At 52.0% G+C, this 72,089-nt stretch overlaps 2 protein-coding genes across 2 annotated transcripts in view; one reads left to right on the top strand and one right to left on the bottom strand.

Annotated features, from left to right (window-relative positions):
• The window catches only part of LOC132818574 (guanine nucleotide exchange factor VAV3-like), a 49,615-nt gene extending 47,059 nt beyond the window's left edge, over nt 1-2,556 (top strand). Inside the window, exon 14 of the mRNA XM_060829632.1 lies at nt 475-2,556. Coding sequence (XP_060685615.1) covers nt 475-531 — 57 coding nt within the window. The 3' untranslated portion in view covers nt 532-2,556. The remainder of the gene's footprint in view (nt 1-474) is intronic.
• Nucleotides 2,557-22,488: 19,932 nt separating this feature from the next.
• Nucleotides 22,489-61,456, bottom strand: LOC132818573 (netrin-G1-like). Its single transcript, XM_060829630.1, has 6 exons — nt 61,214-61,456; nt 36,113-36,756; nt 33,499-33,671; nt 25,896-26,090; nt 24,018-24,152; nt 22,489-22,718 (listed from the first exon to the last, which is right to left on the bottom strand). Exons 1-6 carry the CDS (start codon nt 61,454-61,456, stop codon nt 22,489-22,491), a joined length of 1,620 nt encoding a protein of 539 aa, XP_060685613.1.
• Between the last annotated feature and the right edge of the window lie 10,633 nt (nt 61,457-72,089).

The raw sequence follows: 72,089 nt of genomic DNA, 5'->3' as shown, positions 1-72,089 counted from the left end.
GGAAGGTTCCGGGAGGGGTTAACTGAGGTGTTCAAAACCATGGAGAGAGTTTGATGGAGTAAATCAGGAGAGAGTGTTTCCAGGGGCAGGAGGGTGAGGGAGCAGAGGGAGGGGGATGGAAGGGAATCGGGGAGAAGCCCCCGGGGGGAGAGGGGAGGGGGATTGTTTTACACAGTGAGGTGTTGGGGTCTGGAAGGTGCTGCCTGAAAGGGCAGTGGGAGCAGATTCAATCAGAACTTTCACACGGGAACCAGGGAAATCCTTGTGTGTGGTCATTTTCTGGACGATGGGGAAAGTGCAGAGGAAGGGGATTATTTGGATAGAATTAGCAAGTACGGGCTTAATGGGCAGAATAGTCTCCTGCAGTACTGTCAGAATCTTAAAATGGACCCCTCAACTGGAATGTCTGGCATTGAGAGGAGATGGGACATTTCCTGGTTTGACCATCAATGGGTCTCAATTGGTTGGTTTCAGGTCGGTTGGTTTCCATCCACGTACGTAGAAGAGGAGGAGGATTGTTTCCCAGACTGACCCCGTGCTACAGTGGACACTCGGGGATTGGTGAACCAACACAGTTACCCATGTGCTAACCATTCTGGAGACGGTGGAGATGACTCTGTCCCTGCCTCACGTGTGGGCAATGTGTTTTCAGGAGCTTATGGATTCAGTGGGATACCAGGAATCTCTGCAGGCAACGAGGGGAGAATCTGCTCTGGAACAGGGTGGGGATCCAATTGCTGACAATCCCCTTGGAGTCCAAATCCAGGAGCAGTGTCACCTGCAGATGGAGTGGATCCAGATCACGCTTTGAGCAGATTGAGATAGAGCCTGTAGATATCACTGGAGCTCTGCTGTCCCTGTCCCTGTCCCTGTCCCTGTCCCTGTCCCTGTCCCTGTCCCTGTCCCTGTCCCTGTCCCTGTCCCTGTCCCTGTCCCTGTGAAATTAGTATTTGATTGTTACTGCTGGCTGGATATCAGAAACATTTTAATTCAGCAAACTCTCATCTGTTTACACAGCCCAATGATCAGGCCCTCACTGATCTCCATCAGACCCAATACAAACTGTTCAGCCTCTGTCCCAAACCCAATCTGATTCAGTGACTGGCCCCAAAGACCAAACCTGTCTGACTGGCCAGCAGGTTTCCCTCAGACTCACAACACCCCTACCCCGGGGTCACCCAACACCCCTACCCCAGGGTCACCCCCTAACACCCCTACCCCGGGGTCACCACCCAACACCCCTACCCCGGGGTCACCCAACACCCCTACCCCAGGGTCACCACCCAACACCCCTACCCCGGGGTCACCACCCAACACCCCTACCCCGGGGTCACCCAACACCCCTACCCCAGGGTCACCACCCAACACCCCTACCCCGGGGTCACCCAACACCCCTACCCCAGGGTCACCACCCAACACCCCTACCCCGGGGTCACCCAATACCCCTACCCTGGGGTCACCCCCCAACACCCCTACCCCGGGGTCACCACCCAACACCCCTACCCCGGGGTCACCCAACACCCCTACCCCAGGGTCACCCCCTAACACCCCTACCCCAGGGTCACCCCCCCAACACCCCTACCCTGGGGTCACCCCCTAACACCCCTACCCCGGGGTCACCACCCAACACCCCTACCCCGGGGTCACCCCCTAACACCCCTACCCCGGGGTCACCCCCTAACACCCCTACCCCGGGGTCACCCCCCAACACCCCTACCCCGGGGTCACCCCCCAACACCCCTACCCCGGGGTCACCCCCCAACACCCCTACCCCGGGGTCACCCCCCAACACCCCTACCCCAGGGTCACCCCCCAACACCCCTACCCCGGGGTCACCCCCCAACACCCCTACCCCGGGGTCACCCCCTAACACCCCTACCCTGGGATTACCCCGCAACACCCCTACCCCAGGATCTTTACTGAGGGAGTGCTGCACTGTCGGAGGGTCAGTGCTGAGGGAGCACCGCACTGTCGGAGGGTCAGTGCTGAGGGAGCGCCGCACTGTCGGAGGGTCAGTACTGAGGGAGTGCTACATTGTCAGAGGGTCAGTCTATCAGATTTAACATAAGGTCCTCGCTACTGTCACAAGTGAATTCAGAAATTCCCAATGTAAGAATGATTGGTTAGTTAATGTGGGTCATCTTCTTCATGTTAATATTCATCTCGCGATTATCTTGACTAACACAACCGATTGTCTGCTCATTATCTTATTGTGGGATCTTGCCATGTACATATCAGGAGCGTTTCCTGCAATCCAGCAGGCCCCAAACCGTCAGTGTGTTTTATTGTCTCGGGGGTCTTTGCTGCAGGTTCTTGGTGTCTCACTCAATTTTCAACACACAGCCCATTCCTCCAAGAAGATGGATCAAACGTCTGGAACCAAAACAAATGACCTTGAGCCGTGTGAGTGTCAGGGTCACCGGATCAGGGCGGTGTAATGTCAGGGCTAAATAGGCTTCTGCTTCACTCCTGGATACTGAGCTCCAAAGGATGTACAAACTCTGTTGAGAAAGTTTCAGTAAAAACCCTTCATTAAACTGGAGATGTTTGATTCAAGCCTTCCTTCCATGAATTGGGCTTTTTTGTTCACTGTGCTGAGTTATCCAGGCCCCGGGAACCTGAAACAGTTCCTCTCATGCTCCACAATCTGACCCTGAGTCACAGTCACTCAGTCAGCAAGGAGTGTTTATTAAATCGTGGGAAGTAGCCTGTCCGTTGTTGCAGACTGCAGGGTGTAAAGACCTTATCTGTTTATTTCCCATTTTATGATTGTGAACTCATTCAGGAAAAGGACTATTTCCAAAACACATTGCTGTCCTTTATAAAAGCCGTGTCCTTGACCCTCATTTTATGTGCTGTTTACACAGCTGCTGGTTCAAGCAGTGGGGGAAGTTTAGTTACAGACGAGCTGGAGACCAGGGCTGTGTACGATGGAAGTTTCACCCGGCAACAAGCAGCTGATTGGTCTATCAGTTATCCATTACAAAAGCCTTCGGTCTGCGTTCAGTGATGTGATTAGCTCCCGAGGAGCTGAGCATCTGGTGGGGGTGCATGTTCAGGTCAGGGGCCATTGGGGACCTCTGGGTGTGAAGGAGTGGTGCTTCTGTGCTGCAGTTTATTTCCTCTTTCCCATTGCTGTTAGCTGTGACTTTTACTTAATAAATCAGAGACCTTTATAAATGTGAGCCAGTCACTCTGTGTCTGATTGAGTCACATAACACAGGAGACACCTTTCAATCCATTGAGTCTGTGCCAACAAATATGTCTCTAACTGGGCACTACTCCTCCTTCCCCATTACCAGGCCTATAGCCTGGAGTGTTAAGATGTTTCAACTGCACATCCAAGTGTTTTTTTTAAAGGTTATGAGGTTTCCTGCCTCAGCTACGCTCCCAGACAGTGCAGTCCGCACCACCACCTTCCTCAGATCCCCTCTAAACCATTTCCCTTCCAAAATAAAATGATGTCCCCTTGTTGACCCTTCAAGTGAGGGGAACAGCTGCTTTCTATCCACCGTGTCCATGCCCCTCATAACCTCAGGCACCTCCATCAGCTCCCCCCCCCCCCCCCCCCCCCCAGCCTTCTATGGTACAAAGCAAACCCCCCTGAGCTTATCCAGCCTCTCCTCATCGCTGAAATACTCTGTCCCAGGGAGGATCCTGGTGAATCTCCACTGCCCCCCCCTCCCTAAGGTACAATCCCATCCTTCCTATCGTGTGGGGACCAGAACTGCACACCGTACTCCAGCTGTGGCCTGTACAGTTCCAGCGTGACCTTCCTGCTCTTATCATCTACGGCTCGACTGATAAATGCAAGTGTCCCGTATGCCTCCTTGACTCCCCTATTAACCCTGTCCTGCCATATTCAGGGATCTATGGACAAGCTTCCCTATATCCCTGTGTTACTCTGAGCTTCCTCGTGTTCTGCCATTCACTGAGTACACCCTTGGCTTGTAATTTCCTGCAAATTACATCCCATCACATTTATCCCGGTTAAATTCCATCTGCCTCTGATCTGCCCATCTGACCAATCCATTTAAATCCTCCTGTAAACTGAACACCTTCCTCCTCACTCCAACCACCCAGACAATTTGTGTCATCCTCAAACTTAATTACCATCTTCCCCACGTTCCCATCTCCATCGTTTATGAATATCACAAACAATAAGGGACCCAGCAGTGATCCCTGTGGGACCCCACTGCAGCCCGGGCTCCAGTCACACAAACAGCCTCCTACCTTCACCCTTTGTCTCCTCTCACTAAGCCAACTTTGGATCCATCTTACCAAGTGACCCTGGATTCCGTGAGCTTTTACTTTCTTTATCAGCCTCCCCTGTGGGACCTGGTCAAAGGCCTTGCTGAAATCCAGATAAACTACATCAACTGCACTATCCACACCTACATATTTGGTCACTTCTTTGAGAAATCACACCAGATTTGTGAGCCACGACCTCTGATCAAATATTCTCCCTCCAAGTGCAGATTAATTCTCTCCTTCAGAATTTTCTGCATCAGTTTCCCTCTCACTGAGATGAGACTCCCTGCCCTGTGATTCCCTGGTCCATCTCTGCCATGCTTGTTGTAGAGTGTAACCACATTCTCTACCCTCATGCCCTCCAGCACTTCCCTATAGCCAGAGACAATATACAATTGGGTCAGGGACCACTGTAATTTCCTGCCTCATCTCCCTCAGCAGCCTGGGGCATGACTCACCCAGATTCTGTGACACTGTGACCTGGGGATCTGTCTACTTTTAAACCTGTCAAAACCTCCAATACCTCCCCATTCACTACATCAATCTGCTCAAGAAACTCACAATCCCTCTCCCCAAATTCTGTCCCCACATCCTGCTCCTTGAGAATGAATACCGATGTGAAGATTTTACCAATCCCTCTGATTCCACTCTCAGATCGGCCCCTTGGTCCCAAATCTGCCCCACCCTTTCCCTGGTTATCCTCTTCCCCTTAACAAACCAATAGAATATCTTGATGATTCCCAGTAATTTTACGTACCAGTGATTTCTCATGCCCCCTCCTTGCTCTCCTCATCCCTTTCTGAAATTCTCTGCTACACTTTCCATTCTCCACTAGGGCCCTCTGTTGGTTTGCTCCCTTTGTACCTGTTATACATAGAGTCAAGGAGTCATCGAGTTACATAGCACAGAAACAGACCCTTCAGTCTCCCTCATCCATGCTGACCACGTGTCCAGAATTAATCAAGTCCCATTTGCCCTTATTTCCCCTCTCAATTGATACCTATACCCTCTAGTTCTGGACTTTCCCACCCCAAGGAAAAGACCTTGTCTATTTACCCTATCCATGCCCCTCATGGTTTTATAAACCTCTATAAGGTCACCCCTCAGCCTCTCCCTATAGTTCAAATCCTCTAACCCTGGCAACATCCTTGTAAATCTTTTCTGAACCATTCCAACTTTCACAACATTCTTCATATAGGAAGGAGACCAGAATTGCACAAAATATTCCAAAAGTGGCCTAACCAATGTCCTGCACAACTCCTGTACTCAATGCACTGACCAATAAAGGAAAGCATACCAAACACCTTCTTCACTGAGACTCTACTTTCAAGGAGCTATGAACCTGCACTCCAAGGTCTCTTTGTTCAGCAACACTCCCTAGGACCTTACCATTAAGTGTATAAATCCTGCTCTGATTTGACTTTCCAAAATGCAACACCTCATATTTATCTAAATTAAACTCCATCTGCCACTTCTCAGCCCATTGGCCCATCTGATAAGATCCTGTTGTAATCTGAGGTAAAAAATGAGGTCTGCAGATGCTGGAGATCACAGCTGCAAATGTGTTGCTGGTCAAAGCACAGCAGGTTAGGCAGCATCTCAGGAATAGAGAATTCGACGTTTCGAGCATAAGTAACCCTCTTCGCTGTCCACTACACCTCCAATTTTGGTGTCACCTGCAAACTTACTAACTGGTCACAGGCCTCCAGTCTGATAAACAACCCTCCACCACCACCCTCTGTCTTCTACCTTTGAGCCAGTTCTGTATCCAAATGGCTAGTTCTCCCTGTATTCCATGAGATCTAACCTTGTTAATCAGTGTCCCATGGGCAATCTTGTCGAACGCCTTACTGAAGTCCATATAAATCACATCTACTGCTCTGCCCTCATCAATCCTCTTTGTTACTTCAAAAACTTAATCGAGTTTGTGAGACATGATTTCCCACACACAAAGCCATGTTGACTATCCCGAGTCAGTCCTTGTCTTTTCAAATACATGTACATCCTGTCCCTCAGGATTCTCTCCAACAACTTGCCCACCACCGAGGTCAGGCTCACACAGTGGCACCACGTTAGCCAACCTCCAGTCTTCCGGCACCTCACCTGTGACTATCGATGATACAAATATCTCAGCAAGAGACCCAGCAATCACTTCTCTAGCTTCCCACAGAGTTCTTGGGTACACCTGATCAGGTCCTAGGGATTTATCCACCATTGTGTGTTTTAAGACATCCAGCACCTCCTTCAATAATTTGCTAGTTATTTCCCCACGTTCTATATCTTCCATGACCACCTCCACAGTAAACACTGATGCAAAATACTTATTTAGTGTCTGCCCCCACATCTCCTGCAGTTCCACACAAAGGCTGCCTTGCTGATCTTTGAGGGGCCCTATTCTCTCCCTAGTTACCCTTTTGTCCTTAATGTATTTATAGAATCCCTTTGGATTCTCCTTAACCCTATTGGTCAAAGCTATCTCATGTCCCCTTTCTGCCCTCCTGATTTCCTTCTTAAATATACTCCTCCTGCCTTGATACCCTTCTCAGGATTCACTTGATCCCGGCTAACTGTACCTGACATTGCTTCCTTCTTTTTCAACATCTCTTTACTCTTTTGTATCTAGTCTTGAATATACCTGGCCATCCAGGATCCTCTGGGCCTGGTGCTCCTACATTTCACCCTAAAGGGAACATGTTGGTCCCAAACCCTCCCAATCAAACCCCCACCCCCTCCTTCCCACAAGGAGCCAAGTCATGCAAGCATCTGGAGAAGGAGGATCGCGATGCAATGTCCTGATCAGCCAAAGGATTATCTCAGCAAGTCCTGTATGGAGAGACTATTCCCTTCCCAGACGTTCCCTTCACCTGGAATGCAGTGATTGGAACGATGTCAGCTGGGGGACCGGATAGAGTCTGTGTTCCCTGATCGGGGCTGTTACTCTGCTTCAATCGAGGAGCCCTGGCTGACAGATATAAACAGGATCCTCGCCCCCCCGATATAAACAGGAACCCCGCCCCCCCAATATAAACAGGACCCTTGCCCCCCCGATATAAACAGGGGCCCCGCCCCCCCGAAAAAACAGGACCCTTGCCCCCCCGATATAAACAGGGCCCTCGCCCCCCCACCGATATAAACAGGACCCTTGCCCCCCCGATATAAACAGGAACCCCGCCCCCCCAATATAAACAGGACCCTTGCCCCCCCGATATAAACAGGGGCCCCGCCCCCCCGAAAAAACAGGACCCTCGCCCCCCCCGATATAAACAGGGGCCTCGCCCCCCCGATATAAACAGGACCCTCGCCCCCCCGATATAAAGAGGGGCCTCGCCCCCCAATATAAACAGGGGCCTCGCCCCCCCGATATAAACAGGACCCTCGCCCCCCCGATATAAACAGGACCCTCGCCCCCCGATATAAACAGGAGCCCTGCCCCCGATATAAACAGGACCCTCGCCCCCCCGATATAAACAGGAGCCCCGCCCCCCGATATAAACAGGACCCTCGCCCCCCTGATATAAACAGGGCCCTCGCCCCCCGATATAAACAGGACCCCCACCCCCCCGATATAAAGAGGGCCCTCGCCCCCCGATATAAACAGGACCCCCACCCCCCCGATATAAACAGGGCCCTCGCCCCCCGATATAAACAGGACCCTCGCCCACCCGATATAAACAGGACCCTCGCCCCCCTGATATAAACAGGACCCCCGCTCCCCCGATATAAACAGGACCCTCGCCCCCCGATATAAACAGGACCCTCGCCCCCCTGATATAAACAGGACCCCCGCTCCCCCGATATAAACAGGACCCTCGCCCCCCTGATATAAACAGGACCCCCGCTCCCCCGATATAAACAGGACCCTCGCCCCCCTGATATAAACAGGACCCCCACCCCCCCGATATAAACAGGGCCCTCGCCCCCCTGATATAAACAGGGCCCTCGCCCCCCGATATAAACAGGACCCCCACCCCCCCGATATAAACAGGGCCCTCGCCCCCCGATATAAACAGGACCCCCACCCCCCCGATATAAACAGGACCCCCACCCCCCCGATATAAACAGGGCCCTCGCCCCCCGATATAAACAGGACCCTCGCCCACCCGATATAAACAGGACCCTCGCCCCCCTGATATAAACAGGACCCTCGCCCCCCCCGATATAAACAGGACCCCCGCTCCCCCGATATAAACAGGACCCCCGCTCCCCCGATATAAACAGGACCCTCGCCCACCCGATATAAACAGGACCCTCGCCCCCCCGCCGATATAAACAGGAGCCCCGCCCCCCCATATAAACAGGAGCCTCGCCCCCCCCCATATAAACAGGACCCCCACCCCCCCGATATAAACAGGGCCCTCGCCCCCCGATATAAACAGGACCCTCGCCCACCCGATATAAACAGGACCCTCGCCCCCCCCCGATATAAACAGGGCCCTCGCCCCCCCGATATAAACAGGACCCTCGTCCCCCCGAAATAAACTGGACCCCCGCCCCCCCCGATATAAACAGGGGCCTCGCCCCCCTGATATAAACAGGACCCTCGCCCCCCCGATATAAACAGGACCCCCGCCCCCCCCGATATAAACAGGGGCCTCGCCCCCCCGATATAAACAGGACCCCCACCCCCCCGATATAAACAGGGCCCTCGCCCCCCGATATAAACAGGACCCTCGCCCCCCGATATAAACAGGACCCTCGCCCACCCGATATAAACAGGACCCTCGCCCCCCTGATATAAACAGGACCCCCGCTCCCCCGATATAAACAGGACCCCCACCCCCCCGATATAAACAGGGCCCTCGCCCCCCGATATAAACAGGACCCTCGCCCCCCGATATAAACAGGACCCTCGCCCCCCTGATATAAACAGGACCCCCGCTCCCCCGATATAAACAGGACCCCCACCCCCCCGATATAAACAGGGCTCTCGCCCCCCCGCCGATATAAACAGGAGCCCCGCCCCCCCATATAAACAGGACCCCCACCCCCCCGATATAAACAGGGCCCTCGCCCCCCCGATATAAACAGGACCCTCGTCCCCCCGAAATAAACAGGACCCCCGCCCCCCCCGATATAAACAGGGGCCCTGCCCCCCCGATAATGCTTCAGAGATGTGGAGTTCAGTGCGCCAGACTACCATCTTCACCATGGATATCCAATCCCTCTACACCTCCATCCGCCATGACCAGGGCCTCCAAGCCCTCCGTTCTTTCCTCTCCAGACGTCCCCAACAGTACCCTTCCACCGACACTCTCATTCATTTGGCCGAACTGGTTCTCACCCTTAACAATTTCTCCTTCAAATCCTCCCACTTCCTCCAGACCAAAGGGGTAGCCATGGGCACACGTATAGGCCCCAGCTATGCCTGTCTCTTTGTTGGTTACGTAGAACAGTCCATCTTCTGTAATTACACCGGCACCACTCCCCACCTCTTCCTCCGCTACATTGATGACTGCATTGGCGCCACCTCGTGCTCCCGCGAGGAGGTTGAGCAATTCATCAACTTCACCAACACATTCCACTCTGACCTTAAATTTACCTGGACCATCTCTGACACCTCCCTCCCCTTCCTGGACCTCGCCATCTCCATTAATGATGACCAACTTGACACTGACATTTTTTACAAACCCACCGACTCCCACAGCTACCTGGATTACACCTCTTCCCACCCTACCTCCTGCAAAAATGCCATCACGTATTCCCAATTCCTCCGCCTCTGCCGTATCTGCTCCCAGGAGGACCAGTTCCACCATAGAACACACCAGATGGCCTCCTTCTTTAGAGACGGCAGTTTCCCTTCCCATGTGGTTAAAGATGCCCTCCAACGCATCTCGTCCACATCCCGCACCTCCACCCTCAGACCCCACCCCTCCAACCGTAACAAGGACAGAACGCCCCTGGTGCTCACCTTCCACCCTACCAACCTTCGCATAAACCAAATCATCCGCCGACATTTCCGCCACCTCCAAACAGACCCCACCGCCAGGGATATATTTCCCTCCCCACCCCTTTCCACCTACCGCAAAGACCTTCCCTCCGTGACTACCTGGTCAGGTCCATGCCCCCAACAACCCACCCTCCCATCCTGGCACCTTCCCCTGCCACCGCAGGAACTGTAAAACCTGTGCTCACACCTCCTCCCTCACCTCTATCCAAGGCCCTAAAGGAGCCTTCCACATCCATCAAAGTTTTACCTGCACATCCACTAATGTCACTTATTGTATCCATTGCTCTCGATGCGGTCTCCTCTACATTGGGGAGACTGAGCGCCTCCTAGCAGAGTGCTTTAGGGAACATCTCCGGGACACCCGCACCAATCAACCACACCGCCCCGTGGCCCAACATTTCAACTCCCCCTCCCACTCTGCCGTGGACATGGAGGTCCTGGGCCTCCTTCACCATCGCTCCCTCACCACCAGACGCCTGGAGGAAGAACGCCTCATCTTCCGCCTCGGAACACTTCATCCCCAGGGCATCAATGTGGACTTCAACAGTTTCCTCATTTCCCCTTCCCCCACCCCATCCTAGTTTCAAACTTCCAGCTCAGCACCACCCTCATGACTCGTCCTACCTGCCTATCTTCTTTTCCACCTCCTCCCGACCTATCACCATCCCCTCCCCCACTCACCCATTGTACTCTATGCTACTTTCTCCCCACCCTCCTCTCATTTATCTCTCCACCCTTCAGGCTCTCTGCCTCTATTCCTGATGAAGGGCTTTTGCCCGAAATGCCGATTTTCCTGCTCCTCAGATACTGCCTGAACTGCTGTGCTTTCCCATGTGGGTGGCACGGTGGCTCAGTGATTAGCACTGCTGCCTCACAGCGTCAGAGACCCGGGTTCAATTCCCGCCTCAGGCGACTGTTTGTGTGGAGTTTGCACATTCTCCTCGTGTCTGCGTGGGTTTCCTCCCACAGTCCAAAGATGTGTGGGTCAGGTGAATTGGCCATGGGAAATTGCCCGTAGTGTTAGGTAAAGGGGTAAATGTAGGGGTATGGGTGGGTTGTGCTTTGGCGGATCGGTGTGGACTTGTTGGGCCAAAGGGCCTGTTTCCACACTGTAACTAATCTAATCTAATCTAATCACCACTCCAATCCAGAGAAATGCACGAGAATTCCTAGAAGCATGGCATTCCAACCAGAACTCTACCAACAAACATATCGAGTTAGACCCCATCTACCACCCCCTGAGAAAAAGAACCGGAAATGACATCACCACAGGAAATGACATCGCTAACCCAAAGAAACCCAAACATATATATAGAAAGCAGGAATTCTCAGCAGTGCTTCACCTGGAGGCCCACTGAAGATGTTACCGAGTGTGGTGATAAAACATCTGGAAATGAACCTCCCAGCTCAGGGCGCAAACCTACATCCAGAAACTCAACCTAAGCTACAAATCTTCTCAAAATTTGCTACAAAGATATCTGTCAGAGCCCCAGCTATTTCCTCTCTCAGCTCCCTCAGCAACCTGGGATAGATCCCATCCGGTCCTGGGGAATTGTCCACCTTAATATCCTTTAGTCTACCCAACACATCCTCCTCCTTATGTCAATGTGATCCAGACTAATCAAACTTTTATCTCTAATCTCAACATTCATCATGTCCCTCTCCTCAGTGAACACTGATACAAAGTAATCATTCAGAATCTCACCCATTCTCTCACATTCGACACACAGGCTTCCTTTATTGGACCAATCCTTTCTCTAGTTACCCACTTGCTTCTTATATAAGAATAAAATGCTTTGGGATTCTCCTTAATTCCGCTTGTTAAAGCTACTTCCTGACCCCTTTTAGCCTGCTTGATTCCTCGTTTAAGATTGTCCCGATATTCCTCCAGGGCCTGTTCTGTTCTTAGCTGCCTAGACCTTATGTACGCTTTCCTTTTCCTCTTGACTAGTTGTACAATTTCTCCTGTCATCCACGGTAAATGAATCTTGCCTTTCCTATCCTTTGCTTTCAATGGGACATCTTCGAGGAGAAAGTGAAGACTGCAGATGCTGGAGATCAGAGCTGAAAATGTGTTGCTGGAAAAGCGCAGCAGGTCAGACAGCATCCAAGGAGCAGGAGAATCGACGTTTCGGGCATAAGCCCTTCATCAGAATATTCCTGAAGAAGGGCTTATGCCCGAAATGTCGAATCTCCTGCTCCTTGGATGCTGCCTGACCTGCTGCGCTTTTCCAGCAACACACTTTCAGCTTTCAATGGGACATGCCTATCCTGCACTATCTTTAATCTATCTTTGAAAGCCTCCCACATCTCAAATGTGGACTTCCCTTCAAATAGCTGTGTCCAATCCACATTTCCCTGCTCCTGCCTAATCTTGATATTCTTGGCCTTGGTCCAGTTTATTATTCTTCCCTTAGGACCACTCTCATCTTTATCTACGAGTATTCTAAAACTTACAGAATTGTTGTCACTGTTCCCAAAGAAATCCCCCACCGCAACTTCTACCACCTGCCCTGGCTCGTTCCCTCGTCGGATAATTGACATCCTGCTCTAGAAAACTCTCCTGGACGCTTCTTACAAACTCTACCCCATCCAGACTCTGATACTAAGTGTATCCCAGGCCAATGTTGGGAAAATTAAAATCTCCCGTCACCACCACCCTGTTGCCTCTACATCTTTCCATAATCTGTTTACCTATTTGTTCTTCTAACCCATGCTCACCGTTGGGAGGCCAGTAATACAGCCCCAACAATGTAACTGCACCCTTCTTATTTCTCAGCTCCACCCATAATGCCTCACTACCCAAGCCCTCCATAGTGTCCCCCTTTAGCACGGCCGTGATATCGTCCCTGACCAGTAATGCAACTCCACCCCCTCTTGTACTTCCCTATGTCAGCTCGTAGGAAAGCGGCCCAGGGTTGTCCGCTCAGTACGCGGGGTGACTGGGAGCTGGGTGGTCGATGACCAGCCTGGAGGGAAGCGGGCGTTGGGAGGGTCGGTCAGTACGCAGGGTGGCCAGAGACCGGAAGGCCAATAGCTAGCCTTCCTGTAAGACAGTCAAGGATGGTCTGATCAGTATATGGTGTGGACGGGTGTCAGGTGTCTATTCTACAGCTATATTGGGTCTGTGTCTCTGTACACTGTTTGTGTTTGGATTGCACTGTCTTGTCTGTGTTTGTTACTGTTATCTTTGTGATGAATGGAAGTGGGATTTGAGGTTGTCCTCATCTCCCTGAAAACTGGTTGACCGTTGGGGTTTGGGGTTTGTATATCTCAGGGATTTTGTGAATTGCTGCTTTCTGTTTATTGTCAACTGTATTTTGTACTGTTTAGTAAAATAAACAGGAGTGTCATGGGTACAGTTCACTCTGAGAGCTGACTCTGAGGGAGCTGGATCAGGGTCATTGACTGTCTACGTTGTGTCAGGGAGGGGACCGACTCTGAACTGGCTGTCCACACCCAGTGTGTCCTGATGCTGTTGGTTTCTGTTTTTCGGCGAATCCGGATTCCTGAATTATATAGCCGGTTTGTTAACTGGTATTCCTTTTTTATTGAGGATTGATTTTTAAAGTGCTCGATTTATACAGTGTGTTTCAGGTGTAATTCAGCCCTCATTAGGGACCTGTAGTTTCACTGGCTGGGAACAGCCTGTGTGTTACTCTTTTCTCTCTCCTTTTGAGAAGAGGACTGTGCTGATTTTGTGGCGGGGCTTAGCCCTTGCATTCTGGGTTTCTTTCTTTTGAATGTGTTTTCACTTTTTGGGTGTTTGTGCTGAGCCCCTGTGAGAAAATACACCTTTCTAGATGAACTGTTCCTGTGGGTAGGCCTGGCCCTCAGTGGGTGACTAGGCCTCTACGGAGACCGAACACCTGTGTGTGATGCGGGCTGTGCATTTGCTATCTTCAGAAATGGCCTGTGCATACTGGAGTAGACTCTGTTCCTGGGAATGGACTTTGCACTTTGTAGAGAACTGTTGATGGTAATGGGCTCTGTACCAGAAAGGACTCTGTCTGTTGATAATTGATTCTTGTTGCTCGTTGGGTTGTCATCTGCAGTGTCCTTGGGTCTGGCAGACCTTATTGTGAGCTGGGAGGCTCATAGGTTGTCCCGAAAGCTGTCACCCCGAGGCCTGAAGGTGGGTGGACAGTCCCGAAAACTGGAGAGTGGGTCAGCCTGAGTGCTGTCACCCTGAGAAAGGGGTAATCAGGACGGGCTGCCCTAGAGGTGGTTGGAAGGTGTGTCAGATCGGCTGAGAGCCAGAAGGTGTGTTGGGGCAGGCTGAGATCGGGAAGACTTGTGGGTTACCCTGCACGCTGTCGTCCCAGGGAAGGGAATGGGCTGCCCTAGGGGGGGCCGGAAGGGGCACAGGGGGGTGGACTGAGAGCCGGAAGGGGCATGGGGCGGTCTGGAAGATGGGATGGACAGGTGGTTTCCTGGGGGTGTCTGTGTTACATGCACTGTTTTATTGTTGGGTTTATCAGACTGTCTGTATGTGATTGCGTCTACTGTTTCCTTCTTGGTCATGTCGGGTGGGATTTGAGGTGACCTCGTTTCTCTGTGAACAGCTTGTACGGTGGGGTTTGGGGTCTGGCTTTGCTGCTCCTTTCCCCTGTAAATAGCTGTTTCCTGTAAACTGCTGTTAATGTTAATTGTTTGTAATTTCTACTGGTTAATAAAACTAAAAAAATACGTAAACAAGAGTGTCAGGGGGTCTGTTCACCCTGTGAGCTGGCTCTGAGGGAGCTGGGTCAGTGTCAGGGGGTCTGTTCACCCTGTGAGCTGGCTCTGAGGGAGCTGGGTCAGTGTCAGGGGGTCTGTTCACCCTGTGAGCTGGCTCTGAGGGAGCTGGGTCAGTGTCAGGGGGTCTGTTCACCCTGTGAGCTGGCTCTGAGGGAGCTGGGTCAGTGTCAGGGGGTCTGTTCACCCTGTGAGCTGGCTCTGAGGGAGCTGGGTCAGTGTCAGGGACTCTCCCTGTGTAAATAAAGGGGGGAACATGGTGATGGGATCCCAGCTGCTGTGCAGTTATTTCACATAACACCCGATCATTATGTCCGTCTGTGTGGGTTGAGATGAGAAGAGTTTTATAAATGGTTTAGAGTTTTAACTAGAAAACATTGGAACATAGCAAGGAGAAGAGTAGGCCATTCAGTCTCTCAAGCCTATCCCACCAGTCAATGTTTGAGCTGTGGCCCAACTCCATAAACCTGCCTTTGGCCCATATCCATTAATACCTTTCACTTAGATTGACTGATCTTCGATTTAAAATTAACAATTGACCCTGAATCCACTGCTGCTTGTGGAGGAGAGATCCAAACCACTCCCACGGTTTGTGTGTGGAAGTGCTCCACCATATCTCTCCTGAACGCTCTGACCTCATTGTTAGACGATGTCCCTAGTTCTGGAATCCCCAACCAATAGGATTAATTTATCTTTATCTCCCCTGTCTTCTCCTGCTAATATCTTGAAGCCTTCAATCAGATCACCCCTTAACCTTCTTAATTTTTAGAGTAAACTGGACATACTTTGTATAGTCTCTTCTCATAATTTAACCCTGAAGTCGAGGTATCGTTCTTGTAAACCCATGTTGTAGTCCCTTCAGGGCCCATCTATCCTTCCGAACGTGTAGTACCCAGATCTCCTCACGGTACACCAACTCGGCTCTGACCAAGGCTCTGTATAACTGTAGCATAACCTCTGCACCTGTACCCCAACCGTCTACACCTGTACCCCAACCCTCTGCACCTGTACCCCAACCGCCTGCACCTGTACCCCAACCCTCTGCACCTGTACCCCAACCGTCTACACCTGTACCCCAACCCTCTGCACCTGTACCCCAACCGCCTGCACCTGTACCCCAACCGTCTACACCTGTACCCCAACCGCCTGCACCTGTACCCCAACCGTCTACACCTGTACCCCAACCCTCTGCACCTGTACCCCAACCGCCTGCACCTGTACCCCAACCATCTACACCTGTACCCCAACCGCCTGCACCTGTACCCCAACCCTCTGCACCTGTACCCCAACCGTCTACACCTGTACCCCAACCGCCTGCACCTGTACCCCAACCCTCTGCACCTGTACCCCAACCGTCTACACCTGTACCCCAACCGCCTGCACCTGTACCCCAACCGTCTACACCTGTACCCCAACCCTCTGCACCTGTACCCCAACCGTCTACACCTGTACCCCAACCGCCTGCACCTGTGCCCCAACCGTCTACACCTGTACCCCAACCCTCTGCATCTGTACCCCAACCCTCTGCACCTGTACCCCAACCGTCTACACCTGTACCCCAACCCTCTGCACCTGTACCCCAACCGTCTACACCTGTACCCCAACCCTCTGCATCTGTACCCCAACCCTCTGCACCTGTACCCCAACCGTCTACACCTGTACCCCAACCCTCTGCACCTGTACCCCAACCGTCTACACCTGTACCCCAACCCTCTGCATCTGTACCCCAACCCTCTGCACCTGTACCCCAACCGTCTACACCTGTACCCCAACCCTCTGCACCTGTACCCCAACCGCCTGCACCTGTACCCCAACCCTCTGCACCTGTACCCCAACCGTCTACACCTGTACCCCAACCGCCTGCACCTGTACCCCAACCGCCTGCACCTGTACCCCAACCGTCTACACCTGTACCCCAACCGCCTGCACCTGTACCCCAACCGTCTACACCTGTACCCCAACCCTCTGCACCTGTACCCCAACCGCCTGCACCTGTACCCCAACCATCTACACCTGTACCCCAACCGCCTGCACCTGTACCCCAACCCTCTGCACCTGTACCCCAACCGTCTACACCTGTACCCCAACCGCCTGCACCTGTACCCCAACCCTCTGCACCTGTACCCCAACCGTCTACACCTGTACCCCAACCGCCTGCACCTGTACCCCAACCGTCTACACCTGTACCCCAACCCTCTGCACCTGTACCCCAACCGTCTACACCTGTACCCCAACCGCCTGCACCTGTGCCCCAACCGTCTACACCTGTACCCCAACCCTCTGCATCTGTACCCCAACCCTCTGCACCTGTACCCCAACCGTCTACACCTGTACCCCAACCCTCTGCACCTGTACCCCAACCGTCTACACCTGTACCCCAACCCTCTGCATCTGTACCCCAACCCTCTGCACCTGTACCCCAACCGTCTACACCTGTACCCCAACCCTCTGCACCTGTACCCCAACCGTCTGCACCTGTACCCCAACCGTCTACACCTGTACCCCAACCCTCTACACCTGTACCCCAACCGTCTACACCTGTACCCCAACCCTCTGCACCTGTACCCCAACCGTCTGCACCTGTACCCCAACCGTCTACACCTGTACCCCAACCCTCTGCACCTGTACCCCAACCGCCTGCACCTGTACCCCAACCGCCTGCACCTGTGCCCCAACCCTCTGCACCTGTACCCCAACCCTCTGCACCTGTACCCCAACCGTCTACACCTGTACCCCAACCGTCTACACCTGTACCCCAACCGCCTGATAATAAGGGCCAGCATTCCATTAGTTTTCTTGATTATTTTCTGCATCTATTCATGACATTTCAAAGATCTATGTACGTGAACCCCCAAGTCTCTTTGGACATAAGACCATAAGACATAGGAGTGGAAGTAAGGCCATTCGGCCCATCGAGTCCACTCCGCCATTCAATCACGGCTGATGGGCATTTCAACTCCACTTACCAGCGTTCTCCCCGTAGCCCTTAATTCCTTGTGACATCAAGGATTTATCAATCTCGGCCTTGAAGACATTTAGCGTCCCGGCCTCCACTGCACTCTGTGGCACTCTGAGGCCCACCACTCTCTGGCTGAAGAAATGTCTCTGCATTTCTGTTCTGAATTGACCTCCTCTAATTCTAAGGCTGTGTTCATGGGTCCTAATCTCCTCGCCTAACGGAAACAACTTCCTAGCGTCCACCCTTTCCAAGCCATGTATTATCTTGTAAGTTTCTATTAGATCTCCCCTTAATCTTCTAAACTCCAATGAATACAATCCCAGGATCCTCAGCTGTTCCTCGTATGTTAGACCTCCATTCCAAGGATCATCCATGTGAATCTCCGCTGGACACGCTCCAGTGCCAGTAGGTCCTTCCTGAGGTGTGGGGACCAAAACTGGACACAGTACTCCAAATGGGGCCTAACCAGAGCTTTATAAAGTCTCAGTAGCACAACGGTGCTTTTATATTCCAACCCTCTTGAGATAAATGACAACATTGCATTCACTTTCTTAATCACGGATTCAACCTGCATGTTTATCTTTAGAGAATCCTCGACTAGCACTCCCAAATCCCTTTGTACTTTGGCTTTACGAATTTTCTCACCGTTTAGAAAGTAGTCTATGCTTTTATTCTTTTTTCCAAAGTGCAAGACCTCGCATTTGCTCAAATTGAATTCCATCAGCCATTTCCTGGACCACTCTCCCAAACTGTCTAGATCCTTCTGTAGCCTCCCCACTTCCTCAGTACTACCTGTCTGTCCACCTAACTTCGTATCTTCGGCAAACTTCGCTAGAATGCCCCCAGTCCCTTCATCCAGATCATTAATATATAACGTGAACAGCTGCAGCCCCAACACTGAACCCTGCGGGACACCACTTGTCACCGGCTGCCATTCCAAAAAAGAACCTTTTATCCCAACTCTCTGCCTTCTGTCAGACAGCCAATCCTCAATCCATACCAGTAGCTCACCTCGAACACCACGGGCCCTCACCTTGCTCAGCAGCCTCCCGTGTGGCACCTTATCAAAGGCCTTTTGGAAGTCTAGATAGACCACATCCACTGGGTTTCCCTGGTCTAACCTACTTGTCACCTCTTCAAAGAATTCCAACAGGTTTGTCAGACATGACCTCCCCTTACTAAATCCATGTTGACTTGTTCTAATCCAACCCTGCTCTTCCAAGAATTTAGAAACCTCATCCTTAATAATGGATTCTAGAATTTTACCAACAATCGAGGTTAGGCTAATTGGCTTATAATTTTCCATATTTTGTCTTGATCCTTTCTTAAACAAGGGGGTTACAACAGCGATCTTCCAATCATCCGGGACTTTCCCTGACTTTCCCTGAAAGATCTCAACCAACGCCTCCGCTATTTCCTCAGCCACCTCCCTCAGAACTCTAGGATGTATCCCATCGGGGCCAAGTGATTTATCAATTTTAAGACCTTTTTAGCTTTTCTAGCACTTTCTCTTTTGTAATGGCAGCCATACTCAACTCAGCCCCCTGACTCCCTTTAATTGTTGGGATATTACTCATGTCTTCCACTGTGAAGACTGATGCAAAGTACTTATTAAGTTCTTCTGCTATTTCCTTATCTCCCATCACTAGGCTTCCAGCATCAGTTTGAACTGGCCCAATGTCTACTTTTGCCTGTCGTTTGTTTCTTATATATTGAAAGAAACTTTTACTATCATTTCTAATATTACTGGCTAGCCTACCTTCATATTTGATCCTCTCCTTCCTTATTTCTCTCTTTGTTATCCTTTGTTTGTTTTTGTAACCTTCCCAATCTTCTGATTTCCCACTGCTCTTGGCCACTTGATAGGCTCTCTCTTTGTCTTAAATACATTTCCAGACTTCCTTTGTCAGCCATGGCTGTCTAATCCCTCCCTGGATAATCTTTCTTTCATTCACTGTATTTAATTGCATGCCATCTAGGAAATACAGTAAACTGTGTGTTTTCACCTGCATTTTATGAACAGGCGCTAACGATAAACAGGCAAAAATTATAAACCTCAAATACTGTGAAGATTACTGTTTTGTTCTGATCTCCGTGATGCCTGACTGGTCGACTGAGAGTGAGAATGAGAAGGCTGAATGCCAGTAAGTTTTATTTCAGGCAAAGTTGTATTATTATTTAAGTGATTATGTTGTAAATAAAATACAACAGTGATATGTATATGCCCTGCATTATGTTTCCATTACTCAGTGTGTGCTTTTACATTGATTTTATGGACCTCTTGATTATCCGGAATATTTGATGAACCATCACACTCCTGGCCAGTTGGTAAAATGTTTGCCGTACTCTAATGTATCCTTTTTCACAGCAAGTTCGGCTGAAGGCTCTGTTTCTGTGCTGGATGACATTACAACTCTAACTCGATCTGCCATTCACTTCGTCTCCCAATATCCCGATGATGCTGCCTAACTTAGTGTCATCAGCACGTTTGGATATATAGTATTTTATGCCATTATCTATCTTGTTGATATATAGTAGAGATATAAGTTGATGGTTCATAATTGTTTATCAGTAGTGAGTCTATTTATTTGTAATATATTTTTTGTTAAGTACAGACACCTACACCTTACTTTCTGTCAAACCCTGGGTCTAAGCGACAGGGACATTGGAGAAGTTTGCAGGTTCTTACACACCTTTCAATGTTTATGATGATTCTGGTGTTCTGGATTATCACCCCCCAGTGAAGGTGGGATGAGGAACAGGGAAAACTCTGTCTAGGAAACTCAAAGCGAATAGTTTGATTGCTGAGTGTCTTCGCTGGGGGTTTCCCCAGTGACAGATATATGCACCAAGACAAACCACAGAAACGAACCACACTTCACCTTGTGGAGAACGATGGGAGAGAATAAGACATCACCTCAATACAAACTAATCAACAGACAAACTAACCCCAACATTGCTGTTCAGGATCATTCCCTTCAGACCACCCCAGCCCTGGGCAGGATCCAGGAGGGGGGTGGGGGTGGTGGGGGAGGGGGCAGGGGGTGGCGCAGGGGTCAGAGGGAGCTATTTCATGAAACCCCAGAAAACAGGATTACACAGCAACACTCACTGTATCCTGGAGTGTGGAGGGGGTGGAAGTGCACTCACCTCCTCACACTCAGTGATCCCTGACAGGGAGAGAGGGAGGAACAGAATAACTGAGTGAGAGTAAAAGCTGGGTAGGAGGGTGAGCTGTGAGGTGGATGCAGTGATGCTGCAGTGTGATTTGGACGAGCTGAGTGAGTGGGCAGATGCATGGCAGATACAGTTTCAGGAGGATCAGTACAAGGCTATCCACTTTGGGAACAAAAACAGGAAGGCAGATGAGGATCTGAATGGTGATAGATTGAGAAAGGGGGAGGTGTAACAAGACCTGGATGTCCTTGTACATCAGTCGCTGAAATACGCATCGTGGGTGCAGCAAGTGGTGAAGCAGGTCAGTGGGATGTTGGTCTTCATTGTAAGATGGTTCAGTACAGGAGCAGGGATGTCTTGCTGCAATTATACAGGGTATTGGTGAGACCACCCCTGGAGGATTGAATGTAGTTTTGGTCTCCATATCTGAGAAAGGATGTTCTGACAATGGAGGGAGCGCAGCGAAGGTTCAACAGATTCCTGGGACTGACTTACTGGGTGAGACTATATCAGTTAGGAGCACATTCACTGGAAATTTGAAGAATGACAAGGATTCTCATATAAATGCAGGAAGGTTCTCCTGATGGTGGGGGAGTCCAGAGCAAGGGGGTCACTGTCTAAGGATATGGGGTGGGCCATTTCAGACTGAAATGGGGAGAAATGTCTTCACCCAGAGAGTGGGGAGCCGATGGGATTCTCTGCCGCAGAAAGCATTTGAGACCAAAACATTGAATGTTTTTAAGAAACATTAGATACAGTTCTTGGGGCCAAAGGGTAAGGGGAGAAATTGGGATCAGGGGACTGAGTTGGATGATTGACCTGGATCATGTTGAATAGGGGAGCAGGTCCAAGGGCCGAATGGCCTACTCCTGCTCTCTATGTTTCTGAACGATATGAGGGAGGGAGAAAAACGCTGTCAGACAGAGCCGCATCACAGCCTCCAGCTGTCCTTAGGTGGAGCCTGTTGCTGTATTGAAGTAGAGCTGGCGTGGTGTCCCGGAGAGTCCTGGCTGAGATTTATCTCTTAAACAACATCACAGATAGTCGCATCATCAACACATTGTCATTAACTGAAAAGTCCTTCGTTGGCTGGAAAATGCTGTGTGCCGTCCTGAGCTAGCCAAAGGTGCTAGTTCAATGCAACTGCTTTGTCTGTTTGTCTCTGAGCTGACCACAGGCTGGGTGTGGTTGGAGAATGGAGATGAGCTGCTGTCCCAGTTTCCCCGGGGTAATCCCTCACTCCATATCCCAGTGATTCCTGGCTGCCTCCACAATCTGGGATACACTCAGCCTTCGTTCCAGTTGGTTTTCCCGGGATTGGCCAGCTGAGGGGAGGGATGTGTGTTTTCACAGTAAAGCCTGGATTCGGCTGTTGCTCCCTGCACCTTCCTGGGTGGGTCCAGGGGCTGGCAGCTGCTCACAGGGCCCCATGGTCATTGGCAGTGATGAGGAGGGCAGGAAGGGAGAGCAGCAGGTGGGTGAAGCTTGGATCTTGTGGTGACTGTGAGACACAGGCACCTGTTCCCTTCTTGCATTGGTGTTTCTCACACAACAGCCCTGTGTACGGAGGGAGACACAGACACCTGCCATTGTCCTCACACACTCCCCCGTTCTCACACCGGGTCAGGACGTTATCACAAACTCTCGCTGCAAGGAAACAGAGAGCTCTGCTCAATGACAATCTCCCCAAGTCACAGATGGTTTCAATACCCCCCACTGCCCAGCTCCCATCGACAAACATCCACACCCCGAGAATCCAACAAAGGACAGTCGGACACACATTATAAAGAGAAGGCCAACAGGGAAGCAAAGGAACAAGGGGCACAGAAAGGTAAACGATGGACTGAAATGATCCCAGAATAGAAACTGAAACTGGGAAGGAACCCACAACAAGAGCCAATCAGGAGGGGGGGGGAACGGGGGGGGGGGGGGGGGGGGAGGGGGGAGAGTGGGGGGGAGAGTGACCAACATGCTGCACCCACCTGGGGGGGACGGGGGCGGGGGGGGGAGGGGGGGAGAGTGAGTGGGGAGAGAGAGTGAGGGAGGGCGAGAGAGTGAGGGTGAGGAGAGATGGAGCTACTGAGGGTTCCATCGATAACCTCTCAGATCTCAGCAGAGATCTCTGAGAAGGCGTTAGTGCTCTCAGTATTGACAGACCGAGGGTCTCGGTGGGTGAGAGATCAAAGGGAGAGACTGAAATAGATATTTAAGAACAAAAGGGGAGATGACAAACCAAAGTAAAAATCATCTAAGCCTGGCTCTGATCGATTCAATCAGTGAATTTTAATGGAGTTTGGGGAGAAATGGCAGGTAGATTCCTGACAGATTTCTAACGGGTTCCTGGGAAAGGGGACAGTGCACAGAAAATGGCAGAGACTGAGGGGGATTCCTGTATTTCAAAAGGGACAGAGAACAATCCTGGGAATTATAGATTCATGCAGGGAACGTCGGGGAGAGGGAAGCTGAGGGAAAACTTCCTCAGAGAAATCCCAGAAAAACCTGGAGCAACAGCAAGAGCAGCCAAAAAAAAAAGCAACTTCCAAAAAGGAAACAAATGCGAGAGGAAGCAGATTAAACTCTCTGAAGAGGAATAGCGAGGGTCGATCAGGGGAATGTGGTCGATGTGGTGTATTTGGACTTTTAAATAACCTTTGAATAGGTGCTGCAGAGTGAGCTCATGGGAAAGGTGAGATTGTGAGGAGCAGAATGGACAAGATTCAGGAAGGTGACCAGTAACACTGACCATGGGGCAATGGGACAAGGTGGAAGATGAAATGTTGACAGAGACTGAGCACAGCCCTGAGCATCGTGCTTGAGGAAGGATGTGAGAGCCTTGGAGAGGGTTCTCTCACTCAGCCAGTTACTCTGCTTTCAGACCCTGTGCTGCCTCAGAGACACAAAAGGCAGGATGGAGTGAGGCCAGCACCTGGGGGGATCAGTACTGACCTCGACAGCCCCTGTGCCAGTAATATCCAGGTAAACACTTGTCACATTTGGGCCCCGTCACTCCAGCCTTGCAGTCACAATACCCCGTGTCATTACAGCGTCGATGTAGAGAGCCATCAGGGTTACACTGACAGTCTGTAAGAACAAGACAACACACAGACACACTGCACATTGTACCCAGAGATTACTGAGTTAACACATCAACACTAACTCAGCAACACCACTGACTGAGAGGCAGGACAAGGGACCGTCAGACGCTGGGACAAACACACCTCTCCAATCCTTTACAAACTGTTTCAGTGCTGTCCCCACTGAGTGCACACAGCCCGGCTCCCACTGTTCCCATAAGCTGCACAGATTCCCAACGCCAGGAAAAGCAAATATTGGCTTCAATGTCCCAGGATCGAGTTCACCAGCAGACAGGAGAGACCTAACTGTGTCAAACCATCGCTCCCACATTTCTGTCTCCATGTGAGAAACAGGCGGGAGATGCACTGGAGAGCAGAGGGGGGGTGGGGTGGGGTGGGGGGGGGGGGGGTGGGGGTAGGGGGAGTGAGATTGACAGAGACACCCCAGAACAGAGAGGCTCTGATGGTGAGGAAAGGTTGGACAGGCAGGAGGCTGGTCACTCCTGGAGAGACACAGCGGAGACTCTAACCTGAAAGACGAGGGGGTGGGGTCACTGGAAGATCGACAGAAGATGTTCCACCACCTCCACCCTCTCCCCCCCCCCTTCCCCACCAACTGTGTTGGGGAGGTCAGACTCAGGGTCATCAACATCAGACAATCCCTAATAAATCCCAACGGGAATTACAGAGAAACATCTTCCCACAGGGAGGCAGGGGGAATGTAGGACTCACTCCCAGGAGGGGATTGTGGGGGGAAGCAGGACACCAGGGAAAGGCCTGACCAGGCCCCTCTGGGGAGTACTCTGGACCAGGGGGGGTCAGGGCTTAACAATGTGTTGCTGGAAAAGCGCAGCAGGTCAGGCAGGGTCACAGGAACGGGAGAATCGACGTTTCGGGCATAAGCCCTTCATCAGGCCTGGGGTGTGGGGGAGGGGGAGGGGGAGGGGGGGGGTCAGGCCGGATTTGGGGGAGGGGGAGGGGAGTCAGACCTGGTTTGGGGGAGGGGGTAAGGGTCTGGGTGAGGGTCTGGGTGGGGGTCCGGGCGGGGGTCTGGGTGGGGGGTCCGGGCGGGGGTCCGGGTGGGGGTGTGGGTGGGGGTGCGGGCGGGGGTCCGGGCGGGGGTGCGGGTGGGGGTGCGGGCGGGGGTCTGGGTGGGGGTGCGGGCGGGGGTCCGGGTGGGGGTGTGGGCGGGGGTCTGGGTGGGGGTCAGGGCGGGGGTGCGGGCGGGGGTCTGGGTGGGGGTCAGGGCGGGGGTGCGGGTGGGGGTGCGGGCGGGGGTGCGGGCGGGGGTCTGGGTGGGGGTCTGGGCGGGGGGTGCGGGCGGGGGTCCGGGTGGGGGTCAGGGCAGGGGTCTGGGTGGGGGTCAGGGCGGGGGTGCGGGTGGGGGTGCGGGCGGGGGTGCGGGCGGGGGTCTGGGTGGGGGTCAGGGCGGGGGTGCGGGCGGGGGTGCGGGCGGGGGTGCGGGCGGGGGTCTGGGCGGGGGTCTGGGTGGGGGTCAGGGCGGGGGTGCGGGTGGGGGTGCGGGCGGGGGTGCGGGCGGGGGTCCGGGTGGGGGTCCGGGCGGGGGTCCGGGCGGGGGTCTGGGCGGGGGGTGCGGGCGGGGGTCCGGGTGGGGGTCCGGGCGGGGGTCAGGGCGGGGGTCAGGGCGGGGGTGCGGGTGGGGGTCTGGGTGGGGGTCAGGGCGGGGGTGCGGGTGGGGGTCTGGGTGGGGGTCAGGGCGGGGGTCAGGGCGGGGGGAGCAGGCACTGACCTAAGCAGACGTTGTGGTGGTGGAGCTGAGCTGAAGGGTTCCGATGGTAACCCCCGCGGCACAAATGGCAGTGTCGCCCCCGGGTGCGGTGTCTACAGCTCACACAGACAGCAGCACGGAACAGCAGCAGGTAACTGCACCGCATCGAGTGTCCGAAACACTGACACACTTGGGAGGAAAAGACAGACAGGGTAGCTGCAGCTCAGACTGGGGGGGGGGGGGGGGGGGGGAGGGGGGGGGAGAGAGGGGAGGGTGGGGAGGGGGGGCCGGGGGGGACGGGGGGAGAGGGTGGACAGGGGGAAGGGGGGAAGGGGGGAGGGGGAGAGGGAGGGTAGAGAGGGGAGGGTGGGGAGGGGGGCCGGGGGGGACGGGGGGAGAGGGTGGACAGGGCGGGGGAGAGAGGGGGGACGGGAGTGACCAACATGCTGCCTTGGGGGGGACAGAGGGGAGGGGGGAGAGAGAGTGAGGGAGAGAGAGGGAGAGGGTGAGGGAGAGAGAGGGGGAGAAGGAGGAAGGCAGAGGAGGAAGGCAGAGCAGGGAGGGGAGAGAGAGGAATAAGGGAGAGATAGAGGAGGACTTTGAGAGCAGGAGAGAGAAAGAGAGAGAGAGAGATGGGAAGATGGAGAGAAAGAAGGTGTGAAGGAGTGAACGGGTCGACAGGGAGTGAGGGAGAGACAGGAGAGTGTGAGGGGGAGAGAGATGGAGAACCATGTGAGTGATGGGGATGGGGGGGGGTGTGAGGGAGGGGGGTGTGAGTGAGGGGGGTGTGAGTGAGTGTTGGGGGGTGTGAGTGAGGGGAGTGTGAGTGAGGGGAGTGTGAGTGAGGGGGGTGTGAGTGAGGGGGGTGTGAGTGAGTGAGGGGGGTGTGAGTGAGTGATGGGGGTGTGAGTGAGGGGGGTGTGAGTGAGTGATGGGGGGTGTGAGTGAGGGGAGTGTGAGTGAGGGGGGTGTGAGTGAGTGAGTGATGGGGGTGTGAGTGAGGGGAGTGTGAGTGAGGGGGGTGTGAGTGAGTGATGGGGAGGGGGGTGTTAGTGAGGGGAGTGTGAGTGAGGGAGGTGTGAGTGAGGGGGATGTGAGTGAGGGGGGTGTGAGTGAGTGAGGGGGGTGTGAGTGAGGGGGGTGTGAGTGAGGGGGGTGTGAGTGAGTGATGGGGGGTGTGAGTGAGGGGAGTGTGAGTGAGGGGGGTGTGAGTGAGTGATGGGGAGGGGGGTATCCCTGAGGGGGGGGCAGTGACAGACAGCCATCAGACCCCTGACCCATTCTCTTCACACTCCATCAGCAGGTGGGAAGCAGATGGTCCCAATCCTCGCTCAGGCCTCGAGGTTGAGAGGTTCGGGTCCGGGTCACTGACACTGAACATAGAACACAGAACATTACAGCTCAGTACAGGCCCTTCGGCCCCTCGATGTTGTACCGACCTGTGGAACCAATCTGAAGCCCATCTAACCTACACTATTCCATCCTCATCCAGATGTTTATCTAATGACCATTTAAATGCCCTTAAAGTTGGTGAAAGTGAGGGCTGCAGATGCTGGAAACCAGAGTCTAGATTAGATCAGAGTGTTGCTGGAAAAGCACAGCAGGTCAGGCAGCATCCGAGGAGCAGGAAAATCGATGTTTCAGGCAAAAGCCCTTCATCAGGATTGATTCAATCGCGATAGACTCATTCCTGATGAAGGGCTTTTGCCTGAAACGTCGATTTCCCTGCTCCTCGGATGCTGCCTGACCTGCTGTGCTTTTCCAGCAACACTCTGATCTAATCTAGACTTAAAGTTGGTGAGTCTATTCCTGTCACAGGCAGCGCGTTCCCCGCCCCTACTACTCTCTGAGTAAAGAAGCTACCTCTCACATCTGTCCTATATCTATCACCCCTCAGTTTAATGCTCTGTCCCCTCGTTCTCGCTGTCCCCATACTTGGAAAAAGGCTCTCCCTGCCCACCCTATCTCACTCTCTGATTATCTTATATGTCTCTATTAAGTCACCTCTCAATCTTCTTCTCTCCAACGAAAACAGCCTCAAGTCCCTCAGCCTTTCCTCATAAGACAGCACGGACCCTGGCACCTGGGAGACAACACGCCAACCGTGAGTCTCTCTCGTCCCCACAGAACCTCCTATCTGTCCCCCTGACTGTGGAGTCCCCAATGACCACTGCTCTGGTCCTCTTCCCCCTTCCCCTCTGAGCAGCAGGGACAGACTCTGTGCCAGAGCCCTGTGCCCCACTGCTTTCCCCCGATAAGTCATCCCCCCCAACAGTGTCCAAAACGTTATCCTTACTGTTGAGGGGAACAGCCACGGGGGATCCCTGCACTGCCTGCCGGTTCCCTTTCCATCCCCTGACTGTAACCCATCTCCCTTTCTCTTGTACCTGAGGTGTGTGAGGGGGGATGTGAGGGAGGAGGGTGTGAGTGAGGAAGTGAGGGGGGTGTGAGTGAGTGATGGGGAGGGGGGATGTGAGGGAGGAGGGTGTGAATGAGGAAGTGAGGGAGGTGTGAGTGAGTGATGGGGAGGGGGGATGTGAGGGAGGAGGGTGTGAGTGAGGAAGTGAGGGGGGTGTGAGTGAGTGATGGGGAGGGGGGATGTGAGGGAGGAGGGTGTGAGTGAGGAAGTGAGGGGGGTGTGAGTGAGTGATGGGGAGGGGGGATGTGAGGGAGGAGGGTGTGAGTGAGGAAGTGAGGGGGGTGTGAGTGAGTGATGGGGAGGGGGGATGTGAGGGAGGAGGGTGTGAGTGAGGAAGTGAGGGAGGTGTGAGTGAGTGATGGGGAGGGGGGATGTGAGGGAGGAGGGTGTGAATGAGGAAGTGAGGGGGGTGTGAGTGAGTGATGGGGAGGGGGGATGTGAGGGAGGAGGGTGTGAATGAGGAAGTGAGGGGGGTGTGAGTGAGTGATGGGGAGGGGGGATGTGAGGGAGGAGGGTGTGAATGAGGAAGTGAGGGGGTGTGAGTGAGTGATGGGGAGGGGGGATGTGAGGGAGGAGGGTGTGAATGAGGAAGTGAGGGAGGTGTGAGTGAGTGATGGGGAGGGGGGTGTGACGACCTCCCTGTAACTCCTCTCAACAATCCCATCTGCTTCCAAATGTCCCACATCCCAAATGGTCCTGTAGCAGAATCACAAATCCTGAAATTCTGAGGAGTTAGGGTAACTCTGGGGAGAGGTCAGGTCACTCTTGGTCAGTTAGGGTCACTCTCGGTCAGTTAGGGTCACTCTTGGTCAGTTAGGGTCACTCTCGGTCAGTTAGGGGAGTTTTAGAGTCATAGAGAAGTGCAGCACAGAAACAGACCCTTTTTCTGGGGGTCTAACCCGTCCATGCTGACCAGATATCCTGAACTAATCTCGTCCCATTTGCCAGCTCCGGCCCATATCCCCCCAAACCCTTCCCATCATACACCCATGCTGATGCCATATAAATGTTACAATTGTACCAGCCTCCACCGCTTCCTCTGACAGAGTGAAAACGTTGTCCCTTAGATCCCTTTAAATCTTTCCCCTCTCATCCTATGCCCTCTAGTTCTGGACTCCTCCTCCCCTACTGCCTATTCAACCTATGGTCACCCTCGGTCAGTTATGTTCACTCTCAGTCAGTTAGGGTCACTCTTGGTTAGTAACAGTCACTCTCAGTCAGTTAGGGTCACTCTCAGTCAGTAACGGTTACTCTCAGTCAGTTAGGGTCACTCTCAATCAGTAACGGTCATTCTCGGTCAGTTAGGGTAACTCTCGGTCAGTAACGGTTACTCTCAGTCAATTAGAGTCACTCTTGGTCAGTAACGGTCACTCTCAGTCAGTAACGGTTACTCTCAGTCAGCTAGGGTCACTTTTGGTCAAGAACAGTCACTCTCGGTCAGTTAGGGTCACTCTCTGTCAGTTACAGTCACTCTCAGTCAGTAAGGGTCACTCTCAATCAGTAACGGTCATTCTTGGTCAGTTAGGGTAACTCTCGGTCAGTAGCGGTCACTCTCAGTCAGTTAGGGTCACTCTCTGTCACTAGTGGTCACTCTCGGTCAGTAACAGTCAATCTTGGTCAATAGTGGTCACTCCTGGTCAGTCATGGTCACTCTCGGTCAGTGGGGGGGTGGGGTGGTGGTGGTTTTGGGGGTTCCCTCAGTGGAAGGTGTGGAATGATGTGAGCAGCATGTAAAGGGTTAATAACTGGGAATGCCGTGATGTTAAATCCATGATCGAGGTGAACATATTGTGACAGTGAGACTCACCCACTGCCCAGTCCGGTATCTGGGAAATCAGGACTACACCAGGATCAGACCTGTCCCAGTCACAGCTTTACCACACTCATCCCCAATCACACTCACTCCCTGTTCACACACACTCCACGTTCACACACACTCCACGTTCACACACACTCCACGTTCACACACACCCCACGTTCACACTCACTCCTTTCACACTCACTCCTTTCACACTCACTCCACGTTCACACACACCCCACGTTCACACACACCCCACGTTCACACTCACTCCTTTCACACTCACTCCTTTCACACTCACTCCACGTTCACATTCACTCCACGTTCACACTCACCCCCCCCGTTCACACACACTCCCTGTTCACAATCAACCCCCCCCCCCCCCGTTCACACTCACTCCTTGCTCTTTCCACTGAAAGCTCACACTCTCTCCCCATTCACACACAGAATATGGAACAATACAGCACAGAACAGGCCCTTCGGCCCTCGATGTTGTGCCGACCTGTGAACTATTCTCAGCTCGTCCCCCTACACTATCCCATCATTATCCATGTGCTTATCCAAGGATTGTTTAAATCTCCCTAATGTGGCTGAGGTGACTACATTAGCAGGTAGGGCATTCCACGCCCTTACCACTCTCTGAGTAAAGAACCTGCCTCTGACATCTGTCTTAAACCTATCACCCCTCAGTTTGTAGTTATGCCCCTCGTACACACTGACACCATCATCCTGGGGAAAGGACTCTCACTGTCTACCCTATCTAATCCTCTGATCAATATTCCAAGTGTGGCCACACCAGCGTGCTGTAGAGTTACAGCATGATATTGTGGGTCCGGAACTCAATCCCATTTACACTCACTTCCTGTTCCTATTTACTTGTTCACACTCACTGTTCACAATTACTCCCTAATCACATTCACTCCCCGTTCACACTCACCCCCATTCACCATCATTCCCCATTCACGCACTCCCTGTTCACACTCACTCCCTGTAACCAATCCCTCCTTGTTCACACTCACTCCCCTTTAACACAGTCATTCCCCATTCACACTCACTCCCTTTTCACGCCCACTCCCTGTTCACACTCCCCCCCGTTCACACTCACTCCCTGTTACTCTTCTCATTCACACTCACTCCCTGTTCACACTCACCCCCCGTTCACACTCACCCCCCCCCCCCGTTCACATTCACTCCCTGTTCACTCCTACACTCGGTCCTTGGACAGTGAGGGGTGAGGGATACTCCCGATACAGGAATGGCCCCTGGTATAGCAGCTCACACTCAGAGGGAATCACGTTCAACTTACACTCACTGGGCTGTTTGTCCGGGAGACCTGGAGCGAGAGACACAGAGAGACACAGAGACACAGAGACACAGAGAGAGAGAGAGAGAGAGAGAGAGACACAGAGACACAGAGACACAGAGACACAGAGAGAGAGAGAGAGAGAGAGAGTGTTAGTGAGTTTGAGAGATGTTGGATGAACAATCCGTATGGATCACAGACAAACCCAACAGCTCACACCGAGCGATCCCGGGATTCCCCCAAGGCAGCGAGACACAGAACAAACCAGGAATTCCCACACTTTCCCCTCAAAGTGTTCACTCCCATCGGGAGAGAGACCGGGCAGGGTCACTGAAACACTCACAGTGTGGCAACACTCAATCAGAGTGAGTGTGAGATCACTGAGTGTGATCAGAGTGTGATCAGTGAGTGTGTGTTAGATCACTAAGTGGGATCAGTGTGAGTGCGAGATCAGTGTGAGGGTGATCAGTGTGAGTGTGAGATTACTGAGTGTGATCAGTGTGAGTGTATGATTAGTGTGAGCGTGATCAGTATGAGCGTGATTAGTGTGTGATCAGAGTGAGCGTGATCAGTATGAGCGTGATTAGTGTGTGATCAGAGTGAGTGTGATCAGTATGAGTGTGAGATCATTGAGTGTGATCAGTGTGAGTGTGTGACCAGTGTGAGCGTGATCAGTGTGAGTGTGTTGCGAAGACATGGCGTTATGGTGTTATCACTCGGATATGAATCCGGAAATCCCGGTCACGTTCCTGGGGATCACGTTCAGATTCCGTCCTGACGGATGTATCTCAGTCCCTGGAAGAGGTGGGGGAGGGGCTGTGGGGGATGGGGAGGGGCTGTGGGAGAAGAGGGGAGTCTGTGGGGGATGGGGAGGGGCTGTGGGGATGGGGAGGGGCTGTGGGGGAAAATGGGGCCAATGGCTTGAATTGACTCGATGTGGTCCAGGATGGATAGAATGAATGGCCTCTCGCTGTGCTGTCAGATTTGCTGAATGTGTGTGTGTGTGTGTGTGTGTGTGTGTGTGTGTGTGTGTGTCTGTGTGTGTCTGTGTCTGTGTGTGAATGTGTGTGTCTGTGTGGATGTGTGTCTATGGTGTGTGTGTGCGGTGTCTGGGTGTGCGTGTCGGTGTGGTTGTGGTTGTGTGTGTGTGTGCGTGTTTGCGGGTGGGTGTGGGTGTGTGCAGCTGTGGGTGTGTGTATGGATGGTTGTGTGTGCAGGTGTGTGCGCGGGTGGGTGTGGGTGTGTGCAGGGGTGGGTGTGTGTGTGCAGGTCCATGTGTGTCTGGATGTGGGAGTGTGCGGGTGTGTGTGTTGTGTGCGTGTGTGCGCTGAAGGTGTGTGTGTGGGTGGTGTGTGTGAGTGTGTGTGTGTGTGTGTGTGTGTGTGTGGGTGTGTGTGTGGGTGGGTGTGTGGGTGGGTGGGTGTGTGTGGGTGTGTGGGTGTGTGTGTGGGTGGGTGTGTGTGGGTGTGTGGGTGTGTGGGTGTGTGGGTGGGTGGGTGTGCGCTGAAGGCCTCACTGTGGGTCAGGGACACATTGAGAAACAGTGACAGGGCTGGAATTGGCAACAGAGGAGCCGGGAGGGAGGGGGGAGGGAGCTGGGGGGGTGGGGAGGGGGGAGGAGGGATGGAGGAGGGAGGGGGAAGGGAGGGAGGAGGGAGCCGGGAAGGAGTGCGGAGGGAGCGAGGAGGGAGCCGGGAGGGAGCGAGGAGGGAGCGGAGCGAGGAGGGAGCCGGGAGGGAGTGAGGAGGGAGAGGGGAGGGACCGAGGAAGGAGCTGGGAGGGAGTGAGGAGGGAGAGGGGAGGGAGCGAGGAGGGAGCCGAGAGGGAGCGAGGAGGGAGAGGGGAGGGAGCGAGGAGGGAGCCGAGAGGGAGTGAGGAGGAAGAGAGGAGGGAGCCGGGAGGGAGAGAGGAGGGAGCGCGGAGGGAGAGAGGAGGGAGCGAGGAGGGAGCGAGGAGGGAGCCGGGAGGGAGCCGGGAGGGAGCCGGGAGGGAGAGAGGAGGGAGTGTGGAGGGAGTGAGGTAGGAGCCGGGAGGGAGGGAGGAGGGAGTGAGGAGGGACCGGGGAGGGAGGGGGTGTGAGCTGACAGGAATGGCTGTTACTCACAGACATTGGCCGTGCCTTTGGGGATGGGGAGGTAGGAACCTGCCGTCCAAGGTCGTCCATGGAAACCGTTCTTGCAGCTGCCACAGTCCTGGCCCGTTGTGTTGTGCTCACACTGACAGCTCAGCCTCCCATTCTCCTGGATACAGTTGTTGGCGTGAAGGTGGCACTTACACCTGGGGACAGACAATGACAAGCTGCTTCACAACGTGTTCACTAACTCCGTCCAGGAAAAGACTCTGTGTAGAGGCTGTCTGTGTCCCTGCCAACAACAACACCGTGCTCCTCACTAACTCACATTCACAGCAACAGACAGGCCTGTTGCTCATTGTCCATTACCTCATTCATCATCAGAACAACAACTGAGGGGCAGGGGTTAGCATCAGCAGCTCAACTGACCCCTCGCTCCACAGAGAAACTCCCTGCATTTATATAGCACCCGACACAATCTCCAGGTGTCTTGTTACATTGCAAGTTTGTTCAAACATACTGAGGTCCTCAGGAGGGCCATGGAAATACCAGTTGTTGTTGCTGCTGTTGTAGTTTCTTGCTGCTCTGAAAGGAAGCTTGTACATTTACGTAGCACCATTAACAGAGTAAACAATCCCGCGGTGATTCCCGGAAGTGTTAATCCAGAGTGTCCCCCAGATGGTGACCCCAATGTCCACATGATCATGATCCCAATGGCCCGATGAAAGTGAATTTGATACTGAGCCACGGCGAGGGGGTGGGCGGTGGGGGGGAGATATTGAGAGAGGTGACTAAACCCCAGGTGAAAGAGAGTGGTTTATGGAGGGTGTCAATGTTGGGGGAGCGAGATGGCGAGACAGGGAGGGTTAGTTGGGGGAGTTGGAGAGCTCAGGGTACAGGCAGCTGAAGACAGGACAGCCAATACTGAGAGAGACCTTCACCCTCAATGACCTCTGGGAGATCAGACCAACCTCCCAGTGAGCAGTGAGCCCCCATCCATCCCCACACGTCCCCCCTGGGACTGAACATTCCCCTCCATCCCAATGTCTCCTACTGTGTTTGAGTTCCTCTCCTGTGTAACACCCTGAGACATTTCACTGTGTGGAAGGTGCTATGGAAATGCAAATTGTGATAGTTTAATTGGTGTGATTTTGTGAGGCCCCAAGTGTTTCAGTGTGTGCAGAGTTTCCTCAGTGAATCTGTGCTGATAACATCCAGTCAGCCTTTAACTCAGCACAAAGCTTCCAAATCTGCAGATTGTCCCTTGTACATTTTGCAAATTGGCATTTCTGGAGATATTTTACGAAACTAAGCGAAACGCAGACAGCTCCTCGGGGATGGGGAAGGGCAGCATCAACATTTCACTGCTGCTGCTCTCTAATTAGTGTTTGAAGATTCTCCTGCACGAAAACTTGGAGTATTCTCCCAGAAGCTGACTCTGGAATGATGGGTTAATGGTTAAAGGCCCTGGAGACTGTGGGATGGTGGGATAAGGGACAACTGTTCGGAATATTCAACACACAGTCCGAATAGTTCACGGCATCAGCAACAGCTTTCCCAGATTAAACAGGAACAAACTGTTTCCGGGATCAGGGACCAGCCAGAATCCGATTGAAAAGGGGAGAACGGGGCGATGGGGAATGAGCAGGGAGTGGGATAAACTGAACAAAGCTTTCACGGAGCTAGTACAGACTGAGGGGCTGACTGGCCTTGGCCTGTGCTGCAATTCTCTGGCGAGGCTGGGGATTGGCTGTGAGGTGAGCACAGGATCAGATTCTGCTGCCTGATTGGTTGGATTGAGCCAGTCATCAGGAGCCTCAGAGCAGGGCCAGGGGAATGTGGCCCCAGTGCCAACCCTGTGGGCATACTCCTTCAGGGAAGTTAGCACAGGGTGACAGGGCTGTGCTGACCTACTGCGGGAGGCATCACAATCCATCCCTGTTAAACCAGATGTGAACCCTGAGAGCAGGATTCCCGATCTCCAACCACCCAGCACCCTCCAGATGTTACCCCTGGGAGATTATTCCCGAGGATGTTATCCCGGACAATTCCCACCAGGTTTCCCAGAGTGACGGAGTGTGTTGGGTTTTGATAATGTCCATGTGCCAACGTTAACCGATAGGATTCCTTCCAGAAGTTTCCCAGCAGAAGGTCACCCTGTTGTTTATTCCCAGAGAGAGAGGGATCCAGATGTTCCAGGATCAAACCACCTCCAGATGTTAATGTGAGACAGTGATGACACTTTCAGTGTTAATCCAGAGGGTCCCCCAGATGGTGACCCCAATGTTCACATGATCATGATCCCAATGGCCCCCAGGGGTCACCCCCCTACCCCCAGGTGTTCCCCCCCCAGGGGTCACCCCCCCACCCCACCCCCAGGTGTTCCCCCCCAGGTGTTTCCGCCAGGGGTCACCCCCCCACCCCGCCCCCAGGTGTTCCCCCCCCAGGGGTCACCCGCCCCGCCCCCAGGTATTCCCCCCCCAGGTGTTTCCCCCAGGGGTCACCCCCACCCCCAGGTGTTGCCTCCCCTCCCCCAGGGATGCCCCCTCCCCCAGGGGATGCCCCCAGCCCTGACGCAGTGCCCCCTGGGGCAGGGGCTGGGCCTTGACCTCAGGACCCCCTCGGTGGGGAGTTGGGAAGCTCTCACCTGCCCCGAATGTCCAGGTTGGAGATGGCGTAGAAGTATTTGGAGAGGTTCAGGGGGTCGACGCTGGTGGGGCCAGTGGCAGGCCGGAGGAGGCGCAGCCTCAGGTCAGTCACGGTGAAGAAGTCCCTCAGCTCCTTGGTAGTGTCCAGGCGGCTGTACAAGGAGGCCATATCACTGAGCCGGGGTCCCCCAAACAGGGCGAACCGCGCCTGGATCTCAAAACGCACCGTCTTCTCCAGCTTCCACACGTAGCCCCTGGAATACTCCTCGGTGCAGATAATGTCCAGGACCGAGGCCGGGGTGAGATCCCGGGCTTTCCGGGACTCCATGCCGAAGGAGTTGAGGCAGTCGACAGCGTAGAACTGATAGGGCTGCCACGTGTGGCCGTGATCGAGAGATTTCTCCAGCACCATCTGCTCTGGCCGGCCCGATTCAAAGGTGATGACAATGTCCTCGGTCAGCTCGATGCTCTTACCCCAGGACAGGGTGAGATTGACCACCAGGGGCTCCGGGAACTGTCTCCACGACACACTCTGCCAAAAGGTGTTGGGTACCCGGCCCTCATCATCCAGCATCAGCTCGGGGGGGTGGGAGAGCTCCAGGGTACGGGCATCACACTCATTATTACACATGTACGGGTTCTCCTAGAATCAGCAACCACAACGGGAGCAGGGTCAGAGACTGGGGAAAGCTCCCTCTACACTGTACACCCTCCCCATCAAACACTCCCAGGGACAGCACGGGGTCAGAGACTGGGGAAAGCTCCCTCTACACTGTACACCTTCCCCCCATCAAACACTCCCAGGGACAGGGACAGCACGGGGTCAGAGACTGGGGAAAGCTCCCTCTACACTGTACACCCTCATCAAACACTCCCAGGGACAGGGACAGCACAGGGTCAGAGACTGGGGAAAGCTCCCTCTACACTGTACACCACCTCCCCCCATCAAACACTCCCAGGGACAGGGACAGCACGGGGTCAGAGACTGGGGAAAGCTCCCTCTACACTGTACACCCTCATCAAACACTCCCAGGGACAGGGACAGCACAGGGTCAGAGACTGGGGAAAGCTCCCTCTACACTGTACACCACCTCCCCCCATCAAACACTGACAGGGACAGCACGAGGTCAGACACTGGAGAAAGCTCCCTCTACACCGTACATCCTCCCCATCAAACACTCCCAGGGAAGGGACAGCACGGGGTCAGACACTGGAGAAAGCTCCCTCTACACTGTACACCCCCCCATCAAACACTCCCAGGGACAGGGACAGCACAGGGTCAGACACTGGAGAAAGCTCCCTCTACACTGTACACCCTCCCCATCAAACACTCCCAGGGACAGGGACAGCACAGGGTCAGACACTGGGGAAAGCTCCCGCTACACTGTACACCCTCCCCATCAAACACTCCCAGGGACAGGGACAGCACGGGGTCCGACACTGGGGAAAGCTCCCTCTACACTGTACACCCCCATCAAACACTCCCAGAGACTGGGACAGCACGGGGTGAGACACTGGGGAAAGCTCCCTCTACACCGTACACCCCCTCCCCCCATCAAACACTCCCAGGGACAGGGACATCACAGGGTCAGACACTGGGGAAAGCACCCTCTATACTGTACACTTCCCCCCATCAAACACTCCCAGGGACAGGGACAGCACAGGGTCAGACACTGGGGAAAGCTCTCTCTACATTGTACACCCTCCCCATCAAACACTCCCAGGGACAGCACGGGGTCAGACACTGGGGAAAGCTCCCTCTACACTGTACACCCTCCCCATCAAACACTCCCAGGGACAGGGACAGGACGGGGTCCGACACTGAGAAAAGCTCCCTCTACACTGTACACCCTCCCCATCAAACACTCCCAGGGACAGGGACAGGACGGGGTCCGACACTGAGAAAAGCTTCCTCTACACTGTACACCACCATCAAACACTCCTAGGGACAGGGACAGCCCAGCGTCAGACACTGGGGAAAGCTCCCTCTACACTGTACACCCCCCCCCGATCAAACACTCCCAGGGACAGGGACAGCACGGGCTCTGACACTGGGGAAAGCTCCCTCTACACTGTACACCCTCCCCATCAAACACTCCCAGGGACAGGGACAGCACGAGCTCTGACACTGGGGAAAGCTCCCTCTACACTGTACACCCTCCCCATCAAACACTCCCAGGAACTGGGACAGCACGGGGTCAGACACTGAGGAAAGCTCCCTCTCCAACCTTTTTGATAAGAGGAATGTTTATTCCCTGTAATGCTCTCTGGTTAAAAGTGAAATCAATGTGTGTGTGTGTTGAATCAGGTTGCAGAGTGGAGTGGACAGTGAGACAGCTGCAGGATGACTTTGCTGCTGGTGTTAATGATTGATGGCAGCTCTCTGACTAAACATAGCCTCACACCATAAAATATTTACACACAGGAATTATAAAACAGCACAGGATTGGGAAAGGAGATGTAGAATCTCATTTTTTCCACACTGGAACTGTGTCCCTGTCTCTGAGTGATTCCCCAACACAACAAAAACATCAGAAACAGGAACATAAGGAGACCATTCACAGAGTCATAGAGATGTACAGCACAGAAACAGACCCTTCGGTCCAACCTGTCCATGCCGACCAAATATTCCAACCCAATCTAGTCCCACCTGCCAGCACCCGGCCCATATCCCTCCAAACCCTTCCTATTCATATCCCCATCCAAATGCCTCTTAAATGTTGTAATTGTACCAGCCTCCACCACATCCTCTGGCAGCTCATTCTATACACGTACCACCCTCTGTGTGAAAAAGTTGCCCCTTAGGTCTCTTTTATATCTTGCCCCTCTCACCCTAAACCAATGCCCTCTAGTTCTGGACTCCCCGAACCCAGGGAAAAGACTTTGCCTATTTATCCTATCCATGCCCCTCATAATTTTGTAAACCTCTATAAGGTCACCCCTCAGCCTCCGACGCTCCAGGGAAAACAGCCCCAGCCTGTTCAGCCTCTCCCTATAGCTCAAATCCTCCAACCCTGGCAACATCCTTATAAAACTTTTCTGAACCCTTTCAAGTTTCACAACATCTTTCCGATAGGAATGAGACCAGAATTGCACGCAATATTCCAACAGTGGCCAAACCAATGTCCTGTACAGCTGCAACATGACCTCCCAACTCCTGTACTCAATACTCTAACCAATAAAGGAAAGCATACCAAACGCCTTCTTCACTATCCTATCTACCTGCAACTCCACTTTCAAGGAGCTATGAACCTGCACTCCAAGGTCTCTTTGTTCAGCAACACTCCCTAGGACCTTACCATTAAGTGTATAAATCCTGCTAAGATTTGCTTTCCTTAAATGCAGCACATCATATTTATCTGAAATTAAATTCCATTAGTCACTTCTCAGCCCATTGGCCCATCTGGTCCAGATCCTGTTGTAATCTGAAGTAACCTTCTTCGCTGTCCACTACACCTCCAATTTTGGTGTCATCTGCAAACTTACTAACTGTACCTCTTATGCTCACATCCAAATCATTTATGTAAATGACAAAATGTAGAGGGCCCAGCACCGATCCTTGTGGCACTCCACTGGTCACAGGCCTCCAGTCTGAAAAACAACCCTCTACCACCACCCTCTGTCTTCTAACTTGCAGCCAGTTCTGTATCCAAATGGCTAGTTCTTCCTGTATTCCATGAGATCTAACCTTGCTAATCAGTCTCCCATGGGGAACCTTGTTGAACACCCTACTGAAGTCCATATAGATCACATCTACCTCACTGCCCTCATCAATCCTCTTTGTTACTTCTTCAAAAAACTCAATCAAGTTTGTGAGACATGATTTCCCACACACAAAGCCATGTTGACTATCCCGAATCAGTCCTTGCCTTTCCAAATACATGTACATCCTGTCCCTCAGGATTCCCTCCAACAACTTGCCCACCACTGAGGTCAGGCTCACTGGTCTACAGTTCCCTGGGTTGTGCTTACCACCCTTCTTAAACAGTGGCACCATGTTTGCCAATCTCCAGTCTTCCAGCACCTCACCTGTGACTATCGATGACACAAATATCTCAGCAAGAGGCCCAATAACCACTTCCCTGGTTTCTCACAGAGTTCTAGGGTCAGCCTCCCGAGTGTGCTGTATCAGACTGAGAGGCTGTATCCCAGACCGAGAGGGGATCTCATTGAAAGGCACAAGATTCTGCAGCAGTTGATTGGTTCGGTACGAAGAGACTGTGTCCAATGGGAGCGAATCAAAAAACTGGATCCATGTCGTCATCCCAGACTGACATCGATGTGATGATGGAACTTGCTCATCCCTCTGTGAGGGGTTTTCCACACATTAACGACACTCCGAGGGAAGGATATGTTCCTTATCTCAGTCTAGATGGCTGGACCCTGATCCCAAGAATGGATCTTGTTTTTGATTCGCTTCCCATTGGATTCGCTTCATGAGCCCAGCCATACTTCTCTGAAGATTAACTTTTACAGGTATCATTCTTTCAAAAATACTTGCCTTTTCAATCCTTACAACATCACTTCCCCACTCCCCGCCTCCCGGTATAATGTATTGACCTTGTTTTGTACACTGCAACACCCTCTGTCCTGTACTGACTGACCCCATTCTCATAGTTATCCCTTTATCTGCTGTGCCTGAAGTTAAATTCCTGGCCCTCTCCATTCTCTCTGACTTACGACTTGTTCTGGAAACTCTAACCTTTGCAGCGCCCATCCCCCCCATCCCCCCCACCATCCCCCACCCTCCTATAACTCTTTCCATTATTTTCCACACCACTGACCACCTCCGTCCTCCACACCCACCCACTATTCAGTTGAAAGCCCTATCCATCGCCCTAGTGAGAGCATTCACCAGGACTCTGCTCTCAGCCTGAAACCCATCCCATCGGGTCAGCCCCCTCCTTCCCCAGTATCAACGCCAATCTCCCCAAATTCAAACCCCTATCTCCCCCACCAATCAGTGAGTCACATGGTCACCTCTTTCATCTTGTTGGCTCTGTGCTGATTGGTCATAATCCCTCAATTAACGGGAAATGCTGAGGGGGAGGGAGATACATCTGAATGGAGTTAGAGGGGGAGATAAAGCACTGTATCCCCACGGTGCCCAACTCTCTCTAAAGGCATCAAGGGCATTGATGGACACCGCGTGCTCCCTCTCCAAGGTCACCCGGGCTTGGACATAACCATGGAAGAGTGGCAGGCAGTGGGCAGAGCTGACCCCATCCACGACCCCCTCCCTGGACTTGGTTCATCTGGAGATCATTACCTTTCTGATTCTGGTTTGTCATTCGGCCCCAAGCTGCTGTGTTCTCTCAGCAGAACCTCTTTCCTGTTGCGACCTGGATCAATGGTTTGCAGCCAAGATCCTCCACTCCACGCTCGCAGCAATGCGCCGGCACCGAACCTCTCTACCGTCAGCCCTGCCCCAGCTGAGGGCCACACTCTCTCAGAATTGCAAAGGACCCACTCTGTATTACATCCTCAGGAGAATTCATACTCTCAACAAACAGGATTTCAACTCCATCTCAAACATCAAAAACTGTAAGTACAACAAACTTTTATCCACTCACCTCCATAACCAGCGCTCCTCAAACATTCCAGAAGATTCCCCAGCCTCTGGAACTGCTCGGACAGCATTAGCCATGCGGATGGTGCAGCTACCACCCCTACACGGATTGATGACGTCACTTCTGCCCCCATCATGGCCACGCCCACAGCCACTTCTGCCCCTCACAATTCCTCATGTACCACACGTGACATCACTTCCTCCCCTCACATCATCGCTGATGTCACACGCTCAGTGACTTCTGCCCCCCCCTCCCTACCCCCCACTGCCATGGTCACCACCACTTCCGCCCCCACCAGCGCCACTCACCTGCATTCTGCTGACACGCCCCCCACAGACCCCACTGTCACCATCCCAGCCCCCAGAACCCTGAGGGGAACACTACCCCTGCACATGACTCCACCCCCATTCCCCCCACCACCACACCCATTCCAGTTACCGGCTCCGACCCCACTCCCAGCTCCACACCCACACCAGATCCCAGCTCCCAGCCCTGCCGGGTTTTCACCATCCCCCTGACCTCCCCCTCACTGAGGACGAACGATCAGTCCTCAGCAAAGGACTCACCTTCATCCCCCTCCGCCCACACATCAATGAATTTAATACACGCCGTGACGTCAAACAATTCTTCCGCCGCCTCCACCTCCGAGCTTACTTTCACAATCAGGATTCCCGCCCACCTTCCGAGGACCCCTTCGCCCGCCTCCAACACACTGCATCCACCTGGACACCCCGTGCTGGCCTATTACCCGCCCTCGACCTCTTCATTTCCAACTGCCGCCGGGACATTAACCGCCTCAACCTGTCTACCCCCCTCCCCCACTCTAACCTCTCACTCTCACGACACGCAGCCCTCCAATCCCTCTGCTCCAATCCCAACCTCACCATCAAGCCAGCAGATAAAGGGGGCGCAGTGGTAGTTTGGCGCACTGACCTCTACACCGCTGAAGCTAAACGCCAACTCGAGGACACCTCTTCCTACCGCCCCTTCGACCATAACCCCACACCCCATCACCAAACCATCATCTTCCAGACCATACAGAACCTCATCACCTCAGGAGATCTCCCACCCACAGCTTCCAACCTCATAGTTCGGGAACCCCGCACTGCCCGGTTCTACCTCCTTCCCAAGATCCACAAGCCTGACCACCCTGGCCAACCCATTGCCTCAGCATGCTCCTGCCCCACTGAACTCATCTCTACCTACCCCCCTAGCTCAGGAACTCCCCACATACGTTCGAGACACCACCCACGCCCTCCACCTCCTCCAAGACTTCCGTTTCCCCGGCCCCCAACACCTCATCTTCACCATGGATATCCAATCCCTCTACACCTCCATCCGCCATGACCAGGGCCTGCAAGCCCTCTGTTTTTTCCTCTCCAGACGTCCCCAACAGTACCCTTCCACCGACACACTCATTCGTCTGGCCGAACTGGTCCTCACCCTTAACAATTTCTCCTTCAAATCCTCCCACTTCCTCCAGACCAAAGGGGTAGCCATGGGCACACGTATGGGCCCCAGCTATGCTTGTCTCTTTGTTGGCTACGTAGAACAGTCCATCTTCTGTAATTACACCAGCACCACTCCCCACCTCTTCCTCCGCTACATTGATGACTGCATTGGCGCCACCTCGTGCTCCCGCGAGGAGGTTGAGCAATTCATCAACTTCACCAACACATTCCATCCTGACCTTAAATTTACCTGGACCATCTCTGACACCTCCCTCCCCTTCATGGACCTCTCCATCTCCATTAATGACGACCGATTTGACACTGACATTTTTTTTACAAACCCACTGACTCCCACAGCTACCTGGATTACACCTCTTCCCACCCTACCTCCTGCAAAAATGCCATCCCGTATTCCCAATTCCTCCGCTTCCGCCGTATCTGCTCTCAGGAGGACCAGTTCCACCATAGAACACACCAGATGGCCTCCTTCTTTAGAGACTGCAATTTCCCTTCCCACGTGGTTAAAGATGCCCTCCAACACATCTCATCCACATCCCGCACCACCGCCCTCAGACCCCACCCCTCCAACCGTAACAAGGACAGAACGCCCCTGGTGCTCACCTCCACAAACCAAATCATCCGCCGACATTTCCGCTACCTCCAAACAGACCCCACCACCAGGGATATATTTCCCTCCCCACCCCTTTCCACCTTCCGCAAAGACCGTTCCCTCCGTGACTACCTGGTCAGGTCCATGCCCCCTACAACCCACCCTCCCATCCTGGCACTTTCCCCTGCCACCGCAGGAACTGTAAAACCTGTGCCCACACCTCCTCCCTCACATCCATCCAAGGCCCTAAAGGAGCCTTCCACATCCATCAAAGTTTTACCTGCACATCCACTAATATCATTTATTGTATCCGTTGCTCCCGATGCAGTCTCCTCTACATTGGGGAGACTGGGCGCCTCCTAGCAGAGCACTTTAGGGAACATCTCCGGGACACCCGCACCAATCAACCACACCACCCCGTGGCCCAACATTTCAACTCCCCCTCCCACTCTGCCGAGGACATGGAGGTCCTGGGCCTCCTTCACCGCCGCTCCCTCACCACCAGACGCCTGGAGGAAGAATGCCTCATCTTCCGCCTCGGAACACTTCAACCCCAGGGCATCAATGTGGACTTCAACAGTTTCCTCATTTCCCCTTCCCCCACCTCACCCTAGTTCCAAACTTCCAGCTCAGCACTGTCCCCATGACTTGTCCGGACTTGTCCTACCTGCCTATCTCCTTTCCCACCTATCCACTCCACCCTCTCCTCTCTGACCTATCACCTTCATCCCCTCCCCCACTCACCTATTGTACTCTATGCTATTTTCTCCCCACCCCCACCCTCCTCTAGCTTATCCCTCCACGTTTCAGGCTCACTGCCTTTATTCCTGATGAAGGGCTTTTGCCTGAAACGTCGATTTTCCTGCTCCTCGGATGCTGCCTGAGCTGCTGTGCTTTTCCAGCATCACCTCTGTGCACCGCTGGATTCAGAGCTGTTCAGGCCCGGACCGAGACATCCTGAGGATATAATTCACTGCTGTCCCCAACATCAGCAACAGAGAATCAGCCCAAACTCCTGTTGGAGATGATCAGAGCTCCCCTGTTCAAGCTGCCTCTGTCTAAAGGGCTGTTGCAGTAATCAATAAAACCAATGTCAGTGATAAAGGTGGAGAGGGCAGCAATAAACAGAGATAATAGAGATGAATGAGTCGACAATTGTCCCAGCATCGACTGGAGGCATTAGGTAAAGCTGCATATTGGAGCAGATTATTCTGAAGTGCCTGTGTAAATTGAATCAAGTGAACATTCCTGACAGTATCATGAGGCTGTGGAAATTCGGAATGAATTGTCCAACACTCCAGATCTGAAGAGCCCCTCAATCACTCTGCCCCTGGATAGAACGAGCAGTCCTGTGTCCCAGAGATAGAGCCAACAGCTCAATAAAATGTTGTTGTTTAAACAGTCAGGAATCTCAAAGGGAATTATTCCGGGCAGTGGGATGTGATCCCACACTGGGAGAGAGGGAACAGACCCAGAGACTCTCTCACTCTCTCACCCAACTAATCCCTCCAGCTGTTTCTGATTCTCAATCCTGAACTCTCACACGTTTCTCCCCCCCACGATTTCGGCTGAATTATTCCCCTCGGAACAATCTGTGTCTGGGTCACCTCCACATTCCACTATTCTCCAGCTCAGTCTCTCAGAACATCCCTCCACAAACGTCAGCTCCTCCAACACTCTGCTGTTTGGACAGAACCCTCAGCAAGTCCCACTCTCCCCTCACCCACCCTGCTCCCCGAACAAGACACACTGCAGACCCCACACCCCCTCCCTATCTCTGTAACCCCCTCCAGCCCCCACACCCCCTCCCTATCTCTGTAACCGCCTCCAGCCCCTACACCCCCTCCCTATCTCTGTAGCCCACTCTAGCAAGGAAATTGACAAGGTGTGTTGTGATGAAGGGCCTGTGATTCTCAGCAGCTGTGACCCTGACCTGCTGCCCGGCTTAATGAAGCTCATTGCTGCAACATTCAGTAACAAAGGGAAATGTTCAATAAAACACCATCCTGCAAATTCCTGCCACTTCCCATCAGCAAGAAACCAGACACTTTCTGAGAGAGAGTTAGAGGGACGCACTGTCAGAGGGTCGGTGCTGAGGGAGTGCCGCACTGTCAGAGGGTCAGTGCTGAGGGAGTGCCGCACTGTCAGACGGTCAGTGCCGAGGGAGTGCCGCACTGTCAGAGGGTCAGTGCTGAGGGAGTGCCGCACTGTCAGAGGGTCAGTGACGAGGGAGTGCCGCACTGTCAGAGGGTCAGTGCTAAGGGAGCCTCGCACTGTCAGAGGGTCAGTACTGAGCGAGTGCCGCACTGTCAGAGGGTCAGTACTGAAGGAGTGCCGCACTGTCAGAGTGTCAGTGCTGAGGGAGTGCCGCACTGTCAGAGGGTCAGTGCTGAAGGAGTCTCGCACTGTCAGAGGGTCAGTACTGAGGGAGTGCCGCACTGTCAGAGGGTCAGTACTGAGGGAGTGAGCACTGTCAGAGGGTCAGTACTGAGGGAGTGGGCACTGTCAGAGGAAGATGAATTTATTTGATGCCTTGTAACAGTTTCCTGGGATATTACACTGTGGACCCATTTTACAATAAAATATTTCAGAGTTTGCGTTCTGCGCTGAGGGAGTTTGTTGCCTAACCTGGGAGTAAATCATTCTCTGGGAATAACCCTGGGAGTAGCACTGTGTTCTCAGGTCAGTCCCAGATCAGATTATTGGGTTTGGAGGGGAGTGCTGGCAAAGTCTGATTGGATAAACAGACGAGCAGATACAGCCACAAGGAAATTTTAAACAAATTACATAAAATGATCAGTTCAAAGACATTACACTGAAAACCAAACGCTGCAGGGAAACAGATCAATCTGTTGGTGCCTAAAGAAGTGAAGCCATGTATTGGATTAAACCGAGAGGATTTTAATGTTTTAAAGAATGTTCATTATGATTTTGTGTGTTTTAGAAACCAGCAAAGAACGGGCAGACATGGAATGAGAACGGAAAATAGAATATCAAGTAAACCAGCTCAGAAAATAAACCAGATGACTGGAACTTTTATCAAGATCTAGAAAGAGGTAATAAATATTGTCTCTTTGAGATTGAAATGGGAGAAATTCTCTTGAGCAAGAGGGAGCCGGGGCGATATAAACCAATGCATTGCATTTGTCTTGTGGAAGATACTACGACATTATAAAAATAGAAATAATTGAGAAATTAATTCAAATGAGGAACATCAAGTCATTAATGTCATCAGAGAATGAGTTTGCAGAAAGTGCTCATTAAATCTTCCAGTGCTGCCCTGTGCCTTGAAGCACACATCACCCTCTTTGTATCAAAGTGACCCATTGAACCACAGAAATGGTACAGTGTAGAAGGTGGCCATTCGGCCCAGCTTGTCCATGCTGACCCAAAGACACCCAGCTGCCCTTTCTAATCCCATCTTCCTGCACACGGCTCATAGCCCTGCAGCTTATAGCACTGAAGGTACAAATCTTAGCAAGTGTTTCTGGTCTCTGCCTCCATCACCAACTCAGGCAGTGAATTCCAGCCACTCACCACTCTCTGTGGAAAAGGGTGTTCCTCATGTCCCCCTGATCCTTCTGCCACTTCATTTGAATCAATGACCCAACAGTTTTTGAACCCTCTGCCAAGGCAAACAGGTTCCTCCTATCTATTCGATCTCTGTCCCTCACCATGTTGGATTCCGCGATCACTTCACCCCTCAGCCTTCCCTATTGCAAGGAAAACACCCCAAACCCCTCCAATCTCTCCTCACAGTTCCAATTCTCCAGCCCTGGCAACATTCCAGTTAACCTTCTCTCTCTCTCTCCCTCCCTCCATAGTGATTGTATCCTTCCTATAATGTAGTGACCAGAACTGCACACAATACTCCAACTCTGACCTCCCCAGTCTCTGAGACAGTTTCAGCACTGTATCCTGACCTTTCTATTCGCTCCCTTTACCAATGAAGGAGAGCAGTCCATATGTCTCTATCCAACCTCATCTCCCTGTACAGCTCCCTTTCACAACCTGGGCAGTTGTACAGTGTCCCCACTTCTGATCACCCACTGACTATTCACAAACTGCCGGCTAATCTTGGGGGTTTTTAATGTTAATGACCATTCGATTCTGATATTCTCTCTGTGCTAGCCTTATTTTCCTCTTCATTTCCTTTGCACCATGTTACGTTTGACGAGGTTCCTGCTTGAAGAATTGAATACATCCTCCTTCCTCCCAGGCAGCCTGCTTTTCACTCCCTCACCTTCCTCTTTCACCTTCCCTCTTGTTGGAATGTTCCTGTGTTTCTGAAACTCCTCTCCCTTGGCGAGACGGCCTGTTGTTCAGCTGCAGTTTCTCCTGTTCAGTTTCTGGTTCCATTCCCCCCAGCTCCATCCTTTCACATCCCATTGCAGTTTATCCTGCTCCAATTGACATCTCTTTCCTATCGCTCCACCATATGCAGCATTACTCGGTTCAAGCTGTTCCTGTTTCTTATATAGGGTTAGGTTAGCTCAGTTGGCTGGACAGTTGATTTGTGATGCTAACACTGTGGGTTCAATGCCCGTCACCAGCTGAGATTACCATGAAGGGCTCTCCTTCTCAATCTGCCCCCTGTCCTGAGGCAAGGTGACCCTCAGGTTAAACCAGCATCAGCCATCTCCCTGTCTCTAACGAGAGAGCAGCCTTCGGTCTGGTCAGACTGTGGCAACACAACAATGATCCTTATATGGAAAGGGTCAGCTCCATCTTCTCTGGGTGACAAAAACTAGACCTGCCAATGACGCCCACACCCCCCAGAATTGATTTAATAATGAAACGATAGGTTTAAGTCAACATCTTGCCAGGGAGCTCGATGGGATTTGCAGCGTTGGAATTTAATTACAAAGAATGTGAGCTGGCAGAAATGAATGTTTGTTCAAGTTAATGAAAGCCAGCACTCTGCACCTGGTGTTTGTGTCTAAACATTTCAATAATGAGAAGACCAGGGGGAGGTTTCAGAGATCAGAAAGCAGGCTGGTGTTGGAATGAGAATTTACAGTGAATTTTCACCATGCAGTCAGCTTGCTTCACACTATTGATGAGATCCTGTGTAAATCCATCCTCCTCAGTCTCTATCAGCTTTCACTAAACAGACAGTGTCCATTCTTAAATCTTCCTTCCCCAACAAGGGCCTTTCCTCCAATGAACTCTGTCCAATAAAGAGCCGTCTCCCCAGCCTGGTCCTGCTGAGTGTCCCCCAGCTCATGGAGAGTCAGGACAGTGAAAGTGTTTCACTTCAATCAACGCGGCTTCATCAACAGGAGCTCACACCCAACACATTGTTCAAATTCTTTAAGAAGGTAACCCGCGAGTTAGACAGAGGAAAGCCAGTGGATGTGATCGTATTGGATTTCCAAAAGGCCTTTGACAAGGCGCTGCTCAGGAAGCTGTAAAATAAGATAAGAGCCCGTGGTGTTCGGGGAAGGTACTGGCATCAATAGGAATTGGCTGACTGACAGAAGGCAGAGAGTGGGGATAACGGGGTCTCTTTCAGGATGGCAGCTGGTGACTAGTGGAGTTCCACCGAGGGCAGTGTTGGGATCACAACTGTTCCCGTTATGTACGGACGATCTGGATGGTGGAACTGAGAACGTTGTTGGTAAGTTTGCAGATGATACAGAGATAGGTGGAGGGACAGATAGTGTCGAGGAATTGGGGAGACTGCAGAAGGACTTGGACAGTTGGGAGAGATGGCAAAGAAGTGGCAGATGGAATATAATGTGGGAAAGTGTGAGGTCAAGCACTTTGAAAGGAAGAATAGAGGCTTAGACTATTTTCTAAATGGGAAAAGTCTTTAAAATTCTGAAACACAAAGTGACTAAGTCCTAGTTCAGGATTCTCTGTTTATTAAATCATGAGGGTCATGGATAAGGTCAATAGAAACGGTCTTTTCCCTGGGGTGGGGGAGTCCAGAACTAGAGGGGCATAGGTTTAAGGTGAGAAAGGAAAGATTTAAAAGGGACGTAAGGGGCAACTGTTTCACACAGAGGGTGGTGTGTGTATGGAATGAGCTGCCAGAGGAAGTGGTGGAGGCTGGTACAACTGCAACATTTAAAAGGCATCTGGATGGGGATATGAATAGGAAGGGTTTGGAGGGATATGGGCTGGGTGCTGACAAATGGGACTAGATTAATTTAGGTATATGGTAGGTATGGACAAGTTGGGCCGAAGGGCCTGTTTCTGTGTGGGACATCTCTATGACTCTAACATGCAGGTTCAGTTGGCAGTTAGGAAAGCAAGCACAATGTCAGCATTGATTTCAAGAGGGTTAGAATACAAGAGCAGAGATGTGTTGCTGGGGCTGTATGAGACTCTGGTCAGACTTCATTGGAAGATTGAGGGCAGTTTTGTGCCCGGTATCTGTGAAAGGATGAGCTGCTGGTGGAGGGGATCCAGACAAGGTTAAGAACAATGATCCCAGGGAGAAAGGGCTTGTCAGATGGAGAGGGTGTGAGGACACTGGGTCTGTACTCGATGGAGTTTAGAGGGATGAGGGGGTGGGGGATCTGATTGAAACTTAGAGAATACTGAGAGGCCTGGAGAGAGCAGACATGGAGAAGATGTTTCCACCAGGAGGAGAGACACAGCCTCTGGGTGAAGGGATGACTCTTTAGAGCTGAGCCAGAGGGTGGGGAATCTGTGGAACTCATTGCCTCCGAGGGCTGGGGAAGCCAAGTCACTGAGTATATTTAAGACAGAGATAGTTGGGTTCCTGATCAGGACGGGATCACGGGTTAATGGGAGATGGCAGGAGCATGGGATTGAGAAATATATCAGCCATGATCAAATGGTGAAGCAGATTCGATGGGTTGAATGGCCCAATTGTGCTCCGATATTTATGGTCTCTGGTCCCATACACTGGCCGGGGGGGTTCAGGAAGAAAGATGATGAAAGGAACAAATGTTAGCAATTAAAGCCCATGAGAAACAAACAATGTTTACCAACACATCGGGAGCAAGAGCTTAACATCAGAAACATTCAGGGAGGAGGCCTGAGAGGAGACAGTGTGTGTGCAGAGGGAATGGCAAGGTAATGTTCTGAGTGAAGATATTGTTTTTGTCTCCACACGGACAGAGGGGCTGTGAGATCGCTGCTGTTCACCAGGAAGAGGGGGAGATATCGGATGGGGAAACACATCAAGGTCTTCAACATCCTGAAAAACACGGATCAATCCCCAGGGCAGGATGAGCAGTGTCTCAGGATGTACCCCTCTGACAGTGCAGCACACCCTCAGCACTGACCCTCTGACAGTGCGGCACTCCCTCAGCACTGACCCTCTGACAGTGCGGCATTCCCTCAGCACTGACCCTCCGACATTGCGGCACTCCCTCAGCACTGACCCTCTGACAGTGCAGCACTACCTCAGCACTGACCCTCTGACAGTGCGGCACTCCCTCAGCACTGACCCTCTGACAGTGCGGCATTCCCTCAGCACTGACCCTCTGACAGTGCGGCATTCCCTCAGCACTGACCCTCCGACATTGCGGCACTCCCTCAGCACTGACCCTCTGACAGTGCGGCACTCCCTCAGCACTGACCCTCTGACAGTGCGGCACTCCCTCAGCACTGACCCTCTGACAGTGCGGCACTCCCTCAGCACTGACCCTCCGACAGTGCAGCGCTCCCTCAGTACTGACCCTCTGACAGTGCGGCACTCCCTCAGCACTGACCCTCTGACAGTGCAGCACTCCCTCAGTACTGACCCTCTGACAGTGCGGCATTCCCTCAGTACTGACCGTCTGACAGTGCAGCACTCCCTCAGTACTGACCTTCTGACAGTGCAGCACTCCCTCAGTACTGACCCTCTGACAGTGCGGCATTCCCTCAGTACTGACCGTCTGACAGTGCAGCACTCCCTCAGTACTGACCCTCTGACAGTGCGGCATTCCCTCAGTACTGACCGTCTGACAGTGCGGCACTCCCTCAGTACTGACCCTCTGACAGTGTGGCACTCCCTCAGCACTGACCCTCTGACAGTGCGGCACTCCCTCAGTACTGACCCTCTGACAGTGTGGCACTCCCTCAGCACTGACCCTCTGACAGTGCGGCACTCCCTCTGGGTTGCTCTGGGATTTTTGGACTGATTTATTTGTTGGGGTGGGTCTTGAACCCTGGGCCTTATCGTCCGTCTCTCGTTGTGTTCGATCTTAAACGTGTGGAGAGTGGGGGAAGGGTAAAACAGAGGAGGGTCAACGGGAGACATACAGGAAATTGAACTGAGAGATCTCAAACAGAAAAATCTATTGATTGCTGAGGGGGTCAGGGGTCAGTCAGTCACTGCAACAACAAGATGAAATCATTCTTCAGTCATCTTCTCTCTCAGTTCATGACATTCCCAGAAGGAATCGCTCCGTGAGGGATTCTGCTCCAGGAGATTCGAGCCAGATCAGGGTGAATATCCAGGCAGCTGTCCGGGTGGGTGGGGGAGGGGGAGTGGGTAGTGTGGGTGGGGTAGGGGGTGTGGGTAGGGAGGGGGATATTGGTCAGAGTCTGGGTTAATGGGGGGAGGGGGAAGTGGGGAGGGAGGGGGATATTGCTCAGGGTCTGGGTTAATGGAGGGAGGGGGGAGTGGGGAGGGAGGGGGATATTGGTCAGGGTCTGGGTTAATGAGGAGGATGCCCTCAGCCCCAGCAGGAACCCTGGTCTCAGGTCACTGTTCCCTCACAGTGTTCCAGGGGAATGGACTGTGAGATTCCAGAGTGAATGTTCGGATTATAATCCCAGCCTCAAATAAACTGCCTTCCAACAGGGAAAACCTGAGGGAATCCCATAAACTTACAGCTCAGAGAAGGCCATTCAGCCCATCATGTCAAATGAAAGTCCTTTGGTATTGGGGGATAGGAACCAAGGCCAGGTCTAGGGATAATTGGAGAGACTTTGAAAGAGCTAGCAGGGACACAATGGAAAGAATAGCCTCATCCTGTGCTGTCTGACTGTTGGATCAGCAGACAGAGAAATGAATCCTGATACTAACAATCACAAAGGTAGGTAGTTATTGGGTCTGTTGTGTGAACAACCACCTCCATTAGACTTTCCTGTTGTATTCGCTCCATACCAACAATGCCTGTGTGGAAAATTATTCCCTTGTTTGGAATGAGTTCTGGAATATCACGAGGTACTGAACGCTCAGACTGAAATGAAAGTCTTTGTTTGAAAGATGAGACCCAGAAACCCCCACATTCACCAGCTGTCACGACTCAATTGGATTTTCATAATTGGTGCTGGGATTCAGAAATAATTGGTTGTCAGAGTTTTAGCCGAGCAAGTTCGGGAGGGTGTTTCAACAGAATTGTGATGATTCTCCCTTTACGTCGACAATCCCTGACAGCCTCACAACACGTAGTAAATTTGCTGAGACAAGGATTCCTGGTTAACCACATCCCCTTACAAACTCACCAACAGAACGAGTGAGATCGTCCTGACACTTTGGAAATTATCAGTGAGAACGCACTTTGATACACGGAATAGCTCCTTACATACACCACACACCTCATCAAATACACCACACACCTCATCAAATACACCACACACCTCATCAAATACACCACACACCTCATCAAATACAACAAACACCTCATCAAATACACCACACACCTCATCAAATACACCACACACCTCATCAAATACACCACACACCTCATCAAATACAACAAACACCTCATCAAATACATAACATACCTCATCAAATACACCACACACCTCATCAAATACACCACACACTGCATCAAATACACTGCACACCTCATCAAATATACCGCACACCTCATCAAATACACCACACACCTCAAAAAATACATTACACACCTCACCAAATACACCACACAACTTATCAAATACACCAAACACCTCATCAAATACACCACACACCTCATCAATTACACCACACACCTCATCAAATACACCACACACCTCATCAAATACACCACACACTGCATCAAATACACCACACACCTCATCAAATACATCACACAACTCAAATACAACAGACAACAAATCCTCCAAACACCTCCTTAAATACACGGAATAGCTTATCAACTACAAGAAACACCCAATCAAATACACCACACAACTCACCAAACTGAACAGTTCTGAAATTATTTGCCTCATCTATGGGTAAATGGATATGAGGTCAATGGCTGGTCCTGGCATTTATTGACCCTCCCCTTGAGAAGGTCGGCGTGAGCTGCCTTCTTGAACCACTGTAGTCAATGTGGGAGGGAATTCCAGGATTTTGACCCAGCAACAGTGAAGGAACGGGTAGATATTTCCAAGTCAGGATGGTGAGTGGCTTACAGTCATAGAGTCATAGAGATGTACAGTATGGAAACAGACCCTTCGGTCCAACTCTTCCATGCCGACCAGATATCCCAACCCAATCTAGGCCCACCTGCCAACATCCAACCCATATCCCTCCAAACCCTTCCTGTTCATATACCCATCCAAATGCCTCTTAAATGTTGCAATTGTACCAGCCTTCACCACTTCCTCTGGCAGCTCATTCCATACACGTACCACCCTCTGTGTGAAAAAGTTGCCCCTTCGGTCTCTTTCATATCTTTTCCCTCTCACCCTAAAACCTATGCCCTATAGTTCTGGACTCCCCTACCCCAGGGAAAACATTTTGTCTACTTTCCCTATGCATGCCCGTCATGATTTTATAAACCTCTATAAGGTCACCCCTCAGCCTCCGACGCTTCAGGGAAAACAGCCCCAGCCTGTTCAGCCTCTCCCTGTAGCTCAGATCCTCCAACCCTGGCAACATCCTTGTAAATCTTTTCTGAATCCTTTCAGGTTTCATAGAACATAGAACATAGAACATTCCAGCGCAGTACAGGCCCTTCAGCCCTTGATGTTGCACCGCCCTGTCATACTAATCTGAAGCCCATCCCACCTACACTATTCCATGTCCATCCATATGCCTGTCCAATGACGGCTTAAATGTACTTAAAGTTGGCGAATCTACTACCGTTGCAGGCAAAGCATTCCATACCCTTACTACTCTCTGAGTAAAGAAACTACCTCTGACATCTGTCCTATATCTATCACCCCTCAATTTAAAGCTATGCCCCCTCGTGCTCGCCGTCTCCATGCTTGGAAAAAGGCTCTCCCTGTCCACCCTATCACGACATCCTTCCGATAGGAAGGAGACCAGAATTGTACGCAATATTCCAACAGTGGCCTAACCAATGTCCTGTACAGCTGCAACATGACCTCCCAACTCCTGTACTCAATACTCTGACCAATAAAGGAAAGCATACCAAACGCTGCCTTCACTATCCTATCTACCTGCAACTCCACTTTCAAGGAGCTATGAACCTGCACTCCAAGGTCTCTTTGTTCAGCAACACTCCCTAGGACCTTACCATTAAGTGTATAAGTCCTGCTAAGATTTGCTTTCCCAAAATGCATTTATCTGAATTAAACTCCATCTGCCACTTCTCAGCCCATTGGCCCATCTGGTCCCGATCCTGCTGTAATCTGAGGTAACCCTCTTCGCTGTCCACTACACCTCCAATTTTGGTGTTATCTGTAAACTTACTAACTGTACCTCTTAGCTCGCATCCAAATCATTGATATCATTGACAAAAGGTAGTGGAGGGGATTGTGCAGGGGCTGGTGTTCCCATGGATCTGCTGCCCTTGTCCTTCTCGATGGAAGTGGTTATGGGTTGAAAAGGTGCTAAGGAACCTTGCTGAGTTTCTGTCGTGCATCTTGTAGACAGCACACTCTGCTGCTACTGAGTGTTGGTGGTGCAGGGAGTGGATGGTGGTGGGTGTGGTGCCAATCAAATAGGCTGCTTCATCCTGGATGGTGTCAAACTTCTTGAGTATTGTTGGAGCTGCCCCCATCCAGGCAAGTGGGGAGGATTCCATCACCCTCCTGACTTTGACAGCTTCAGGAGTGGTGAATGGTGCTGAACATCCTGCAATCATTGGTGAACATCCCCACCTCTGACCTTTTGACAGAGGGAAGGTCATTGATGAAGCACCTGTAGGTGGTTGGGCCTAGAATACTCCCCTGAGGAACTCGGACAAAGATGTCATTCAAACTTCATTAGTCACACTGTACCCAGTGCCCATCTCTCTCTGGGTCACACTGTATCCAGTGCCCATCTCTCTCTGGGTCACACTGTATCCAGTGCCCATCTCTCTGGGTCACACTGTATCCAGTGCCCAGTGCCCATCTCTCTCTGGGTCACACTGTATCCAGTGCCCATCTCTCTCTGGGTCACACTGTATCCAGTGCCCATCTCTCTGGGTCACACTGTATCCAGTGCCCATCTCTCTGGGCCACACTGTACCCAGTGCCCAGTGCACGTCTCTCTCTGGGTCACACTGTATCCAGTGCCCATCTCTCTCTGGGTCACACTGTATCCAGTGCCCATCTCTCTGGGTCACACTGTATCCAGTGCCCATCTCTCTGGGCCACACTATACCCAGTGCCCAGTGCACGTCTCTCTCTGGGTCACACTGTATTCAGTGCCCAATGCCCATCTCTCTCTCTGGGTCACACTGTATTCAGTGCCCAGTGCCCATCTCTCTCTCTGGGTCACACTGTATTCAGTGCCCAGTGCCCATCTCTCTCTCTGGGTCACACTGTATTCAGTGCCCAGTGCCCGTCTCTCTCTGCGAGGTGCCCAATTTACTTGCAGTTGTTGCTGATTGTTTGTTCTGTTCCCTCTCGGTGAGTTTTACTCAATCCCAGGAGAAACTCTCTGTCCAATCATCTAATCAATCATTCGCAGTAAAGTGGAACAGGATTTCAATCCTTTGAGCTGCTGCCAGAGATTAATCCGATTGGAGTTTACCGAGAGTCAGCACAATATTCCACTTCCCTCTCCGGGATGGATGATGATACACAGATGGTTTCTCACCCTCACACTCCCTGCCCCAGCCGCTGTATCTCCAGGCTCTGCCTCTGCCAGCTCCAGCCTGGACAACTCAGAGTGGGCCCTGGCTGTGGTCTCACTAACACACAGCACGATCCCACCCCCCAGACTGTCCCCTTACTCACTGAGCCCACATACAACTCTTTATTCCCATTCCCTCAATGAACTGAATGGAATTGGCAGCTGCTGTCTGGGATTTGATCTCAGGATCATTAGGCTGACTTTCGACATTCCCAATCTAATAACATCCGCGATATGTTGCTGTTTCTGACAGCTCATTTACATCCACATTTCAGCCAATTCACTGTCTCAATAAACCCCACTGAAATGTGACCTGGATTACAGTTATCCCATTTCACTCGGACTCCAACACACGGTTTCGGAATTAATCTGATTCAGGTTTTGCTGATTTGCTGAAGCTTTGGGAGATTGAATCTGTCTCTCCGACAATTTCTTTTGTGAAACCGTGTCTGTCACTGAGTGTGTGTTTCAGCTGGGAATTGTCAGCTCACTGTTTAAACCAGGACAGAGAGAGAGAGAGAGAGAGAGAGAGAGAGAGAGAGAGAGAGAGAGAGAGAGAGAGAGAGAGAGAGAGAGAGAGAGAGAGAGAGAGAGAAGCCGGGGTGGAAATGGCCAAACTGTTCGTCTTACATCAGCATCAGGGGAATGCTCAGACCTAACACTGGGACTCTGGTACAGGACACTTAGAAATTAATGCAGGGATTAGACGGAGCCAGGATGGAGTTAGGGAAAGGGAAATCTGATGGAGATTGTTAGGAGCTGAATGGATAAGGGGGAGAGGGGGGGCTGCTAGATGTGGGATGTTTAGATTTATCAGAAAGCTTTTCATAAAGTTCCTCACGAGAGACTTGTGAAGAAGATGACAACATGTGGGATTCGGGGGAGAGCCTGGCATTGATTGTGAAAGAGTGAATCGATAGAAAACAGACAGGAGGAATAAATAGGTCCTTCTCAGGATGGCAGGCTGGGACTAGTCATGTTCCACATGGATCAGTGATTGAATCCTGGCTGTTCCCAATCTGCCTTCATCACTTTGATGTGAATTTGTTGCAAACACAGATGAGGAGGCAGTGTGAGCTGTGAGGAGGATGTACAAAGACACACAAAGGGGATTTGGAGAAGCTCAGTGAGTGAGCGGACATTTGGCAGATGGAACACAATGTGGAGAAACGGGAGGTTTCCAGATGACAGGAAAATCAGAAATACAGAGCTTTCCCTAAATAGGGAGAGGCTGGGAAGTGGGGAAGTTCCAAGGCACTCGGATGTCCTTATTCAGGAATTACTGAAAGGTAGCGTGCAGGGACAGCAAGGAAGGAATGCAGCAAATGATGTGTTGGCCTTTATTCCCGGAGAGTTGGTGTATCACAGTAACACTGTCTCACTGTAATTATTTTAAATCACACTCTAACCTGGTGTTGGGTGATTTATAACTTTGTCCATCCCAGTCCCACACCAGCTCCTCCACATCACTGTAATCATATCGAGTCCTGCTGAGGCTGTGCCTAGAGTCCTGTGTGCTGTTTCAATCTCCTTCCCTCGGGGTAGACAGAGCTGTCAGGCAGGGAGAGTGGAGGGATAGGTGTGTCAGACTGATGCTGGGGACAGGCAGCAGCAGTGAAATAAACAGGGCCTGGACCCCCTGCAACTTCAGAGGACGAGAGTGGAGGTGATCTCGTTCAAAAATCCTAAATTCTTCCAGGGCTCGACAGTAGAGGGACAGAATGGTTTCCCAGGGGCTGGGACGAGTTCAGGCTCAGAGCACAGAGTGCCAGGATAAAGGATATATTGTCACCCTGAAGCCTTTCCGGCTAACTCACCCTCTCACCCTGAATACAGACTCCAACAACAGACGTTTCAGAGATGGAACAGATTGGGAAAGAGAGAGAGAGAGAGAGAGAGAGAGAGAGAAAGTGCGTAAAAAAACAGCCACTTCTTAAAACTCACAGACTGCCAGAGGGTCTGGCTGAGAGAGTCAGGCAGGATGTTCACCCACTAACTGACCATTAAACACCAACGTGACCGAGAGATGTCAATATTTATCCCTCAGCCAACCTCACCCAGTGCAGACTGAAGTAGAAACATTGAAAACGTGAGGAGGCCATTCAGCCCCTCCAGTCTTCTACCCCATCCGACTCATCCTGTTCCCACTTTCTCCCCATCACCTTTTTGACCCCTTTTTGTGGGAAGAACAGTCTTTATCACATTGTTACTGTGGGATCTTGTTGTGCACAAACTGGCTGCTGCATTTGCTGAGCTGGAAGGAACCTTATTGGCTGCAAGGTGCCCACGGTCACTCTGCCGTGATGAAGGTTGTCATGAGAACGCCAACCAGCACCACCGTGAGGTTGGCCCTGAGCTGCCCCACCCCATGGGGGTGGTCTAACGAGAAGAGGTTGTTGTCTTGAACAAGATGGAATGTTTATTTATCCTGTGTTAGAACCAACAAACAGAGAGAGACTGGGAGACAGAGGGGAAACATCTCTGCCCCCATCCAGACCCAGATATGTCATAGAACATAGAACATAGAACATAGAACATTACAGCGCAGTACAGGCCCTTCGGCCCTCGATGTTGCGCCGACCTGTCATACCAATCTGAAGCCCATCTAACCTACACTATTCCATGTACGTCTATATGCCTCTCCAATGACGACTTAAATGTACTTAAAGTTGGCTAATCTACTACCGTTGCAGGCAAAGCATTCCATACCCTTACTACTCTCTGAGTAAAGTAACTACCTCTGATATCTGTCCTATATCTATCACCCCTCAATTTAAAGCTATGCCCCCTCATGCTTGCCGTCACCATACTTGGCAAAAGGCTCTCCCTGTCCACCCTATCTAACAAAAACAGCCTCAAGTCCCTCAGCCTTTCCTCGTAAGACCTTCCCTCCATACCAGGCAACATCCTGGTAAATCTCCTCTGCACCCTTTCCAAAGCTTCCACATCCTTCTTATAATGCGGTGACCAGAACCATACACAATACTCCAAGTGCGGCCACACCAGAGCTTTGTGCAGCTGTAGCATAACCTCATGGCTCCGAACTTGATCCCTCTGTTAATAAAAGCTAAAACACTGTATGCCTTCTTAACAACCCTGTCAACCTGGGTGGTAACTTTCAGGGATCTGTGTACCTGGACACCGAGATCTCTCTGCTCATCTACACTGCCAAGAATCTTACCATTAGCCCAGTACTTTGCATTCCGGTTACTCTGACCAAAGTGAATCACCTCATACTTGTCCACATTAAACTCCATTTGCCACCTCTCAGCCCAGCTCTGCAGCTTATCTATGTCTCTCTCTGTAACCTATAACATCCTTCGTCACTATCCACAACTCCACCGACCTTAGTGTTGTCCCCAAATTTACTATACCACCCTTCTATGCCCTCATCCAAGGTCATTTATAAAAATGACGAACAGCAGTGGACCCAACACCGACCCTTCCGGTACACCACTGGTAACTGGACTCCAGGATGAACATTTCCCATCAACCACCACCCTCTGTCTTCTTTCAGCAAGCCAATTACTGATCCAAACTGCTATATCTCCCACAATCCCATTCCTCTGCATTTTGTACAATAGCCTACCGTGGGGAACCTTATCGAATGCCTTGCTGAAATCCATATACACCACATCAACCGGTTTACTCTCATCTACCTGTTTGGTCACCTTCTCAAAGAACTCAATGAGGTTCGTGAGGCACGGCCTACCCTTCACAAAACCGTGCTGACTATCCCTAATCAAATTATTCTTTCCTAGATGATTATAAATCCTATCTGTTATGACTCTTTCCGACACCTTACTCACAACTGAAGTAAGGCTCATTGGTCTATAATTACCAGGGTTGTCTCTACTCCCCTTCTTGAACAGGGGAACCACATTTGCTATCCTCCAGTCTTCTGGCACTATTCCTGTAAACAATGATGATTTAAAGATCAATGCTAAAGGGTGTGTGTGTGTGTGTGTGTGGGAGAGTGTGTGTGTGTGTGTGTGTGTGTGTGTGTGTGTGGGAGTGTGTGTGTGTGTGTGTGTGGGAGAGAGTGTGTGTGTGTGTGTGTGTGTGTGTGTGTGTGTGGGAGTGTGTGTGTGTGTGTGTGTGTGGTGGTGTATGTGGGTGTGGATGTGTGTGTGTGCAGGAGTGTGTGTGTATGTGTGTGGGGGGCGGTGGTGTATGTGTGTGTGGGTTTGTGTGTGTATGTGTGAGTGTGTGTGTGTGGGGGGGGGTGATCTGTGGGTGTGGTGGTGTGTATGTGGATGTGTGTATGTGTATGTGTGTGTGAGTGTGAGTGTGAGTGTGAGTGTGAGTGTGTGTGTGTGTGTGTATGATCTGTGGGTGTGGGGTGTTGGGGTGAAATCTGAACCCAGTGACTGGTAAAGATTCCCCGTGACACCCTCAGTTTTAGCTTCAGTAACCCCCGTTCCTGACTGGGGAGGGGGATTGAGGAGGGAGCTGCCTTTGATAAAGGCCATTCCCTGAGACTCCATTCACACAGAGACACACACAACATGGACTGGGTCAGGAAACTGTCGACTCACCAGCGTGCAGTACATCTCGGGGCTCTCTCCACACGTACTGTTGGGAGGGTCTAGGCTGATCTTCAGAAACTTGGTGAGTTGGGTAACCTCAGGCTGACACGCCATGTAATCCCAGCTCAGCCCCTGGTCCCCGTGAACCTGGGTCTTACACAGGTCATAGTGACCCCAGGATGGGAAGCGTTGGCCAGACAGACCCAGGCTCAGCCACAGTGTCTGGACGGTTAACAGACTCAACAGGGACATCGCTCTGACCTGACCGTGCTCCAGGACGATGCTCTCAGTGTCAGCACCCGATCCAGGGATCAGGAATCCCACAGGTTTCTCCCAGTCTCTGCCTCAGTTTCTCAGAGTGAGCAATTCCAGCTGTTTTTCCCAATGACGGAGCAGTTTTCCAGTGGTTAGGAATTCCAGCTGTAATCTTCCAGTGTCAGTGTCAGTTGACTGGGAGTCAGGAACTGAAGTTGCTTCTGGTAGTGTCTACACTTTTCCAATAATCAGGAATTCCAGTTGTTTTAGAATATCATAGAACAGAATTACAATTTATTGTCACTTGTATTTATGAAAATACATGGAGATGTGTATAAGTCGCCAACATTTGATGCCATTTTAATGACAGACATTATACAAAGATGCAGAATTCCAGTTGTTTCTCCCAATGTCAGTGCAGTTTTCCAGGGATCAGGAGTTTCTCCCAGCTGCCTGCTCCATCAGATGGAAGTTGTGATTGGCTGATCCCTTGGTACAAGGAGCCAGTGGGATGACTCTATCCTGACCAGAGTTGGGATCCGTGCATCAGCTCTTCCCCCAGCATCAGAATCCTGTTGGGAGAGAAATCAAAACCAATGGATTTCGGGATTAGTGTCCAATACTGCTTCACCACCATTCCCAATCTCTGTCTCCTGTTAGTAATGAACAACTGGGAAAGACAGCAGCCAATAGGAGGAGAATCAAGGGCACAGTAAGATCCCAAATGAGAGTAAAACTTTTCTCCTGTCTCTTTCCGTCATACCCTGCAGCAGCCAGCACTGGGAAAGCAAACATTCTCTCATTTTCATAGACATTTCATTCCCTTTCAATTAAATTCAGGGATCGGAAAATCTGCCCCCAGACTATTTCACAACACAAGGTGTTACTCTGGGAAATGAGTGATGTACAATCAAAAACAGCGAGGAATATAAACCATTCTCTGTGTGAAACACCACAGCGTTTTATAAACTGCAGCAGAAAAGCCTTCAGAATCCTCAGATCTCCTAAAGTAACACTATTCCCCTTACGTCACACACACACACACACACACACACCCCCCTACAGGTCTGTCCTACTCAAACCCAGCACCCCCACTGTCACACACACCAATCACCGACACACACACACTGTCACACACTCACCATCACCATCCACCGACACACACTCACTGTCTCCAATTACCAATGTACACAATTACCTGCTCAAATATTGACAACAGTTTTCACTGAAATAGCACCTGAATGCTGTAAGGTCCTCCAAAGAGCAACAAAGGATAGGTCTGAGCAGAAAGCAGACAGGTGGAGAGTGTGTTGCTGGAAAAGCACAGCAGGGCAGGCAGCATCCCAAGAGCAGGAGATTCAACGTTTCAGACATTCCTGATGAAGGGTTTATGCCCGAAACATCGATTTTCCTGCTCCTTGGATGCTGCCTGACCTGCTGCGCTTTTCCTGCAACACACTCTCGACTCTGATCTCCAACGTCTGCAGTCCTCACTTTCTCCTAGAGATTTGGGGTGTATTAATCAGAGAATCACCTCCCAGGTGGGAGCTAATGAGCAGCGGGAAATGGAGAGATTCAGGAGGGGAGTTCAAATACTCAGAATGAAACTCCGGAAGACATAGTCGTCATTGATTAAGGAACGACCATGGACCAGGATCCAGAGTCCAGAGTTTGAAATATTTAGAGACATTACGAGATAGTGAGTGTGTCGGGACTGGAGGAAGTTACAGAGAAGGGGTGGGGGGGGCTGTCAGAATTTGAAAGTTTTACATAGAGAGAGAGAGATGAAGGAATTGGAGGAGATTACAGACATAGAGAGGGGTCTGTGGGTTGGAGCAGGAAGGGCTCAGGAGGCAGAGGAGTTTACAGAGATGGGGAGCAGTGTAGGGGGCTGGAGGGGGTTACACACATAGTTTGGTTGTAGATGCTGCAGGAGATTATAGAAATAAGGAGTGGCATAGTGGCAGGAGGGGGGTTACAGAGATAGGGAGGGGGTGTAGAGGCTGGAGGGGGGTTACAGAGATAGGGAGGGGGTGTGGGGGCTGGAGGGGGTTACAGAGATAGAGAGGGGGTGTAGGGGCTGGAGGGGGTTACAGAGATAGGGAGGGGGTATAGGGGCTGGAGGGGGTTACAGAGATAGGGAGGGGATGTAGGGCCTGGAGGGGGTTACAGACAAATGAAGTTTGTCGTCGCTGTTTATCCTCACTCATGGGCATCTTGAGGGTTGTGGATGTTTCTGTTTATTTTATGGCAATCATTCTCAGATGACATTTGTCCATGCTTTGCAAATGAATCTCAATAATTGAACATTGGGAAGGGGTGAATAGCATTTAAATTAACGACAGCACTGACCTGAGAGGTGTTTGAATGATGCCCAGTGCGAGGGTCTGGGATGTGGGCAGGTTTAAATGTCTCTGTCTGAAAGCTTGATGATTGAGACATGAAACGAAATGCTGTGGAAAGTTAATCTGATGCCAAACAGGAACTTTAAACACCCGCAGGGTAATCAAAACACGTCCACAAACCGACCGTTCATCACATACTCGCTCTCCAGCAAGCCAGCCAATTCCAGTATTTGTTTGCTCAGGAATAAGCATTAAATAAAAGCACAACACCTCCTGCATCTCAAATCATTTCAAAATTCACTCACTGGGAGCGAGGAGATTCTGAGAAAGACCCATTTGATCTCAACTGTGGACATCGGACAGGGGCTGAGACATCCCCTCATACACACTGACAACACACTCACACACAATAAACACACACAGTGCACGCGCACACAGCACACACACACCCCCACACCCCACCCCCCCCACACCCCCCCCCCCCCACACCCCCCCACCCCCCCACACCCCCCCCACCCCCCCAACACACACCCCACCCCCCCAACACACCCCCCCCACCCCCCCACACAGCCCCCCCACCCCCCACCTCCCCTACACACACCCCACCCCTCCCCACACACACTCCCCAACCCCCCCACACACCCCCACCCCCACCCCTCCCCACACACACCCCCCAACCACCCCCCACCCCCCCCCACACACACACCCCAACCCCCCCACACACCCCCACCCCCCACCCCTCCCCACACACACCCCCCACACCCCTCCCCACACACACCCCCCACACCCCCCCACCCCCACCCCCCCCCACACACCCCCCACACCCCCCCACTCCCCACCCCTCCCCACACATCCCCCACACCCCCCCCCCCACCCCCCCCCACACACCCCCCACACCCCCCCACCCCCCACCCCTCCCCACACACACCCCCCACCCCCCCACACACACACCCCTCCCCCCCACACACACACACACACACCCCCCACACACACACCCCTACCCCCCACACACACACACCCCACACACACACACCCCTCCCCCCACACACACACCCCACACCCCTCCCCCCACACACACACCCCACACACACACACCCCTCCCCCCCACACACACACACCGCACACACCCACACAGACACACACCACAGACGAAACAGCAACACAGTTATTGCTGAGATACATTGCCCCTCATTGAACCTCAAACACACTCTCTTACACAATAAACTCAATCCCTATAGAAGACACACCTCCATCTTATACAGAACCTCCCTGTACAAAACACACCACCCCATCCACCATCATCCATCTGATACACAATCAGAAAGATGTACTGGAGGAGGCCATTCAGTCCAACGGCTCTGTACAGACAGAATAACAAGGCTCAGTCTGATCCCATTCCCAGCTCTTGGTCTGCAGCTCTGGACGTTCCAGTATCTCCAATGAAAATCCAGGGCATTTTTAAAACCTGGGATGAGGGTTTCTGTCTCTCCTGTCTCTTGCACAGTGAGTTCCTTCTCCCCACCACCCTCTGGGTGAAAACATTCAGAACTGGAGCATGGTGGCACAGTGGTTAGCACTGCTGCCTCACAGCGCCAGAGACCCGGGTTCAATTCCCACCTCAGGCGACTGACTGTGTGGAGTTTGCACATTCTCCCCGTGTCTGCGTGGGTTTCCTCCGGGTGCTCCGGTTTCCTCCCACAGTCCAAAGATGTGCGGGTCAGGTGAATTGGCCAGGATAAATTGCCCATCGTGTTAGATGCATTAGTCAGGGGTAAATAAAGGATAGGGGAATAGGTCTGGGTGGGTTATTCTTCAGAGGGTCAGTGTGGACGAGTTGGGCCGAACGGCCTGTTTCCACACGGTATGGATCCTGATCTAACCTCAATTCCTTCTGAAGAAATGTTGGGCTCAGTCCCTGTCCTAATCTCCTTTCCCCTAACACCACCCTCCATCCCTTTCTCTGACAGTGTCTGACACTGAACCAGTCTCCTCAGGGGTAAGTGTAAGGGTGGGGGAATGGGTCTGGGAGGGTGGGTCGGTGGGCCGAATGGCCTGTTTCCACACCACAGGGAATCTGAATCCAAGAGGACCTTTCAGTCACATTTCTACCCAATCACTGAGCCAGCAGAGACATCCCTGCAATCCAGGAATGGCCTCATGGGGGAACAGGGTGAGAGAGACAGGTTTTATTCAATGGGGTGTGTGTGTGTGTGTGTGTGTGTGTGTGTGTGTGTCTGAATGACTCTGCTGTTAACACCAACACCCTGTGTCAAACTGACACAGACCAGGTGGAATCTCTGAACAAAACTGCATCATTTCATCCAGCTTTCGGTTTATTGTTCATCCTCAATGGCCTTGGGCATTACACCCAGCCTGGAAATGGGAGTGATCATGGAGTGGAGTTTATGAAATGATTAAACCGGGAGGGGAATTCTATCTAATCCCTGCTCCTCACTCTCCTGCTGAGAAAGAGGATTACAGCAATGAACACATCAGCTTTATAAACCCCAGACAACAGAAGCAATAACAAGGCTTGTAGCTGTGTTTAGCAAAAGTTGTGTAAATTGACGCCGAGATTAGATTTCAGAGATATCGATGGAGAAAGAAATCGATCAAAGTATAATCAGAGCTTTGAAATGCAGCCACTGCTCTCAGTAACATCACATCAGGATTCCTCCACATCTAACCTCACACACATCCGGGTTTTATCCCTCCCTCATTCCGGGCAGTGGGATGTGATCCCACACTGGGAGAGTGGGGACAGACCCAGAGACTCTCTCACTCTCTCACCCAACCAATCCCTCCAGCTGTTTCTGATTCTCAATCCTGAACTCTCACACGTTTCTCCCCTCGATTTCGGCTGAATTATTCCCCTCGGAACAATCTGTGTCCGGGTCACCTCCACATTCCACTATTCTCCAGCTCAGTCTCTCAGAACATCCCTCCACAAACGTCAGCTCCTCCAACACTCTGCTGTTTGGACAGAACCCTCAGCAAGTCCCACTCTCCCCTCACCCACCCTGCTCCCCGAACAAGACACACTGCAGCCCCCACACCCCCTCCCTATCGCTGTAACTCCCTCCAGCCCCCACACCCCCTCCCTATCTCTGTAACCCCCTCCAGCCCCTACACCCCCATTACCCTCACACCTACATCCTCACCCCTAACTCCCTCACCTCATCACCCTCACCCCATCTCCCTCACCCCCATCACCCTCACTCCCCAACACTATCACCCCATCACCCTCACTCCCCAGCACCTTCACCCCATCACCCTCACTCCCCAACACCCTTACCCCCAATACCCTCACCCCCAACACCCTCACCCCAACACACTCACCACCCAACACCCTCACCCAACCCCCCATCACCCTCACTCTCCAACAACCTCATCCCCAACACCTCACCCCATCACCCTCAGCCCTACACCCTCATCCCCAACACCCTCACTCCCCAACACCCTCACTCCCCAACACCCTCACCCCACCATCCCACCCAACCACTGCCCCAGGAACTGACGTTGGAGACAGTGGGAATCTGCAGGGATTGGGTTTGTCTGATGATCAGTCACCGCCCCCCTCCAGTAACAACATTATAACCTGGAGGGATGAAGGCACTCTGGAGTTGTGAGGCCAAGTCCTGGGTGAGGAGTGAACGGTGAGAGGTTCCACAATGAGTCCTCCTGGAGAGGAGCCTCACAGGGGGGTCTCACTCAATCCAGACCCCCAGGGTCACTGAAGCAGAGAACAGGTCACTGGGCCTGGAGCAGGAAAGGTCAAACTGGAAGACTGGTTTCAGTGAGGAGTGATGTTGCGAGAGTCTGCTTGGTCAGGTACCATGGGTTCAATTCCAGCCTCGGGGAACTGTCCGTGTGGAGTTTGTACATTCTCCCCGTGTCTGGGTGGGTTTCCTCCGGGTGCTCCGGTTTCCTCCCACAGTCAAAGATGTGCAGGTCAGGGTGGATTGGCTTTGGGAAATTGCCCACAGTGTTAGGTACATTAGTCAGAGGGAAATGAGACTGTGTGGGTTACTCTTCGGAGGGTCGGTGTGGACTAGTGGGGCCGAAGGGCCTGTTTCCACACACTGTAGGGAATCTAGTCTAATCAAAACTCTGCCCAGAGGAAGGAACCAGCAGAAGGCAGCAACTCAACCAAAGGATTCAACACATTCTTCACCAAACGGAACCGAGAGAGCTCCTCGGGGAGTTTTGAACATTTGGAGAATGTGCACATTTGCCAGCGTGAGATTCCAATCCAGGGCGAGGCCACCCTCATGGTTTATCAGCTTCCCCTGTTTCCATCTTTAACCCAACATCAAACCCCCATCACAAACGTTTCATCTTCTCTGTCAGGTTAAAGTGTGGACTTGGAGAAAAGGAGGGATTTTGGAGTTAATATTCTTGGGAGTTAGTGCTTTTAAGAGTTTGTGTCACTGCCATTCCAAACATTTTGTAAAGTAATTTTTGTTATTAAGAAATAGTTATTCCTCATTTATATAAAACAAATGGTGTCAGAAATCTTTGTACTGGGTATGGTTTAGGGGAGTACATTGAGGGGCAGATCAATTCAGATGAGTTATCGCAATAACTTCACAAAATGTTCACATCTTACCCACCGGCGGGTCACCACATTGTCTTGGGGCATGTGGTTCACTCTGGGTCACGCCAACCTCACCACCCACACATTTCAGGCACCAACCACTGTCTGTGTGAGAGAAACTTACCTGAAACATCTCACACCCTCACAGAAGATCAAATATTCCCAGTGGCATTATTATACACTCACAGTGAGAAGATCAGACAATCCCAGTGAGTACAAAACATGCTGAATGGAGGGCAATGTGGCACTCCCTCAGTACTGACCCTCCGACAGTGCGGCACTCCCTCAGTACTGACCATCCGACAGTGCGGCACTCCCTCAGCACTGACCCTCTGACAATGCAACACTCCCTCAGTACTGACCCTCCGACAGTGCAGTACTCCCTCAGCACTGACCCTCCAACAGTGCAGTACTCCCTCAGCACTGACCCTCTGACAGTGTGGCACTCCCTCAGCACTGACCCTCTGACAGTGCGGCACTTTGTCAGTACTGACCCTCTGACAGTGCGACACTACCCCAGCCTGACCCTCTGACAGTGCGGCACTTTGTCAGTACTGACCCTCTGACAGTGCAGCACTCCCTCAGTACTGACCCTCTGACAGTGCAGCACTCCCTCAGCACTGACTCTCTGACAGTGTGACACTCCCTCAGTACTTTAAGGGTCAGAGCAGTGTCAAAGGGCCAAATGGCCTGTTTCCACACTCTGGGGACACGATGATTTTATACGATCTCGGAGCAGAATTAGGCCATTCGGCCCATTGAACCTCCTCCGTCATTCAGTCATGGCCGATAGGTTTTTCAACCCACAACCCCATTCTCTTGCCTTTTCCCATAACCCTTACTCCCTTATTAATCGACAGAGACGGTGGTAGAGAGTAACCAGGTTAGTGTTAATCGGCTGAGCATGTGATAGGGAGTAACCAGGTTAGTGTTAATCTACAATCCCCTCCAGTTCCAGGCTGCGCTCTCCCACAGTGAATATTTGCGAAGGTGAGGATGGATTATTTCTGCTCTGGGACTTGGAATAAAGTCACTTCCGAACCTTATCACACGGGAGTCAGGAGAATGTTTCTGTCGTTTTGTGTCCCTGAAGGTGAAGGATATCGGGTCTGAGACAGAATCAAAGCTGAAAATGTGTTGCTGGAAAAGCGCGGCAGGTCAGGCAGCATCCAAGGAACAGGAGATTCAACATTTTGGGCATGAGCCCTTCTTCAGGAAGGCTTATGCCTGAAACGTCGAATCTCCTGTTCCTTGGATGCTGCCTGACCTGCCGCGCTTTTCCAGCAACACATTTTCAGCTCTGATCTCCAGCATCTGCAGACCTCACTTTCTCCCCTGAGACAGAATCAACTCCATTTCATCTCCCTGTGTCAACCCCAAACACCCCCAGGACAGGGACAGCACAGGGTTAGATACAGAGTAAAGCTCCCCCTACACTGTCCCCCCCATCAAACACTCCCAGGATAGGGACAGCCCAGGATTAGATACAGAGTAAAGCTCCCCCTACACTGTCCCTCATCAAACACCCCCAGGAACAGCACGGGGTTAGATACAGAGTAAGGCTCCCCCTACACTGTCCCCATCATACATTCCCAGGATAGGGACAGCACAGCGTTAGATACAGAGTAAAGCTCCCTCTACACTGTCCCCCTCATCATACACTCCCAGGACAGGGACAGCATGGGGTTAGATACAGAGTAAAGCTCTCTCTACACTGTCCCCCTCAACAAACACCCCCAGGATAGGGACAGCACAGCGTTAGATACAGAGTAAAGCTCCCTCTACACTGTCCCCCTCATCAAACACTCCCAGGATAGGGACAGCACGGTGTTAGATATAGAGTAAAGCTCCCCCTACACTGTCCCCCATCAAACACCGCCAGGGACAGCACGGTGTTAGATACAGAGTAAAGCTCCCCCTACACTGTCCCCCCATCAAATACCTCCAGGATAGGGACAGCACAGGGTTAGATACAGAGTAAAGCTCCCTCTACACTGTCCCACATCAAACACACCCAGGATAGGGACAGCACTGTGTTAGGATACAGAGTAACACTGTCTCTAATCTCTCAGACTGAAAGTAAAGCTCTCTCTATCCTGTCCCTATCAATCAGGGCCAGTACTGACGGAATTCCACATCCTTTCGGAAAAGCAGGGTCAGGATTTGACACAATAGTCCGATTGCAACCTCAGTGATCTCTAACTGTCCATCACCTCCTCACTCTGATTGTCCCTGTCACTGTTCACAAAGCCCTGGGTCCCGATGTCTTTATAAACAATTTTATCCAGCACTGTTTAAAGACAGGATGGGGCTCAGTGTGACTCCTCCCATGGTTGAATAGCCAGCTCACATCAGCTCTTGTAGATGAAGAATGACAAGTTGGGGTGTGTGATCCTGCCAGGAGAGTAAGGAAAGGAGGGTTAATCCATTGGGATTGGAGTTGAAGCTGAGAGCTGGAGTAGGAGTCATTCCCGGGATATGGAAACACTGGAGCGGGAAGCATTTGGTGTGAGCTTCCTCCCACTCCCTGAGCTCAGAGTGTGACACTCTGTAAACAGACCAAAGAGAAACGAGTGCAGCTCGATGTAATTACAGGCCTGACAGCTCAATCCATCAAAACCAAAACGAGAAACATTCAACAACAAGACGGCAAACATCAGCTGGGGCTGAGCCTCGGAGACATCTCCAGGAGAATGGGAAACCTGTCCTCATTTATTGTCCGTCTCCAGGGAACAAACACAGCCTTTTCACTCTGACTGAGCAGCTGATGGAGAACAAACCCAGCTCAGGCTTCACACACACTGGAGAAAGGACTTACATTTCTCTAGCACCCACCACCACCTCAGGACATCCCAAAGCTCTTTGCAGTCACTGAAATAGTTTGGAAATGTAGACCCTGTTGTCATGTCTGCAATCTGTCCTTTTCATTTAACCCTTTCTGCTCTGTTACTCAGTGCCCATTGACGCTCCCAGGGATTGGTGTTCCTGATTCTCCAATCTCTCCCATTGACACCGTCTCACTGAACTCATCCAAACACCGAAACAAGGGAAACAGGAGCAGGAGTGGCCATTCAGCCCTTCCAGCCTGCCCTACCATTCAACATGAACATGGCTGACCATCCATTCAATAACCTGGCCCTGCTTTCCCCCAGATCCTTTGGTTCGGTGACCCCCAGGGGCTGTCCAACTCCTTCCTGAAAACATTTCATGGTTTGGCCACAGCCTCTTTCTGTGGTTCCCCACTCTCTCGGTGAAGATATTTCTCCTCAAGTCACACTCAGACCCAGTGCTGGGGAATCGATTCCTCACAGATTATCATCGTACATTCTTACCCTGTCCCTGAATTCATCTTCAATGCAATTTCCAAACCTTTCCCTCACCGTCTGGGACCCGTTCTCATTTTGGCGCAAGCAGCAGCGAGATGGGGAAGAGCTGCTCCTGTCCCTGTGACCAATCATTCCTCACTTACCCCTTCACTCAGCCCCATGACCCTCATTGCACTCGGCGAGTCCCCACCCCCTCCCTCAGTGTCCCCCCGAGTCCCCACTCCCTCCCTCAGTGTCCCCCCGAGACCCCACCCCCTCCCTCACTGTCTCCCCGAGTCCCCACTCCCTCCCTCAGTGTCCCCCCGAGACCCCACCCCCTCCCTCAGTGTCCCCCCGAGACCCCACCCCCTCCCTCACTGTCC

This window comes from Hemiscyllium ocellatum, chromosome 9 (assembly GCF_020745735.1).
Source record: "Hemiscyllium ocellatum isolate sHemOce1 chromosome 9, sHemOce1.pat.X.cur, whole genome shotgun sequence".
NCBI classification, from domain to species: domain Eukaryota; kingdom Metazoa; phylum Chordata; class Chondrichthyes; order Orectolobiformes; family Hemiscylliidae; genus Hemiscyllium; species Hemiscyllium ocellatum.
Note: the sequence above shows the minus strand (reverse complement) of the source record. Positions and strands in the feature narration are given on the sequence as shown.

Coding starts and splice junctions, on each gene's coding strand:
- LOC132818573 (XM_060829630.1), bottom strand. CDS start 61,456: ATGTCCCTGTTGAGTCTGTTAACCGTCCAGACACTGTGGCTGAGCCTG. Junction 36,757..61,213: donor CCGAGATGTACTGCACGCTG/GTGAGTCGACAG, acceptor TGCTGATTCTAG/GAGAACCCGTACATGTGTAA. Junction 33,672..36,112: donor AACCTGGACATTCGGGGCAG/GTGAGAGCTTCC, acceptor GTCTGTCCCCAG/GTGTAAGTGCCACCTTCACG.